The 72,089-nt window shown below is 35.8% G+C and overlaps 2 protein-coding genes, 1 long non-coding RNA gene and 2 pseudogenes across 3 annotated transcripts; 3 read left to right on the top strand and 2 right to left on the bottom strand.

The window, feature by feature from the left end:
• Positions 1-18,207: 18,207 nt before the first annotated feature.
• LOC120182423 lies at positions 18,208-20,663 on the top strand (annotated as a pseudogene).
• A 1,928-nt stretch (positions 20,664-22,591) lies between these two features.
• Positions 22,592-23,622, top strand: LOC120182432. The gene is made up of 3 exons (XR_005521834.1): positions 22,592-22,876; positions 23,019-23,120; positions 23,581-23,622. It is a non-coding gene; the product is annotated as an uncharacterized LOC120182432 (long non-coding RNA).
• Positions 23,473-24,988, bottom strand: LOC120182431 (putative S-adenosyl-L-methionine-dependent methyltransferase Mjls_1072). Its single transcript, XM_039187408.1, has 2 exons — positions 24,573-24,988; positions 23,473-24,171 (listed from the first exon to the last, which is right to left on the bottom strand). The coding sequence occupies exons 1-2, from the start codon at positions 24,952-24,954 to the stop codon at positions 23,525-23,527; spliced, it is 1,029 nt and encodes a 342-aa protein (XP_039043339.1). The 5' UTR covers positions 24,955-24,988; the 3' UTR covers positions 23,473-23,524.
• Positions 24,989-34,359: 9,371 nt separating this feature from the next.
• LOC120182410 (KH domain-containing protein At1g09660/At1g09670-like) lies at positions 34,360-35,759 on the bottom strand. The gene is made up of 4 exons (XM_039187395.1): positions 35,749-35,759; positions 35,511-35,626; positions 35,203-35,288; positions 34,360-34,673 (listed from the first exon to the last, which is right to left on the bottom strand). The coding sequence occupies exons 2-4, from the start codon at positions 35,609-35,611 to the stop codon at positions 34,495-34,497; spliced, it is 366 nt and encodes a 121-aa protein (XP_039043326.1). The 5' UTR covers positions 35,612-35,626; positions 35,749-35,759; the 3' UTR covers positions 34,360-34,494.
• An 11,508-nt stretch (positions 35,760-47,267) lies between these two features.
• On the top strand, positions 47,268-55,402 carry LOC120182426 (annotated as a pseudogene).
• The last annotated feature ends 16,687 nt before the right edge of the window (positions 55,403-72,089 follow it).

The following is a 72,089-nucleotide window of genomic DNA, read 5'->3' as shown; positions in this document are numbered from 1 at the left end:
ATTATGAACAAAAAGTATCGACACAATATTGATAAGTGTCGATACATGTTGTAGACCTATTTTTCATAAAACCGGTTTATTTATACCGGTTACATTGAAAAATTACCAATTACATTATAATTATCGGTTTCGATGTTTTTGGGGTCCTTACTTTTTATATATAGATCGACACTTTATGGGAAACTTTAAGTTTGGATACATTATAGAAAATGATTATAAATATACCGATATTTCTAAGTATGAAAACTTTATTGTGGAGATCATAGAAAACATTTCTTTAATAATGTGTTTCGATACATTTGCACGTAGATGTAAAATACATTAATAACTAGTATTGATATTTCAACAATCCTCAAATGTATCTATATACAGAGAATCAAATATGGAATAATTAATGAAAATATACACACAATATAATCAAACCAAAAGATACATACACAACAATGTTCAAATAATGTACCGACAACGAAATTAATCCGATGAAAAAGGGTTATTTCTAACGAAGTCCGGAATATTAGGCGCCTTCAACAAATTTTCCAAATACTCTCGTATGTTTCCGCCTTTTTTTGAGGAGATACATAAATAATTTCAATTATCAAACTAATGAGGTGCAATTTTACTAACAATAAACTAAATTCGCATAAGCATGAATAAATTTGTGTCATACCTAGAGCACTGTCGTTCGAATGAGAAGCAACGTCAAAGATATGTGGACATATATAATTATATTTCTATATAAACACATAAATTATTAATCAATCAATGTATGAACACCTGTTTAACTGGAAAAACATATTGCATAAATTCAACTTACCGGATTATAAATCATTTTTTCCGCTGAATCATCGACCAAAAGTATATTTAGCTCGTTAAAATCAGGACACGCGTTCCAAACATCATTGAGATCTTTACAGTAGGTAACATTATGGTATGTTTTGCATTTTGCTTGATCCTGTTCACAAATAGTCGAACATAAATATGTAGATATCATAGACAAAGAAAAGTCAGCAAACTGTAATGACATTCATCTTACCCAAACGAATAGAAAATGCTCAAAAAATAAAGGTAGTTTCTCAAGTACACGGTCGATGTTATGCCTGAGATTGTAATCAAGTTTGAATATTAACATTCAATTGTATATTAATGATTTTGGCTACAGTAATTCAATTGCTCAAGAGTTCTAACCTCATCTTGGAATACCAAATGACAACAATAAAATTGTCTACACAAAAGTGCATAAATTCAAATAATCTTGTTCTGAGGACAACATCTACAACATGAAGAAAATGAGATTAAAGTTCTACGCTTATATGTTAAAATAATGGATATAAAAGAATAGAATTAAAACCTGTAGGCAATCTTGGGATGTAGGCAAAGACACCATTGAGATCAAAAATTAAAAGTTTTCTTGAAGGCGGCGTTGCAGACACAATATACTTGTTTGGATCATCATCGTTATCATCATCATCATCAGCAACAGCATCATCATCATCATCATCATCATCATCATCATCTTCATCGTCATCTTCATCTTTATTGACCGCTTGGTTGTCCACATCTGTTAAAAGAAAATAAAATACATTTCAGAACGTGTAAATGTTTAGAAACATAAATAATGAATTACCTAACTCGTTTGATGTCATTGACGTAATTCGTCACGCAACATAGAGACTTCATCGCGCAATGATAAAATATCAGCTCGCATTCCATTCACAAGGGAATCAATATGCTCCCAAAAATTGACCATGTATTCCATCACGGTCTTAAATGTGACATCCTCTCCAACTGGAGCTTCTGGAGCTTCTTCTATCATTGCGTCTCCAATTGGTTGCTCGTCTTCATGGCTAATGGGGTCCATTTCCTCCCTCTCTTGATCTAATCCGACCTCCTTGACACACTTCCAACTGAGTTTTTCAACAAAATCATATCCCGCTTTTTTAATAAATAACATGTCAATCTTGCGGGTTAATTGAACAGCGGTGTCATGCGAAAAATCAGCTTCTTTCTTGTTCAACAGATGGGTGATGACACATCCATATGGTAGTGAAGTTGAAATTGTTGCTCCCTTTGTGACCATATATACAATTCTATTAAATATCAGTTTAGCAATGTTTGGAGCCGTTTTGGATTTGGATTTATACTTTGTTATCCACCAATAATCACTATCTCGAAGCGTTGAATGTTTCCCCCCACTAGGCCGGATATACCATATGAGCATTTTTGGAAACACTCTCGACTCGACATCTAGGTGAATTGGGCTATTTCTAGCAACCCATTGTATTGTAGTATCTAAATTATTTTCATCCGAATCCCCTTTATTCTCGACACCTAGACCCTCCGCAATAGTTTCAGGAGATATATATATTTCCTTCCCCATGACATGGGTATTAATTCCTATTATATTAGTCTTATTAGGCTCGTGATGTAAGGAAGCTTTGTTGTAGAAGACTCTAACTAGGTTGGGGTAATATTTTGGTTCCACACCAAGGAATTCAAGCTAACCCCAAGATGTAAATGTGGATTTAAAACTAAATGCATATTTATCATTAAACAAGAAACCCATGTCAATGACACATTCGGGACGAATCTTCCTTACTTTAAAACTCGCCTGCCATATTTGTTTCTCCATATCAGATCTAAAGTTCAGAGTTTCAACGGACCTGATTTCCTCAGAAGAAACGTTTGTTTGAGAAGGAGGTTGTGGTTGAGAAGTGCTTTGAGAAAGACCGCGCTTCTGACGCTGACGTTTTGGAGCCATTTTAGGTGTGGATACTATTACAATGGAACACAAACACATTCAGGAAAAAAACTCCAATATAGAAATCAATCAAACCCATAAAATATCGATAAATTTACCTGAATATCTGATCGTCACTGTTATGATAATGCTAGTATTCGTCGGAGAGGAAGAGTTCTCTTCTACCTTTAGGTTTAAGGTTTGTCGATTTGGAGTTTGTATCAAGTTATATATAAATAATGAAGGGGGGAAAACACGCGATATTTAAATTAGTATCGACACAAAATTAAAAAGTGTCGATACATGTTGTAGACCTATTCTCTCATAAAATCGGTATATTTATACCGGTTACATTGAAAATTTACCTATTACATTATACTTATGGGTTTCCGTGTTTCTGGATCGATACTTTTTATAAATGGACCGACACTTTATGGTTGCACCCTTTTTGGGATTCATTCTGGACCAAAAGTATCGACACAAAATTAAAAAGTGTCGATATATGTTGTAGACCTATTCTCTCGTAAAACCGGTAAATTTATACCGGTTACATTGAAAAATTACCTATTACATTATACTTATGGGTTTTTATGTTTCTGGGATCGATACTTTTTATAAATATATCGACACTTTATGGTTGCACCTTTTTTTGCATTCATTTTGGACCAAAAGTATCGACACAAAATTAAAAAGGTTTGATATATGTTGTACACCTATTCTCTCGTAAAACCGGTATATTTATACCGGTTACATTGAAAATTTACCTATTACATTATACTTATGGGTTTTGATGTTTCTGGGATCGATACTTTTTATAAATGGATCGACACTTTATGGTTGCACATTTTTTGTCATTCATTCTGGATCAAAAGTATCGACACAAAATTAAAAAGTGTCGATACATGTTGTAGACCTATTCTCTCGTAAAACCGATATATTTATACCGGTTACATTGAAAAATTACCTATTACATTATACTTATGGTTTCGATGTTTCTGGGATCGATACTTTTTATAAATAGATCGACACTTTATGGTTGCACCCTTTTTGGCATTTATTCTGGACCAAAAGTATCGACACAAAGTTAAAAAGTGTCGATAAATGTTGTAGACCTATTCTCTCGTAAAACCGATATATTTATACGGGTTACATTGAAAATTTACCTATTACATTATACTTATGGGTTTCGATGTTTCTGGGATCGATACTTTTTATAAATGAATCGACACTTTATGGTTGCACCCTTTTTGGCATTCATTCTGGACCAAAAGTATCGACACAAAATTAAAAAGTGTCGATACATGTTGTAGACCTATTATCTCATAAAACTGGTAAATTTATACTGGTTACATTGAAAAATTACATATTACATTATACTTATGGGTTTCGATATTTCTGGGATCGATACTTTTTATATATGGATCGACACATATGCTTACTTATTTTTTGGAAACTTTACGTTTGGGAATGATATTGTACAAAATGTTGGAAACAAATAAGTGTTTATTAATTTTTCAGTAAAAAGTCTATTTATACCAACTACATTGTAAATTTACCTTTTACAATAATCTCCATATATCGTACGTACCAACATGACTCTTAATGTGTATAAGAAATATGTACAACAACCTACTGCTAACTTTTCTCATCTCATACATAATTACATTCACATACAAAATTATAAATCATATACAAAATTATAAATCTTATACAAAATTCTAAAACAAAGAAAAGAACGCTAAAAATTAATACAATTGAGTACAAATAGTGTTCTTGAAAGCAAAATGAATATTGAATGAAAAATAGGCTTGAAATGCTCAAACTTGAAGTTTGATGCTTTCTCTTTGATTCTCTCTTAATACTTGTTGATTGTTGTTTCTTGTTATTGATCAATGGCTTCTAAGCTTGTTTAAATACACTTTCAAATGATTCTGAACATTGGGGATGCTTAGTGGAGTCAATATAGCCGTTTAAGTGTGAAAACAATTAATAAATTCAGTTGGGAGCGTCAGTGCATCGATGCATACCCATAGTGCATCGGTGCATCAGTGTAAAATTCAAATATTTTGACCTTTGAACCCTTAGTGCATCGGTGCACTAAGAGTGCAGCGATGCATCAAGTGCATTCGATGTTTCAAAATAGCCAGAGTGCATCGATGCATGACTGGTGCATCGATGCATCAAATGCATTCGATGTTTTCATAAAATCCTCAGTGCATCGGTGCATAATATGTGCATCGATGCATGAAATGCATTCGATGTTCAATTTATTTCATGGTGCATCGATGCATGGATTGGTGCATCGGTGCATCACTTTGATAAATTGATTTTAGGCTTGATTTTGGTTCAAAATACTTTATGAAAATTGTTTCAAAAATAGTTTAAGTATAAAACACAATTTTACATATTTAGTAAGGTTTGAATTTGATCTTGAAAGACTTGGAGTAATAATTTTATATTCAATTAATTAAATCGAATATACTTAGAAAATCATTTGTAAAATCTTAAAATTCATTTAAACTTAATTTGTTATATCAAAACACAAAAATGTTTTCAGCAATCTCCCCATTTTTGATATAACAAAACATTTGTGTTATTTTAAGATTTTCTAAAATTTTGAAATCAATTTTGAAAAATTACTCCACCTTACTATAACATTTCTCCCTTTTAACACTAATATTTCTCCCCCTTTTTGTTAAATCAAAAAGATTTAAAAATTGATTAGCCAATTGATTAAATATATATATATATAGCTTAAGCTGTTAAGATCACAATCAAAATAGAGATTAGCCATTAATTTCATAAACAATATTCATAATTAAACAATATTCAAACCAAATATATATATATATATATATAATAAGTTCAAAATCCATAAAATATCCAACTCCTAACAAATTCAAACATTTATCAATTCAAAACAAACAATCCAGAAATATCAAAAATTAATCCAAGTTTGAAAATCCAAGAAAACATAACAAGGAAACAAATTCACTCCGTAGGAGGATCGGGAGGAGGAGGATAATGAGCTCGAACTTCAAGAGTGAAAGCGTCCATACGTTCACGCATCTCCCGCTGAAACTCAGTAATCTGAGACTCCATGGAGGCAAACCTCAGATCAAATGACTCCAAGAAGGATAAAAAATATGGTGGTATTTGATCTTCTTGCCGTGCCGGTTCCGGTGCAGGCTCATCGTTTGGAACGTGATCGTATATATCTTGCATAAGTTGTTAAAACTCAGGATCATCGTCAGCATCCGGTGCCGGAGGAGGAGGAGGAGCATGAGAAGAGCTAGGAGCAGCTCGTGAAGAGCTAGCTCCCGGGGTTTGCTTACCGGGTCGAAATACCCAAAGACCAGTTTCCTCGTTTTGTTTCCAATCCCTTTCTTCAAGGAAGTAAGATTGATTTGGTTTTGGAGTGGGATAGGATTATCGAGAGAGACGTCTAGACCAAGTTTGATAAAGAGGTTACTAAGAAGACATCCATAAACTAATATTTCGACATGTTTTGAAGGAACAATGTTTATGACATCAACTAGTTGATTGAAGATAATGTGGGGTAGATTGATTTTGATCTTATTCTTGAGACAGTGCATCCACCAGAAATCCCTAATACGAAGAGTGGAGTACCTACCTCCGGATGGTCTAAACCACCAATAGATCATCAGATGAAGAAAGCGATCGTGATGAGATCGTAGAGTACTAACACTAGCGTTCGGAACATAGGGATAATCTACAGTTTCATTCTCATTATATAACCCATCATCATCTAATCCAAAACGTGAAGCTATAATCGCGGGGTCAATATTATTATATTGGCCTAAAAGATATGATCTAATGGCTATAGTCCCACATTGAGTTTCGTTTTGAATACATACTGCATTAGAATAGAAAATGCGGATTAACTGTTGATAAACGATAGGTTTGAGCTGAAACATTTTATCAAACTTCCAAGCTTTAAGAATCGGAAGGTATTCAAAGTCATTATCTATCATAGCTTGAAGAGAAGGAATACGCTCTTCCCGGATTCTATAAGTTTGAAAAGAATTTCTGTACCTAGTACAATTCGTCTCTACGACGCTCAGGCATGTTAAAACAAGATCCTAATAGAGATGAAGGTGGAGGAGGAACGAGATTAGGAGGTTGGTTTGAACGAGAACAACTCGATGAAGTTCTAGGGCGTTTGGGATTATACATAGTTTAGGAATCGGAAAAAGAAATATAAACTGCATATTGAAACACATGTATGCAATTTAATCAATCCCAAAACTCAAATGAGTCCGCAATAATTCAAGGTTCTCTAAACCAAATTCTAATGGGCATAGTTTTTGAAAAACTATTTAGTAAACAACGTTTGAAAATTATAATATGTATAGTTTTTCATAAAAACATCAAATTTAAAAACTAAAATCAGATTTTTGATTTTTTTTAATCTCAAAAATTAAAAAAATTATTGAAAATTTGTGAGTTTTTGATGAAATTGTTTGTAAAATATAGTTTATAATCATCAAACAATCAATGTCCGATATAATGTTCATCCTAGAACTAATCTAAACTAGTCCTAAGATCAAAAATCAATGAAATAGAGTTTGAAATATTACCTTGAAAATTTTCGGATTTGAGGGAATGTGATGTTGTTTTGCACGATTTGATGATAAAAGCAGGATTGGGAGTTGAAGAGCTTGAATATTCTGACAAAATTTCATTGATTTTGAGCAAGAAGAGAATTTAGAGAGTGAGAGAGACGAGCGACTAGAGAGGTTTAGGTTTTTTAGGGTTTGAACCAAATAAGAAAAATAAGTCTTTTAAACCCAAAACCCGACGGATGCATCGATGCATGTCCCTGTGCATCGATGCACATTCAAGGCATGCATCGATGCATCAACATGATGAATCGATGTACATTCAAAGGGATGCATCGATGCACTTTTAAGTGTATCGATGCATGAAGCACAAAAATGTCAAAAAATCCGTTTTAAACACTCAAAAAGCTAAATTAATTGGTTCTAGTGGTATTGGTAACTCATATATTGAAAATTAATTATGTTCAATCAATCAAATTAATCCTTTAAACTACTTTTGAACATAAAATTAATTTTCATCAAGCAACATAAACTCCCCCTAACTAATAGCAAAGAATGCAATCAAAAATTATTATTATAAGCATTTTTTCATTTATACTTAAAAGTGATAAAATTATTTTAAACACTAAGTGAATATAGGTCAGTTAAACCTAATTCTCTCCTAAGTGTTCAAAAGCTTTCTTTTTCTAAAGGTTTTGTAAAGATATTCGCTAATTGATGCAAAATATCAATAAATTCTAGAACTGTATCTTCCTTAGCGACATGGTCTCTAATGAAGTGATGTCTAATTTCAATATGCTTAGTTCTAGATTGTTGGATGAGATTTTTAGTGAGACAAATAGCACTAGTATTGTCACACTTGATAGGAATCATACCTACTTCAATTCCATAATCAAAACGTTGTTGCTTCATCCATAAAACTTGTGTACAACAGCTACCGGCTGAAATGTATTCCGCTTCACTGGTAGATAATGCAACACAATTTTGTTTATTTAAAAACCAAGAAATGAGCATATTTCCAAGGAATTGGCAAGTACCAGATGTGCTTTTCCTATCTAATTTACATTCTCCATAATCCGCATCAGAGAAGGCATGCAAGCTAAAGCTAGAGTCTCTAGGATACCAAAGTCCTAAACTAGGATTGTCCTTAAGGTATATAAAGATCCTCTTAACAGTTAGTAAATGTGATTCCTTAGGACATGATTGAAATCTAGCACATAAGCAAACACTAAACATAATGTCCGGTCTACTTACAGTTAGATAAAGCAAAGAACCAATCATTGACCTATATAATTTAACATTCACACATTTACCTCATTCATCTATGTCAAGCTTTGTCGATGAGCTCATTGGAGTGTTATGTGGCTTCCCATTTTCCAGTCCAAACTTCTTGAGCATATCTTTGACGTACTTAGCTTGATTGATGAAGATGCCATCTTTTATTTGCTTGATTTGGAGTCCCAAGAAAAATGAGAGCTCCCCCATTATGCTCATCTCGAATTCACTTTGCATTAGCTTAGAAAATTCTTGGCAAAGAACATCATTAGTAGAACCAAATATTATATCATCAACATAAATTTGAACTACTAATAAATATTTACCTTTATGCTTTAAAAACAATGTAGTGTCAACCTTCCCTTTTGAAAAACCTTTTTCAATTAAAAAGTTTGACAATCTTTCATACCAAGCTCTAGGAGCTTGTTTTAAACCATAAAGTGTTTTTGTCAATTTAAGAACATGATTTGGAAATTTTAAATCTTCAAAACTTGGAGGTTGTTCCACATACACTTCTTCCTTTATAAAACCATTTAAAAATGCACTTTTAACATCCATTTGATATAATTTAAATTCATGAAAACATGCAAATGCTAATAACATTCTAATTGCTTCCATCCTAGCCACGGGAGCGTATGTTTCATCCTAATATATGACCTCTTCTTGAGTATAGCCTTGAGCAACAAGTCTAGCCTTGTTTCTCACTATGTTACCACTTTCATCAAGCTTATTCCTAAACACCCATCTTGTACTTACAGTAGATTTATTACTAGGCCTTTCAACTAATGTTCATACTTTACTTCTCTCAAATTGATTTAACTTTTCTTGCATAGCCATAATCCAACGTTCATCTTTTAATGCTTCTTTAATATTCTTAGGCTCTATGCATGAGATAAATGCAACATAATTACAAATATTTCTAAGAGAAGATCGAGTTGTTACCCCTTTGGATGGATCACCTATAATCTCACCATTCTTGACATAGTTGTACTCTCTTGGGTAAGATACTTCCCTTTATTCAATGGTTGGATTCTCGAGAGGATCTTTCGTTTCTTCATCTTTCGTTTCTTCCTTTGATGACAGTTCTCTAACGTCATGTTCAACGTTATTTATATTTATAACACCTACATCATCATTCAAACAATAATCCTTCCTCGGAAGGGGATTATCATCGAAAACAACATGTATAGACTCTTCTACAACTAAAGTTCTTTTATTAAATACTCGATAAGCTTTAGAATTGAAGGAATAACCCAGAAAAATTCCTTCATCACTTTTAGCATCAAATTTGCCAAGATTGTCTTTACCGTTGTTTAAAACAAAACATTTACATCCAAAAGGATGAAAATAGCTAATGTTAGGCTTTTTATTTTTGAAAATTTCATATGGAGTTTTCTTTAAGATTGGCCTAATCATTACTCGATTTACAACATAACAAGCGGTATTTATGTCTTCCGCCCAAAAATATTTTGGAAAATTGTTTTCATAAAGCATGGTTCTAGCTATTTCTTCTAAAGTTCGATTTTTCCTCTCAACAACTCCATTTTTTTAAGAGGTTCTAGGTGCTGAAAAATTATGGCTAATACCATTAGAATTACAAAAATCAGTAAATCCAAGATTTTCAAATTCAGTTCCATGATCACTCCTAACACGATTTATAGAGTAACCTTTTTCGTTTTGGATTACTTTTGAAAACGTAATGAATTTTTCTAATGCTTCATCTTTAGCAATTAAGAATAGAACCCAAGTATATCTAGAATAGTCATCTACCAAGACAAATGCATATTGTTTTCCACCCAAGCTAGTAGTCCTAGTTGGCCGAAAAAGATCTATATGGATCAATTGTAATACTCTACTAGTTGATACATCATTAATGGATTTAAAAGAAATTTGCTTTTGTTTTCCTTTAGCACAAGCATCACAGATTTTATCATTATCAAATTTAAGCTTAGGCAACCCTCGAACTAAATTTCCTTGAATTAGCCGTTGCAAAACACTCATACTAGCATGTCTTTGTCTCCTATGCCATAACCAACTATCATGCTCATCCTTAGCAACTAGGCATAAATTAGTCATATCAATAGAGTCTAAATGCACTATGTATATGTTTCATATTCTATGACCAACAAGCATAATTCGATTAGATACAATGCCAATAACTTTACAACCATTAGTTTCAAACATGACATTGAATCCTTTATCACATAATTGACTAATACTTAAGAGATTATGCTTTAATCCATTCACATATAAAACATTTTTAATTTGTATGGAAGAGGTATTACCTATGGTACCTATACCTTCGATGTGACCTTTTGAATTATCACCAAAAGTCACTTCTCCTCCATTTTTGGCGTTAAGCTCTATGAATCGATTTTTGTCTCCGGTCATGTGTCTTGAGCATCCACTATCAAGGTACCATGAGTTTGAATTTGTTTTCCGTGCCTTGTAGCAATGCTCATTTTCCTACAAACATAGATTAATTTCTAATTTTTGGTACCAAAATTCTTTTGGGTCCATATTCATTAGTTTCCAAAATCCTAGTCCCCTTAGGTATCCATTTGTGTAGGTTATCTTTATCTTTAGTAGTAATGAGTCCTTTAGGAACCCATATACTTCTAACGATTTTTCTATTAGAGGTTCTTCGGGGACCTCTATGATTGTAGTTTTTAAAACTTTTTCTAACAAAGTTGGATTTTGAATTTTCTCCACTTTCAAAACGTTTTGTTCCAACTTTATCAAAAGAAGCTTTAAGATCATCAATTTTCTTTTGATGATCATTATTGACCTTTGAAAGTAAATTTTGCAAATCCAAAATTTTCTTTTCAAACTCTTCTAGTTTGATTTGCAAATCTTTGATTTTACTTTCAAGATCGTTGTTGGTTTTGGATATGAGTTTATTTTCATTTTTCAATTTTGAAACATCATTTTTATAATTTAAAAATAATTTCTCATAATCCGAAGCCAACCCATTATATTCCTCTAATAGCTCATCATAAGATAAATCATCAAATTCAGATGAGTTAGAGGTTACCTTAGAATCTTCCCCGAATGCCATCAAGCACAAGTTTGTTACTTCTTGTTCCTCTTTATCGAAAACCTCTTCATCGCTCCATGTAGCCACATGAGCCTTGTGCTTATTTTTTGATTAACCTTTTCTTTTCAATTATGGGTAATCATATTTGACATACCCTGAGTTTTTGCATTCATAGCAAATGATAGGGTCCTTCTCTTTTGGTTTATTTTTGAGGCCTTCATTTCGTTTGAATTTTGTTCCTCGGTAAGGTCTCATCATTTTTCTTAAGTGTTTGGCAAACAATGTCATTTCCTCGTCATCATCATCTTCATCCGAATCACTCTCATCTTTTGTGGATTTGAGAGCAACTCCAATGTTTTTCTTCTTCTCCTTCTCCTTTGGTGTCTCGTCAATCTTATCGAGGTCCACCTCATCTTCAAGCATCATTTCATGAGTGAGGAGGGAACCGATTAGCTCTTCAAGAGTTAAGGACTTTAGGTTCTTAGCCTCGATGATTGCCATCTTCTTAGATTGCCATGATTTTGGAAATGAGTAAACTAACTTCCTCACAAGCTTTTCGTTTGGAATGATCTCTCCATATGATTTGAGACCATTAACAATCGTTGAGAATCTATCCGTCATAGCTTTGATATCTTCATTTGGTTTCATCCTGAAATTTTCATAGCTATGTGTTAGAAGACTAATTTTAGATTCTTTTACCTCGTTAGTGCCTTCATGAGTGACTTGTAGTTTATCTCATATTTCTTTGGCAGTTGTACAAGATGAAACTCTTTCATATTCATATGGTCCAAGAGCACAAAATATGATATGGATTGCTTTGGAGTTGAGCTGGAACATTATTGTCTCTCATTCACTCCACAATCTTGGATGAGTGAGAGGCTTGATATATCCGTCTTCTACAACATTCCATGCTCCCATGTCACTTGCTTGAATGAAATACGTCATCTTATTCTTCCAATAGGTATAGTTAGCTCCATTGAAGAAAGGAGGCTTGTTGACGGGCATCGAATCGAGACTGGAGTCGACATTTGAAGTAGAGGCTATTGATGACTTTATAATCGATATAATTCTTCCCGAATCGACTCATGAGGTGATTAAACCTTCAAATGAGTGAGGCTCTGATACCAATTGTTGAGTTAATCGATTGATAGAATCGGCCAAGATGGGGTGAATTGGCAATTAAATTTTGGTGGAAGCTTTTGCAGAAAATTGAAAGTAATTGCACATCGATTTAGAGTGGTTCGACTTTCTCAATCAAAATCTACGTCCACTACCTTAGCTATCCACACTAAGGATTTTCCAAAAAAATTCATTAATTTGTTCTTTCTTTTGAGGCAAAAGAGATAACCTTACAACTCCCTCAAGAATATACCCCAATTCTTGAGAACACTCTTTCTCAAAGAGAAGATTACAAATTTGCAAACTTACAAGGAAATCCTCATAAGGTAGATTGTTTGCACAATTTTAGAACAAAGAAAAGAACACTAAAAAATGAATACAATTGAGTACAAGTAGTGTTCTTGAAAACAAAATGAATATTGAATGAAAAATAGGCTTGGAATGCTCAAACTTCAAGTTTGATGCTTTCTCTTTGATTCTCTCTTAATAATTGTTGATTGTTGTTTCTTGTTATTGATAAATGGCTTTTAAGCTTGTTTAAATACACTTTCAAATGATTCTGAACATTGGGGATGCTTAGTGGAGTCAATATAACCGTTTAAGTGTGAAAACAATTAATAAATTCAGTTGGGAGCGTCAGTGCATCGATACATACCCATGGTGCATCGGTGCATCAGTGTAAAATTCAAATATTTTGACCGTTGAACCCTTAGTACATCGGTGCACTAAGAGTGCATCGATGCATCAAGTGCATTCGATGTTTCAAAATAGCCAGAGTACATCGATGCATGGCTGGTGCATCGATGCATCAAATGCATTCGATGTTTTCATAAAATCCTCAGTGCATCGGTGCATGATATGTGCATCGATGCATGAAATGCATTCGATGTTCAATTTATTTCATGGTGCATCGATGCATGGATTGGTGCATCACTTTGATAAATTAATTTTAGGCTTGATTTTGGTTCAAAATACTTTATGAAAATTGTTTCAAAAATAGTTTAAGTATAAAACACAATTTTACATATTTAGTAAGGTTTGAATTTGATCTTGAAAGACTTGGAGTAATAATTTGATATTTGATTAATTAAATCAAATATACTTAGAAAATCATTTGTAAAATCTTAAAATTCATTTAAACTTAATTTGTATATCGAAACACAAAAATGTTTTCAACAAATTTAATATAGTTATCCAATATGGGACCCCAAAAGGTAGCAATACTCTCAACACTTTTGCTGTTGGCATCCAACGCCTGTTGCTACAATTACGCAACAATCATTATTAATTTACCGTCTATAGCACTACTTTTCAACATTTATTAATTTAACTCACCGCTAAGTGGTATGGAATGTAACCAATCCTCTGGAGTGACTTTGTTTGAATCGTAGCATACTGTCCAGGCGAGCAAATCAATAACCTAACAAAATTAATTACACAATCAGAACATATTCAATAGGTTTTAACATTTTGTACTTTCTGCTTACCACACCGCTAACCCATTCCATAGGCTTCAACGTTGCAACGTCGTATACACTAGCGAATTGATTTCCCATTGAGATTACAGAATATCTGTATGAATCATTAGGATTAATATGTTATCATGAAATATTTAAATATCACTCACAGAGCAATATATTTCACTTACCCCAATTCTAACCCACTATTCCATAAATAATCACAAATTACAGCTTCGATGTCATCAATTCCGCTTGGAATATCCGCTTTTTCAACCTACAATTTTGCATACAAATTTTTGTCACAACAACATGATAAAGATCAAATTAAGTTTTTTTATTCAACTTACCTTCTGCTTCTTCTTCTGGGGTGCAGGATATTCCGAATCCAAATCTGCATCTATAACACTCTCCGGTGTATAGATGACATCGACATCCTTCCTCCTCATTTCTTCCATCTTTTCATCTTCCTCCTTCAACTTTTATTCTTCATATTTTTTCAGTTCATCGTATTTTTTCTCTACATAGCTCTTCATCTCTTTTATTTCACCCTTCAATTTTTCTCCTCCATCCAAGTATTGATCAACCACCCCCGTAAGTTCACTCCTCAATTCCACAATCTCCTTCACCACTCCATTAAATTTTTCACCTGTCACCATCTTAAGATCACCCCTTAACACTTCAACTTCTTTCACCACTTCACCCCTCAACACCTTTACTTCTTTCACCACTCCATCTATTTTTCCTTCCATTTCCCCCTTATGTCTCTCAAGTGTATCTTTGACTCTCTCAAGTTTCTCTTCGACTCTCTCAAGTTTCTCTTCGACTCTTGATTATCTTTGCAAGATATCAAATTGGATTTTTTTGATATCAACCAATTCAGACATTAAAATGTCGAAGTTACTCTGTTTTTCCTCACCGTCATCCCCCAATACAACCATCTCTTCTTTCTTCTCCTCTGCCTCCACTGCTTCCTCTACCTCATTGCCAATAACCTTCAAAATTAAATTACAATATTAAGACATTGATTATATTCTTAATATTATTTAATTACATTTATTACCCTTTCTTACTTCCTCGGTCTATCCAACTTCAACTTCGACATCACTCTAACCACCTCTTCCTTCCCTCATGCACGATGCGTGCCACTCCGGTTCTTTTATAAGCCGAAACTGCCTCACAGCCCGACAAAAATCGAACAGTGCAACCTGCATTTATAATAAAAATTTATAATTTTATATAATAACTATACTATCATTTTATATAAAAACACAAAAAAGTTCTTCAAGTCATTTACCTCTAAGATTGCTATGCACCCTTTGAGGTATCTCTGGTTTCCCTTTTTAAAGGTGATTATTGATTCAATCAATCTCGAATGGACATATTCAGCCCAACTGAATTCACCCTTCAAGCCTTCATCGCAAATGAGCTTCATATAGTCCTTGTTCGTTGACGTATCACCCGTTGGACAAAGAAAGATACTGGTAAGGTACAATAGAACTCTGGCCTTCAGCTCATCCCCCCGTAAGATCCACTTTTGATTTCCTCTTCAAGTTCAGCATATGTCACCTTCTGCTTCAAACCATATTTGGAGGCAAGTGCTTTCCAGTTCTTACTCTTACAGACTTCTACAACACTTTTGCCTTCATTTTCTACCCCCAATACGGCTGCAGCACATGGGATCCCGAGAGGAAATGAAAAATCACCATACTTAGCAATACATTGTTTGACATCAAATTACGCCATCAAGGATCGACACAATTCCCTCTGAATAGGTCGATCCCTTACTCCTACGAACGATCTAAACCCTATTTCTCCCAGCACATTCAACTGACCCTTCTCCTTAATGTGTTTAATTAATGAATTCACCCTTTTAATGTTGCACCTTGTCGACACTTCCTAATTTTTTTAACAATATATAATGTTATAGTTCTTATATATTTTGTATCAACGTATTTACAAGTTTAATGAATACCTTATTTTCATGTGCTTTCCTCTGTTCTTTGTATTCTTTACTATCATTCCTTGACTGTGTGATGTAAGGTTCTTTTTTCAGCATCACTCATCGAATTCCATTTGGACCTCACATCTTTTGTCACCTAATATTAAGCATAAACGTTTCTTAATCAATACATTAACACTAAATAATACTCAATCTCAATTTCATTTTACATACCGAACCGCTCTGTGTGCTATCTTCCTTCATCCTATTGCATTCGGCCATACTATCAACATTTAAAATTTGTAATCAATTTAAAGTTCTTAAATACTTTAATCCAATTATCATTTCAACAATAATAACAAAAAGACATTGATACTTACTAGAAGTACATATATCTACCATTTGGTTGCTTTCGAGTCTCGGCCTCAATTTCAAAGTCATCTACGCCACCAACAATTTTTCCACCCATTGACTCTATTTTTCCTTTATATATCAGTTTACGCAAATCAAATCAAATACTTGTTACATACACTTTATTCAATATACAAATATAGATAACTACTCTTGTGGTAAAACGGTTTTCTTCAAAAGAATTTGAATGGCCACTACAAAATGTGTTGGCATATTTATACAACCTATAATATCATTTTCTACCTATAATATTTAATAAAAGTATCGACATTTATATTTTACCTTGAATATCACTTTCTACCTGTAATCGGTCCCAAATGCTTCTTTACTCCAAAATCCCAAACAACACATAAAAACCCTATTTCCAATTACTGTAATAATTAAAAACTAGGGTTTCGACAACATACTTTTCGATTCAACTACAGCAACAAACAAACAAACTTCGCTTTAGAAACACCTTCTGAAATGCAGCAACAATTACGCTTCGATTTCAAAAACTTGTCTGTTCTATCTATTTTCAGAGCATATTTAGCTATGGCCTTTATATTTTTATCGGATATGTTATTTATATTTAATCGATACAACTACCAAAGTGTCGATACTTTTATGTCAGGTGTCGATACTTTCGAAAGGATAATTACCTATTTCTTTGAAAGTATCGATAATTTATTACACGTACTTATTAAAGTATCGACACTTTCAATATATCCGGTAGCGCTTTACCGGTTTTATCATTTTGATACCGGTTTTATCATATATTTACCTGTTATATCGTTGTGGATCGATACATTTTTATAAAATATCGACACTTTATAGGCGCTAAAACTGCTTCTCTTTTAAATTCACAAAGTGTCGATATTTATATTAAAGTACCGACACTTTAAAAATATATGGTAGCGCTTTACCAATTTTATCATTTCAATACCGGTTTTGTCATATTTTTACCTGTTATATCGTTGTGGATCGATATATTTTTATAAAGTATTGACACTTTATAGGCGTTAAAACTACTTTTCTTTTAAATTCACAAAGTGTCGATCATTATATTAAAGTATCGACACGTTCAATATATCTGGTAGGACTTTACCGGTATTGTCTTCTAGTGACCGGTTTTATTATATTTTTACCTATTATATTGATATGGATCGATACATTTTTAATTTGGATTGACACAAACCGACAAGTTAAGTTTGCCGGTTGCCAAATTTTTTAATATTTCTTCATGACTTAAACCTACTACATTATTATTACTCAATATTTCCGGTAGCGCTAAATCGAATTTGTTAAATATCTTTTAATGTATCCAGTAACGCCGTATATTAACACGCATTTCCTGAGACAATCCAAAACATAAGGGAGGGGATCTAACCTAGGCAAAGGCCATAAAATGTCACAACCTTTGCCGTTAGACTAAACTTCTTATTTGGTTAAATAATGAACTAAATGATATTTAATAGATACTCTATTTAAATTTAATGGAAAAAATTAAAACACTTGTTTAATGGAAAAAATTAAAACACTTGTTTAATGGAAAATTGAGATTAAGATTTTCTCTTCTTTTTAATTGTATTTGCAAGGGCTGGGGACTTGGGAAGAACTGGATACTACATCTAAAAGGGGGGAAAACTTTAGTGTTTGAGTTGTTTAGACGGGTTGGATCTGAACTCTCGGTTTATCAAAAAAATGGTTAGGGATTGACGGATGAGATCTAGAGAGAGCGATGGAGACAGCGCTAGATGGACACACGGACCACACGGCGGCTCGGACCTTGACACTTGACGGTGCAGTGAAGTGTGTTCAAGGCCGACTCCCGTCGTCTAGTCTCTTGGAAAAATTTTAGAATCTTGAATACATTTCCATAGCTAGCACAAGGGTTTCATCCCTAGAACAGTTTCATCGTCTACGAAATCTCCAGAAGCTTATCCTTTATGACAACATAATAGCCGGTGGACTTGAGTTCCTCGTTGAAGCTGGCCTTGATTCGCTTCCAGACCTCGACTTGTCCAACAATCAGATTCAATATATTGAGGATCTTGCCCCGCTTGCTCAGCTTAAGCTTGTTTCGTTTGACCTTTATCATTGTTTAGTTACTAGAGTTGAGGATTATCGTTCTATAGTTTTTGGTTTGATTAAATCGTTGAAATATTTGGATAAAATGGACGCTGAGGGGAATGAAAGGCCGGAATTGGATGAGGAGGATGAAGATGAAGAGGATCCAGGGAGTGGGGAAATCGATGGAGAGGATCGGCCCAACAGAATGAATAATGGGCATAGTAAATAAGAGGAATGTACTGCTGATGACGATAAAGATGATGATGATGACAGTGATGCTGATGAAGAAGAGACTGAAATTGATAAAAGAGTAAATATGTAGAACCATGAGGCCAACATGTTTCGTATAAGCTTTGATCTCGTTTCTCAAAATTCTGTCCGACTCGCTTTTCTCGCGTTCGGTTCAAATTCAAATTTCTCTCATGCATCCCTCTGCGATTATCTCCAAAGGTAGCAGTAGTAATAATAATGATAATAATCTTTATTTTGATTTTCGATCTCGCAAGTGCTGTATGTAAACACTTTACTGAATTCTTTCACTTTGCTTTAGATGTCAGGTTTTGAAACGATTTCATTATCTTTTAGATACCGTTTGGTTAAGAACGATTCGTGGTTTGATTTCCTTATTTACTAGTTCATTAAATGGCTTTTGTGTCGAGTTTTGAGAATTTCTTTTGCTTTCCTTTCTGATCTGAATATTCCTCCAATGAACTATTCTAGATCTATTGTTTATATTTGATTTTAAAAGAAATTTCTCGATGAGGTTTATGGAAATTTCTTCATGGCATTGATTTTTCGCACCTCTGCCTTCAGATCTATTTGATTTGTTGAATTTGAGTATTGATGTATATTTTAGTTTTCTTTGTTTTTTGGTTGGATAGAAGATGATATATGTGAATTTGCATTATATCCAAGGATCAACATGTAGAGAAGAGAAATGGGACTGACATTCACAAAGCTTTTCAGCCGGCTTTTTGCCAAGAAGGAGATGCGAATTTTGATGGTGGGCCTTGATGCAGCTGGTAAGACTACTATCTTGTACAAGCTCAACCTTGGAGAGATTATCACCACTATTACCACCATCAGTGAGCACTCTTATTCCAAATCCTTATTCTTTTTTTTAATCTATGGTTTAGGTGATTATTTCTAAATTTATATTAGCACTGTGTCAATTCTTCTATTCCTATGATTGTTTGCCCTTCATTTGGAAAATGTATGTCGTCAATTTTCATGTACTCCATGGCAAAGACTAGCTTGCAAAGCAGGTAACACCTCTCTCTATTTCTTGTCTTTCTTTTTAGAATTTAGTGTTTTTGGTCCTATGGGACTTATAGTTGCACCGAGTGCTGGATTTCATTCCAAGATGGGATTACTTGGCAAGTTGAGCTTGTGATCCAATAAGATGCCTAACTATGTTTATTCCATCATTAATGTTTTTGTAAGAGCTTTGAACTTGAAAGTCCTCTAAACAAAACTTTTACTAACCAAATGCAACCAAAATAATCTCTACAGCCAAAGTGATGAAATAGCATGAATATGCAAAGATCTTTCTTGGGTGTAATCATAAGATAGTAAGAAACACTGTTTGATTAATCTATATAGTTCCCTATCATGCTCTAAGATCAAGGACTTGGCAGAAATCTGTCGTTGGGTTTGAAAAACTAGAAACTGCTTACTAGCTACCTAGATTCATATAAGAACTTATAATCATAGGAACTGAAACTGATTTTCCCCAGCATTGGAATGGATGGGAGTTTTAGGTCCATATAGTGTGATGAACTATAGTTTATCTAAACTTTTTGTGCCCCTCTTTCCTTTTCTTGTTTTGTCCATCTGGCACATGAAAATAAATTTATGTTTTGTCTATTATACAGTACAAGTATAGGGGCATAAAATTATTATAGATGATGATCAAGATGACGAGGATGACGATGATGAGAATGCTTCAGATGAGGAAATTCATGATGATGATGACGATGGAGAGGAAGAAGAAGAAGATGTTGTGGAAGGTCATGAGATTGGGGGTAGTGATGACGAGGGGAAAGTATAAACAAGTGTTTTAATTTTTCCATTAAATTTAAATAGTGTATCTATTAAATGTCATTTAGTTCATTATTTAACCAAATAAAGAGCTTGGTTTAATGGAAAAGGTTCTGCCATTCCATAGCCTTTGCCTAGGTTTGATTCCTCTCCCTTGTGTTTCTCCTTTTAATAGTTGCTTTAAACAAACACCAATTAGAGAGTGACACGTGTCATTCTTTGATTGGTCATATATAAATTAATATAAATAATATTAATCATAAAATTATTTATTTTATTTTTAAAAATTCTGACGTGGCAGAGCCATGTCAGCATGATATCCGACATGGACATGTCACGTTAGCTTCCACGCCATGTGTGCTTGCTCCGTCAGCATTTGGTGTTGACCGTTAGTTGACTGACGGTTTTCATCCATCAAGGGTGATTTTTGACCCAAAGTTAAATGTTCAGTGGTTAAATGTTCAAAAAAAATAATGCAAACAAGTTTGACAATACTGTCAAACGTTAGGGTTATTTTGTTGTATTATTCTTATATATATATATATATATATTAAAATTGATTTAATTTTTCCTCAACTTTTAAAATAAATGCAATTCAGTCCATTTTTATATTAATTTTAGTTTCATATTTTACAATTATTTTGGATTTGGTCCCTACATGTGTAATTTATTTAAATTTAAATTTGTAATTTCATATTTGTTCAATTTAGTTCTTAAAATTATATTTGTATAAGAAATATGCCCATACTTATTTATATTTTTTTAATTTACTTCAATCTAGTCGTTAAAATTATATTTGTATATGAAATTGGCAATACTTATTTATATTTTGATTTGATGGCTCATACATTCATGTTGTTTGATTTATTTAAATTTTTGTATGTAATTTCTTGTTTGTTCAATTTAGTCTTTAAAATTATATTTTTATTAAAATTGACTCATAATTATTTATATTTTTTTGTAATTTACTCCAAATCATATACAATTAAAAATTAAAATTCGTCGATCATGAAAGAAGAAAAATAATTAACCCAAAAATGACCCGACCTGAAGTCAATTCGTACCTGGTAAGATCCGACTTGAATTTTCTCTGTCAATAATGTGACCCGATCTGAATTCCATCCGACCTGAATTCCATCCGAACTTGAATTAACCTTGAATTTAACTAATTTGGAACTGAACAGTTTTGACCTGAATTGGGATCAATCCGAACATAATCCGATACGAACCTGAACTGAATCTGATGGTAAAATCAACCTGAAAATGACCCGAATTGATTTGACTTGAAACAGACCTGATCTGAGTTAAACCAACAAATTGATCTGACACAACCTATATTTGATTTGACATGACTTAAGAGGAACCTACTGAAACTTGAACGATAACCTGATTTTACCGCCCTAATTTTGTCTTACTGGAGAAAGTCCACCTTATAGAAATCTTGAATTCAATGATGATTATAGGTGAAGAAAATAAGTGAAATTCATCTTTTAAAAATTTTAAATTTTCATATATTTTAAAAATATTTATATTTTATATTGATTATTTGATTCGTCTTCTAAATTTTATAAATTTAATATTTTTTAAAATTTTATAAATTTATCCTCTAACATAAAATGTACATCTTTATTTAAATATGCATAATTCTACCTCACAAACAGCTTTTGACAATGATTTTGGCTATGAGCGTCTCCCACGCAGAAAATACATGAATGCGTAAGTGGCTAAAGTTGACAATAATGACGACTGAGATACGAATAGACAGAGAGAGGCAGCTGAGAATAATTGTTTTTTTTCAAAACAATAAAATAAATTATTATAAATTTAAGATAATTTTTTTATATTTATTAATAATTTAACTTTACTTTTAAAATTTTATAAGTTTATCACTATTAAAATTTTAGAAATTTCCCGTCTCGGTCCTTGAGTTGAGGGAAAGTAATGTGAATGAAGTTGCAACAATGGAATGAGATGGTGCTTCTCCTAAAGAGCTTATTTTATGAGCTTATCCGTGAGAGCTTTACGCAATCCCATGCACTGTTCATCGTCCCTACCCGCAAAGTAAAGATACAAAACCACATCTTATCTAACCTAGTGCCGACTGCCGACAATTGAATCAACATACTTCCAGGCAGCTTCCGACGCATACACAGCGCAGATCTCGAAAACCACTGTTTTTTACCCAGGGAACAAGATGAACATGGTGACAGAAACTTGGATAAAGTAGGTAGAGTAAAATATGTGGCTGCTTCCATTGTGCTTAGTTCGTTACATTTCTTTTTCTCTTCCGTTTTCTCTGCAATTATGCGAATATGTTCCTTGTGTTTCTTTGATCAATTTTAGTTGTTTCGATTCGTTTGAACAGTGGATAAATGAATCAACTAATCCAAGTAAGGTTTCGGAAGAAGCTCAAAAGCACTTCAAATCTGCCTCATGGGATTGCGTTCAAGCCAATGTGAAACTCGAGGTATATTCTATTCATTGTGTTTCTTCGATTAATTTAGATTTTTTTTCTATGATCCGGTTGTGGATCATCTCCAAGATTGGAACTTGGACTCTCTTTAACAGAAATTGTTTACGATCAATCAAAATATATGTTTACCAAAGGAAAAGAAATCAATATATAAGAGTCTTTTTGGTACAAACTACAAAGGAGGTTTAAAATGGTTGATCAATACGAGGTAGAAAAAATGGTTGAGCTAGTACTATGTGGTAGTATATGCTTATACAATTTAAAGATTCATCACTCATTATACAGCTAGAAAATCATGTTCCTGCTTGTGTTCAACCGAATTTTATATCCAATGAGCAATGCTATAAACAATGATTCATGCATCTATATCGTAACCACCAACTATGTTTGCGCATATGCTATGTGTTACATTGAGATGGTGCTTTCAAGGATACTGTTTGATTTGGTGAACCAGAAGCCTGCACCAAATATAAGCGACAGCATGGTGTTCCATTGTCCGGGTGAGTTTCTACTGACCTTGGCAAGTTTCGGAGCTTATTGAACAAATTCAATGGATCGTCCATGAGACCGAAATGTGCATCTGGGTCGCCTATTTGTGAAAGGTTAACATGAGAAAATCCTATAGATGGCAGGAGATGATCAGGCCAATCACTATAGAAATGGAAGGTAGAACTCGAGAGTTTCGTTGATGCTTTATTCATGAAGTCTGCTAAGAGAACTGTATGGGTGAGGGTACACTTTTCGCCTACGATCTTCAGTACTTGCATAGCTTGAGAATTTGAGAGGTAGTAGATGATACCTTCTAGAACCCATACTGTATTCTTTTCCGGCACAAACCCGGAGATCTGTAGCTTTTCGAACCAGTCAGTCTCTCTAATATCAGCTGCTACTCTTCTTAAGGACTTTGCCATCAACTGAAGATGTTCGGTGGAATCCAGAGCCTCCTCAAGAAGAGCAGCTTTCACTTGCAGGACTTCGGGGAAGTCTACTTCAAACACATCACTTTCCTTCAAGCAGCTTAAACGATATGCCCTAGAGTCCATTCCTGCAAATGATGATCATACATTCTTATTGTAAAACATGACCAGTGGTTTAGAATTGTAATGTGTTCTACTCTTTTAATTTCCCTCTTCGTTAATTGGGAGCTTGTTCTGTTCTTCAGAATTGGGAAAAACTTGTCTGCTCCGGATGCAAGCCTACACCAGGTACATATTTCCAGTTTTTCATAGACTAAAATTAAACCGATAATCGTCTTGAAATTCGTTAAATTTTTAGTCATTAGTCTTGATGGTTGAGCAACCTAGTTCAGTAACTATCAATGTGACAGCAGGGTATAAAGGGATCACTGCCTTCTATAAACCAAGGCTATGAATCATTGGAGCTTATAACATGAATGCTGTAAGTATTGCAGAGTAAACATAGGGTAGAGTTCGAGTTATTACTGACCTGCACCAAGGAGAACAACTTGAGCTGCACCACCCAAGGAATCAAGAACAGCTTCAATCTTTGAATCAAACCAAAGGGTTCGAACAGCCAGGATCACTCCCGAAATTTCCCGAGCATTGTTGTGGCGATCTTTCTTGATCTTCTCATGAAGGTTTCTTAGGTATGTTTCTCCAGCAAGCACATGTGCAAGAGGGTCATGAATAACATCCTTCCACAGGGCTCTTCCGGCTGCCGTTTGGCATGCCGACTTCTTTAGGAAATCCCACTCATTCACAATCTTGGCATAGAGTTCTCGAGCTGTTTCCGTAAACAACAAGTGTGGGAGCTTTAGCTCGGGTTCATGGTCTTCGGGGAAGGCATTTCCTTGTTCAGAACGGTCCATACCAAAGAATAGGGGGAGTGGAGGAGATAATGCATGAAATATATATTAATAACAAAAAGGATCTTGGGAGAACCAAGAAGTGTTGGTGCAGGGGATAAGAAAAGAGAGCCACACATAAAAACTAACGTATAAGAAAATTGTTAAATCATACTAATATCTGGGGCTGCCTGCCTTGATTAAAAAGAAGGGAAGGAGTAGTCCACGACAGTGGCGAATGTACATGGTGTTGGTTATATATATAATTATGCAAACAAATATAATTAATTTTATTTGAATTTTAAATTTTAAATTAATTCAAATTCAATTGTTGAGATCATGGGAGTAGTTGAGAGTTTTTTTACTGATTTTTATCTTTATATTTTTACCTAAATACCCTTGATTTTTAGCTATGAAAGAAGGCTCTCTCCTTCATTTTCAACTCACTCATTTCTTTATTATCCTCTCTTATTCTATATTTTCTCTATTCACAAGCTTAGTGAAGTTTTTCCTTTTCGATGGCTTTTGATTTTTTTTATTCCAGTCGTATTTACTCAAGATAAAATAGTTTCCTTTCTTCCAAAAAGAGAAACACTATTCAGAGTTTTACTCCCTTATTTCGGATGTATGAAATTTAGAATATTATGTTAATCTTGGAGGAAACGTTCATTTTCGAGATTACACCAATTCGATTGAAATTGTTTCTAAGGCAGTGATTACGCAGCACAATGACTATATCATCTTTATTTTATTTATTATTTATGTTAGTCAATGCTAACATCTCATTTTGCAATAGCATCTTTTTACTAACAATTTAGAAGCAATTTATTACTACTGTCAAAAACGAACAAAGATATCACTGAACCAGGTTTTGACGAATTGGACTCTAAGCAACACAGGAAAAATAAAGGATGTTTATGACAATCGAAGAACAACTTAAGAAGAGCGTTTTGCAGCGTTGAATTGCAAACCATGATAGTGACGTTATTTGAGGATTGACTGCTAATTATTAGCATGAATTTGTTGGTTTTGAGGAATTTTAGGTTTATAAATCTTTTGAGTGTTTCATGCGATGGCCTTGGATGAAATATGGATTCAATATGGATTCAGGCGTCTTTAAAAGAGGAGAGAATATCATGCTCATGCCATCTATATTTAAAGGTCATTTATTTTAGTCCTTTATTTTTAATTTGTTTTCTTTTAAATCATGCCTGATAAATTCAATTCTCCCTTTCATCCAAAATTGATGATTAATGTTAAGAATCTTATTTTGTGATTTTCGAGAAGACGAATCTTCTGAAGAAGGTCATAAAAGGGACTTGAAAAGTCACCTAGAAACTTTGAGGCTAAGATTTTGAGAAAAATAATTAGGAGCGAGATCAAAAGAAATTGCATCACAAGTAGAATTTAAAAATTAAATTTTGAAGTATTGCATATCTGGATTCATGAGCAATAACACAATTTGATGAGAATAAAGGAATAAAGAATTAACAGATTTCAAAGAGATGGTAACTCAAAAAGATAAATGTCGCGGTAAAGTATAGAATCACTCTGATTGAAGTTGATAAGAAGCGAACATGAGCTAAAGGCGTGTTAAGGGTAAATAAGTGTGCTCGGTTGTTATATTTTAACCTACGAGGTCAGATTATTTAGACTTATTACCTTTTATCTATGTTAGTTGCCGTATGAAAATTGTTCATTCCTAATTATTGTATGCTTATGGATAAGAAAATATTAAGCATAGATTGTTATAAGATCTTTATATATGCTTAATTGAAATGTAGTATTATAGAATGAGAGTGCATGTCTAGGATTAGTTCTGGTAAAGACTTGATATTTAAGTGTGCCTAGTGCGCTACCTCTTTTTTTTTTGAGACCTACCTGGTGTACTATTCGTTTTTATGCTTAGTATTTCAAATCATAAAACACTATGATAAATTTACACTTTGTTTCTGAGAGAAAATGTTAAAAAAGTGAATTATGATAATCTTATTAAGATAAGACTTTTTGTCATAGTAGTTGAACTGTCAAACGGTCTATTTAAGGTCAATGTTTGACTAATGTGTATGAATAAGTGATAGACAATAATGTTACTAAAAACATTTGTAGCTATTAAATTTCTATTATCATACTCCTAGAATTGAGGAAGGAGAAGAAATTATCTATCTATAATATTCCTGATTATTGATTCATGTTTGAAGAATTAGTAAAAAGAAAAGACTAAAATTTCATTTTAAGAGAGTCACAAATGATATTTTTTTAAGGTTTTTTATAATTTGAAGACATTCATACTAATTATGTTCAGATTTTGAAAAATATAGATACGTGTAAACAATGTTATTATGATTTTATGTTTAAAATATAGTGTGAATTTACTCTAATTTATTTGACTAAAAATTGAAAGAGGATATTGTTTACATGTCTTGATATTATTAATTTAGATACCTTGAGGATAGAGAATGTGGGGCTAATTAGATATTCTTTACCCTATAAATATCTTTATATGTGGGGAGTCTAAAATGAATTATTTATTTAATGTATTGTGTTATGAAGTATATACATTCATAATTTATATGTATGAGTATGATACTTTAAATTGCATGAAACTAAGAGAATTTTAATCCTCTTAGAAATTATGGATGATATATGTGAAATCTTAATGTTAAAGATCACTAAAACTAATAAAAAAGGGCATTATTTGAGTATATGTCTTTTTACATAAGAAAAGTTTTAGTATTAAGATGATTCCTGAAATAATTCTCTTAGCATAAAATTTATAGAGTTAATGAAAATAATGTTTGAATGTTAAAACATTTTGAGAGTTTTTATACTTGACCTGGCATCCATAATATACCCACAATCCAATATTGGATATTGAAAGAAATCTTAAGCATTTTTTGGGAAATTAAAGTTTATAGTGACTTGTTAATTATAGTTTATTGAAAAATATCCTATACTCTTAAAAAGGATATTATGATTATGTAACTGACAATGCATCGATAAACTTCTTTTAGTGAGTATGTATTTATCTTGAGTAGGGCAGCTTTTGTGAAAACTTGTGAATTTTTTATTTTTGTTATTATGATTATTTTTAATAGCTCTATTGTGAAATATGAGATGCTAAGTCAAGACTTAGCAAGGCAAGATGTTGAATGCCTTGACAATCCTTTAAAGATAGATTTTTTTTATCTTTTTACGTGATTCGTATAAGTGATTTATAAATCAAGCGTACAATGAATAGAGAATGCATAAGTCTGTAAAGAAAAATGATAGTACATTGAGGTACAAGAGGATGGAAGATAATTTATATTAATCTCTTAACTTAAGAGGATAAATGAAAAGTGATTCAAGATTTGTCGGGGTGATAGGTTTTAAGCACATTTGGTAGAGGAATTCATGTTGGACACCCAACTTAGACTTCTAAGTTCAATGTAGTAAAACGAAGCCATGGAAAGACTCATAGTGTACATTCTTACATATCCCTATAGTAAATAAATGTACATGCATAAGGACGAGCTTTTGCTCTTAATGGATTTATAGCCCTTTTTGGTTGGTCTTAGTGAGAAGGACTTGATGAATCCACTAACGTGAAAGAATGAGCTTTACACTCTCAATGAATTCATAGCCCATGATTTGGGTGGTTCGAGTGAGACAGACTTGATGAATTCACTGGCTTGAGATGTTGAGTTTTACGCACTTAATGAGTTCATAGCTCAGGATTTGGGTGGTTCTTGTGAGACGGATTTGATGAATTCATCGATTTTGTTTTTAAAAAAATAGAGGTTTAGCTTTCTAAGTGCTCTTAATGATTTCATATCTATATTTGGGTGGTCTATATTGAGATATACTTGATGAAATCACCTATTTAAGTGTGAAGAACTAGTTAACTTCTATGAAAGGTATTTGATCGTCTTTCTAGAGCACTTATGAGCATCCCAAGGTATTATTTGGCAAATTTTTTGAACTACAACGGAACTCAAATAGATCTGAGATTAGTCATTTGTTATGAGTTAACCTTAATCTTAACAAGTTCAAAATTTGTTCACTTGTTAAAGAGAAGAATTACTTATTTAACAATGTACTAGTTCAAATCTAATAGATAAGCGACAAATTTGGCCATTACTATTTTGTTTTAATTCTTTTGTGGATCACTATTTCTTTGCATTAGTGGGGATTGATAGTTATATATATAATAATACAAATAAATATAATTAATTTTATTTGAATTTTAAATTTTAAATTAATTCAAAGTCAATGGTTGAGATTAGGACTGTAAATGAGACGAGACAGATCGCGAGCTACTTGAGATCGACTCGATCAAGACTCGATAAATACTCGGATCGAATGGACTCGACTAGAGCTCGAGCTCGACTCGAGTTCTTAACGAGCCGAAACGAGCTACTCCATATTCGACTTGAAAAGCTCACGAGCAGCTCGAAAATATAATATATTAAGATTTTATTTAAAAAAAAAAATTATTAATAATATTAATATTTATGTATTGATTTTTTTTAAAAAATACAGTAAGATTTCATGTATTTAAGGTTCATGTTCGAGTTTGAGTTTGAGGCTTCAATCGAGTTAAGTTTAAGATTTTTTTTCATTTGAGCCTTTTCGAGCTGCTCACGAGCTTCAGTTCAGGATTTCGAGTTCGAGTTGAGCTTGAAAATTTTAAGCACGAGTTTTCGAGTCGAGTTCTATTTCAGAGTTTTCGAATCGAGTTGAGCTCAACAATACTCGAGCTCAACTCGGCTCGTTTACACCCCTAGTTGAGATCATGAGAGGAGTTGAGATTTCGAGAGATTTTTGATGATTGTTCTCTTTACATTTTTACCTAAATACAATTGATTTCTAGCCATAAAAGAAGGCTTTCTCCTTCATTTTCAACTCACTCATTTCTCCGTTCTCCTCTCTTATTCTATATTTTCTCTCTTCATAAGCATAGTGAAGTTTTTCCTTTTCGATGGCTTTTGATATTTTTTTATTTTAGTAGTATTTACTCTGGATAAAATATTTTCCTTTCCTCCAAAAAGAACAACACTATTCAGAGTTTCACTTTCTTATTTCGAGTGTATGAAATTCAGAAGATTGTGTTAACCTTGGGGCAACGTCCATTTTCAGGATTACACTAATCTAGACGAAATGCTTCTAAGACAGTGATTATATGACATAATGATTATATCATCTTTATTTATTTATTTATTTATTATTTATGTTAGTTAATGCTAATATCTTATTTTACAGCAGTATCTTTTTACTAACACATACTATCCATAGTAGGCATGCACTTATTATGAAATTTAAATTTCTTTATACTAGATGTCTATTTTATTAATATGTACATTTATATAAAAATTTTATATTATTAATATATACATGTCTATTATAGAAAATATTTTTAAATCTACCAACTTTTTCACGACCACGAGTGTTAGCCATTTCTTTTACCTTAGTTTTTGCTTTTTCCTATGTGTCCTTATTGGTACGAAAAGGCAGCAATGAATGGCTCCCACAGTCCCATCTCGAGAGGGCCACATGTTACATGTTACATCCAAAAACCAGTTAATTTTAGGTTTTTTAAAAATAAACATGTTAACTTTCCCCCTATAAGTTATAAACATTTTTACTCAATATTATTACAAATATCTTACTTTGTCCTTAAAATTAAAAGGAACATGTAATATAGTCTAGCACAATAACATTTTTTGTCCTGAAAATTATATATTTTATTAGTTTTATCTTAATTCAAATATTTTACTAAATTTAACCGTTCATATATAATTTTTTTATCAATTTAATTTTTTTCTCATAATACTGTCAAAATCAAACTAACTAATCGGATCAAAGTAATATCAAGAAAGTAATAAAAAAGTAATATAATATTTTCTGGAGGAAAACTAACAATTTAAATGAAAAAGATTAAAATAATGAAAATTTTAAATATAAATAATTAAATTTATTAAATTATTTTATATTAAAAACAAATTTATAAATTATAAAAAACTAAAATTATTATTATACAGATCATTATTTCGTCTAGATTTTAATAATGGTATGATTTGTTTGAGTGTCCTATTTGTACTTTTTTTTAAAATAATAAATTTATTAGCAAATTTACAATTAGGTGATCTTGTGTGTAATTTACCCTGAAAATAAAGATGTCTACCCAAAAATAGATAAAGTGGGTATGTTCATTTTCAGATCAGACATTCTCTTGTCTTGGCACCAAAAAGTTAAAAAGAGAATATATATATATATATATATATATATATAAGAATTGAGCTTTTTAACGACGAAAACTAAATGCATGTTTCTATGTCAAAAATAATGAAATTTATTTGTTTGAGTAAAATTAATTTAGAATTTTAATATTGGTAGGAACTTAAAAAGAGGGTTTGACTAATTTAAATTGGATTATCGTAGTTAAATTTAATATCAGTCGTTCATATTTTATGGGACTATCAATTTATGAATAGTAGTAATAATTTTACGTCTAATGCCAACGTTAAAAATATTATAAAATCTCTCGGTTGAGAGTGGGAAAGAGACTAGAACAACACTTCACCTATTTTCCTTTTCCTTTTCTTCCTCGAGAAAATAGAGGATTTCAATACCAACCAATCATCATATAGTCATTGACTGTGATTATTTGTCTAAACCAAAAGGATAAACTATTAATTATGGAAATAACTAATTTATTTTCATTAACAATTGGTGCGATGAAAATGAAATTTCTCTTAATAGAAAAAATCAATCAAAATATACCTTCAAAGACTAAATAGACAATATCATCCCTTTTGTGCTTTGATTTTGATTGCCTCAAGTCCGATTTTGGTCGCAAAAGGGTTGTCGATGAATTCACCAGCCTACGTATAAAAAACACAATGAATATTACTATAAGAGATGTTCATCACCGATATCACAACACCTGAAGTAACCTAAAAAAAAGGAAAAATTACAGTAATATTAATAATCGTTACATAGTTAGGGTTAATTCAAGTGGTAAGTAGTTTGATATCATTTAAGTAAGGTATTGAATTCGAATCCTTGTGTATGTAAAAAATTCATACTAGAAGACTTACCTACTAAAACCAGATGTGCAATACAGATCGGTCTAGATTAATCAAGACAAGAATTAAAATTAAGAAGAAGAAAAAAATCGTTGTATAGTTAATAAATACTAGAGCTGCCTACAAGTTTGAAACTTTAAAATACCGATTCAAATCAGATTTAACCCAGAAATTATAAACTCAAAAAGTATACGACTTTTTCTAATCATGACATATTAGGTTGTGTGACAACTATACTAACAACTAAATAAACATAATAATTATAAATTTCGTAAAATATATTTAAATATGTAAAATATTCAACAAAAATTATAAATTGAATTTAATACGGTGTTTAACATGATAAAACACAATCCTAGATTTTGAAAATAATATATTTATTTTGTATACTATATAGTAATGATTTAATTTTTTTTTAGCTTTGTTTACGATTGTCTCTCGTTCGATCATTTCAGTGTCGAAGATGAACTGATTTCTCTTGTTCCACAGAGCCCAGATGACTGAACTAAAAAATAAATCCCAGTTCGGCATTCCATTCAACGAGGGGTTGGAGCTTCCTATATTTGTTAGGATCCATTCTTTAAGATTGCAGCTTGGGAAATCATCCATACATTCTGGTTTTATCAATGTTGATAGACTGTGTAAGCCATCGCGCAGGTTCTGACGACCATTACAACAAAATAGGTTTTTAACGATTTTTTTAGTATTACAGCGCGTTTTAAGCGCCACTAAAAAAATTACCGGTACTAATAAGAGCGCTGCTAAAACGAACGCTGAAACTAAAATGCTGATATATGTTATGATTTATAGTGGCATTTTGTTCACAAATACCGCTAATTCTCTTGTCTTTAGTGGCGTTTTTTCCTTAAACGCCGCTAATTCTCTTATCTTTAGTGACGTTTTTGGCTTGAAATGCCACAATTATCTTAGTGGCTTTTTTTTTACCACAAGTGTTTATTTGTGTGGCAAAATAGCTAATTCTATTGTTTTTAGTGGAGTTTGTAATACAAAACGCAGCTATATATTACTTATATTGTAGTGGCATTTTTACAAAAATGTCGTTATTTTTCAATATGTTTTGTTCCTACTTTGTATTACCCAAATTTAACTTGTAACAATATCTAATAACAACCTACAAATAAAATTACGCTTCCAATTAAACAAAAATACATAAAAATATGAATAATTCAAAGTTTACAAACATCCAACAAAAATGTAACGTAGTTCAATATTGTTCACTGGAATAAACAAAACATTAACCTAAGAAATCACCTAGGATGAAGAATTTTTTGCTCGATTCTGCTGTTTCATAGTTTCAAGTTGATTTTGAAGTTCTTCACATCCTCTCTGCTTCTCTCTCTTCTATCGTTTATTGCCACTTGAGGCTGAGTAATCATGCCACCAACATAATTTGTCATCCGAAGCTGAGTGTTGATGCAGCCCTACATAAGGCTGAGTGTTGATGCAACCCTACATACAAAGTTGAGATAAAACAAGTCGTTCCTAAAAATAAACACACAATTACATTCAAATAATCTAGAATGTAATTTTGTATACTGAGCATCAACTCTCAGTCTCTTACCCTCATCTTGGTGTTGTACAAATGAACATAAATACACTCGATGAAGTGGTTTGTAATCTCATTATAATCAGTAATAGGCCTAAAAACAACAAGGTTCAAAGCTATTGCAATCTCATTAGAACAAATAAAGGGCCTGAAAGCAACAACGAAATGCAAAGCTAGAGATGTAACATCAGTTTAAATATATAACTGATATACAATAATCTAGACATTAGAAGGCTATGAATAAAATAAAAACACAAATTTCTTTTTTGTACCACAGGCTTCAGAAGATTTTCTAGTATTCCAACAACATAGTCCAAACGAGAGTTTATCGTATCCTCGGGAAATTCAGCCTCCAACAACACGTGCAGCGGCTCGTTAAGATGTTCACATCCCAGTTTATCTTTCAGTTTCTCTTCCTGTAGAAAAGCCATCAACCAGTAGTGCAAATTTTAAAGAAAAGTACAAATGAATAACAACAATTGAAGCAAAACACCAATGGAAAACTCAATCTCATATTTATGTTGAAAATATGAAATTTCATCTCAATTCACAGTTCACTAAGCGACTAATGACCTACCTTTAACTAGGTAACAAGTTACTTCATTCGGAAACTAGGAATAATTCTTAAGTTCGCTTAGGAGTATATCAAATGCAAATGGAGACACACATTAACTTAAAAGGAAGTAAATGAAAATCTTACTTTTGAAATAGCTTACATTTGGATATTATCCACGGGTACATCAAGTCTAACAGCCCGCTTTACAATTGGTGTTGTAGGGACTCATCGCAAACCAAGCCAACCCATCGATGCATCTTGAATTGAAGCAACTCGTTGTATAAGCCCGTTTTCCTGAAGCAATAAATTTTCAATAAAAGAACTTTCCATTTTCCTTTGATTTAACATTAATTGGAAGAAAATCATTGATCTTAAGAACAAATGGGCATATAAACATTAAACAGAATTACCGCTGTTTGCATTGCAGACCATCCCTCCATATCCATCTGTCTCCCATTAGGATGTTGAACCAACGACCTTAAAGGAGTATCATGCTCAAATCTATCATGATCAGCAAAACCGGGATTAAGACCTGAAACCCTTTTAATCTCTGCAGCAATGTAAGAAAAAGCAAAAGTGACTCCATATGTTGTCCAGATCGTCTTTGCCAGTAAATGTCATCATCTGGATTTATGATTGATTACATGCTATAGTACAACTCTCAAGTGGCATCCCTCTGGTTTGCTCACTTTAAAAGCACATAAAAGAGTGTAGAAGTATCTAGCTTAAGAATACTTCAGCTTGTAATCACTTAAAACCAAATGTAGCCAGTTAAGAATTATAATATGACAATTATATTTGTATGGAGTGGATTATCCTCGAAAGAAAAAGTACCAACATAACACTATGATAATGAGTCTCCGATAACAATCTATAAGAATGAAACATACATTTAACTAGAAGAGGATTATCCTTCAAAAAGTGTATATTAACATGTATGGATGGGACAACTTATAAGAATGATTTTCATTCGACCACAGAGAGAAAACAATCACATCCATTTTCTGATTATACAAATCACGACAGCTAATGGATTTGACATCAATCAAAAAGGATTAAAAAACAGATGATTCAATAACCTTGATTAAGAAGCCGGGTGCATAGTGGCAGAATTTGCATAAAAGGTCCCAACTTCTGTTTCTTAACCAATAATTCAGCTAAATACCTGCCATTGTTGCTTAAATTGTAAGACATATTGAAGAAATACAATACACAATAAGCTCATAAACCAACCATGGAAACAAACATCAATCAGAACAAAAAAAGATCAAATTATGAAACCAAAAACAAGAAATCCATCAATGATTAGAGTAAAAAATTGCCAAAATTAAAAACAAAACATGGGATTCGATTGACTAAAGTAATTCAACAAAAAAAAGGGGCAAACCTTTCACGATCTGAAGGAAGAGAAGGCTTGTGAGGAGAAGCATGGAGTCCAGAAAGTGGGTACTGCAAGAAACTTCCCGGTAAGATTCTTTCTCCCATCATATACACTCACCCTTTCTTAATCAATTCAGCAGAAAGCAAAACAAACACACACAAAAAACCCAAAGTCATCAATCAAAAGCTATACATATATAAAGAATAGAGAAAAAAAGAGAGAAAAGAAACGCCAAGACTTTTACTTTGATGAGAATGGCGGGTGGAGAAGCATACCATAAAAGAAAAAAGAAATTGGATTGTAGAAATGGGAGGGGTAAGGTAGGGTTACTAGAGGAAACAAAGAGAGAGAAGGAATTTGGAGCAAGTGACTCAGTGAGTTAGGTGAGGTACCAACTCAGAGTCATGAGAGGCAAAGCGCGGAGAGAGGTACAGTGGCAATGGTGGTGAAGCAGAAAATCTGAATTCAGTGGTGGTGAAGTAGAGAGGGAAGAGAGAAAATGAAACATTTTTATTTTTTAGGAAAGGAGGGAGCGGCAATGAAAAATATAGGTGAAGGGGAAAACATGCAAAAGAGCGTGGGATTTATAAACTTTAAACTTTAGCGGCATTTGTGTCTGAAGGGACAGAAGCAAATAGATGAACCCTATTACGCATTTGTATAAAAAATAGTTAAAGTACTACTTTGTTACGACGTTTGTTGAAAAATGCCACTATAGATGAACTCTATTGTGGCGTTTTTATATAAACGCCGCTAAAAACTATTCTGTCACGACCTTTGTTGAAAAAACATCACTATGGATGAACCTATTACGGCGTTTGTATAAAATCGGAATTAAAGTACTACTATTTCGTGGCATTTTTATACAAAATGCCGCTAAAGTTACCATTTTGTGATGTTAGAGGTAAACATGGCTATATGTTTAAAATTAGTGGTGTTTACTCTCAAAACGCCGTTAAAAATGCTGTTGTAGAACAATTTTGCTATAGTGACGTGGCTGGTATCGTCAAGAGCAGCGTTGCAACATCTGCAGCTAGCATCTGTTGAGACGTGTCTTCTTACGCTTTCTGCATTTGTGAGGAGACGTTCGCTATAGACTATCCAAAGGAATGTTTTGATGCGGGGCTAGCTTTGGTATTTCGCTAAAGTTTCCCATAGCTTATCTCTCCTTTCTTCTCCAGGATTGGTTAGGGTTTTATAAGCTGATCTAACCGTGAAGTTACGATCCTATCAAGATTTCCAACCAAAGGTATCGCAGCTGCTGTCATCGATCGGTGGGGGAGTAGCTTCTAGGATATTGATAATATTATCCGGTAGTAGGGGTTTCAAAGTATTCCAGTCCCAGCTTCCGTCACTCGTAACTACATCCCTAACCTTGGTAATAACATTGGCTATTTTCCTTTGCTGTGTACAAAGTGGTGAAAGAGGGCCTATATTCTTTAACCAGTCATCGTTCCAGAATTCATCTCTCCCGTTTCCAAGGTTCCAGTTGATGTTACTTCTAAACTTTTGCCACACTGTACTCAGGTTTCTCCATAAGTAGGAGCAGTTTCGGCCTGGTAGTTCCGTGGGCAGCTTCTCAACTAACTTGTCGCGCAGCACTTTTACCCAAAGCAAGTCGGGGCGATTTATTAATTTGAAGGCAATCTTGAAAAGGAATGCTTCGTTTTGGGCTCTCAAATTTTTTAATCATTGACCTCCAACTTTGGTGGGTTTGCACATATTATTCCAGTTAATAAGATGGATTCCGCCACCTTCTTTGGTTCGACCCTACACAAATCCACGAATCAGGCTTTCAATCTCGTCATACGTACCTTTTGGCATGAGTGTAGTTTGCATGGTGTAGTATGGGATAGCTGAGAGCACTGACTCTTCAAGAACTAATCTTCCAGCTAATAACAAAGCCTTTGCCTTCCACCCCGAAAGACGATCTCTAACCTTTTGGATAATATCGCTGTAGGTTTTCTTCGTTACCAGTCTGTGAATCAGAGGGACGCCTAGGTATTTTCCGAGGTCGTTTACTTCTTTGAAACCTAAGTCCCTTGTGATTGTATTTCTGGTACGTGCATCGACTTTTTTTCGAGAAGAAAATAGTTCTTTTTTGGATGCTAATGTTCTTTGACAGAATTTTTGGAACACCTCGTTTATAACATGTAGTTGAGGTCCATCAGCTTCGACAAACAGGTTCAAATCATCAGCAAAGAAAAGGTGAGATAGGGCTGGACCTGATCGTGACAGTTCAATGGGCTTCAGCCTCCCTTTCTCCACTTCAGTAGTTATAGCTTGAGGCAGTCTCTCCATACACAGGACAAATAAATATGAAGAAAGGGGGTCTCCTTGTCTGAGTCCCTTAGACGGTTTAAAAGATTCGGTTAATTCTCCATTCCAGATAATCTGAGTTGTGGTTGTGGTCGCACATTCCATAATAACCTTCCTTAGAGAATCTGGGAAACCAATATCTGCAAGTGAATGGTTTTTTGATCAAAGATTATTTTGTCGGTTATCGACCGACCCAGAATAAAACTTGTTTGGCTGCTCGAAACCAGGTTGGGTAGGACAGGTTTGATCCTGTTTACGAGTACCTTGATAATGATTTTGTAGAGTACTGTAAAAAGACTTATCAGCCTGAATTGTGAAATTGATTCCGGTTTGTTTAGTTTTGGGAGTAGAACTAACAATGTCCTATCTAATGATTCGTCCATGGATCCTCATTCCACAATGTGACGAACACAACGACATACGCTTTTACCCACTGCCTCCCATTGTTGTTGGTAGAATATAGGATGTATCCCGTCTGCCCCAGGTGCTTTTAACGGACCCATACTAAAAAGAGCATTTTTTTTTCTTCATCTTCGTATGGTTCCATAAGAGCTTCCACTTGTTCTGTCGTGAGGCTAGGAAATAGACCTCTCGATCTATACTGGTTCTGTACTGGACTTGCGCTTGTGAATAGGTTTAGATAGAATTCTTTCGCATGGTTCTTCAGCGTTTCTAGGTCAGAGCTCCAGTCTCCTGAGGGCAGTTTTAAAGAAGAGATCAATTTTCTTCTGTGTTTAACCATTGTACTAGTGTGGAAGAATCTTCTATTATCGCCATGGTTGACCCATTTACTCCTAGCTCTTTGTGCCCAGAGTATTTCCTTCTGTCTGAGTATTGTGTCCAATTCCATTCGCAACTCATTGTCAAGATCAGAGAGTTTTGTTAACTCAAACCTACGTAGTGCTTTGTCAATGCCCTTTAGACGAGCTTGGAGCTTCTTTTTCTTTTGGTTTATGCTACCAAAGATTTCACGGTTCCAGACTTTCAATCCCTCTGTGATTTGGATGAGGTTTAGCTTTATCTCACCGTTGTCGTTCCAATTGGATTTTATGAAATTATCAAAGTCCGGGTGATCTAGTCAGGCTGCTAAGAATCGAAAAGGTTTGTTCGTCTTGGTTTCTGGTAAGCCTTCCGATCGGAGGAGAATGGGGCTGTGATCTGAACCCAACCGGTTAAGGTGAGAAATTATAGAACCTGGGTATTGGTCATCCCATCCGTTGTTCATCAAGCATCGGTCAAGGCGCTGCCACAAATTGCCTCGTTTCCATGTGAACTCATTGCCTTTGAAGTTTATTTCCTGTAGCCCATTGTTCAAGATGAAGTTTTGGAAAGCTCTGCTGTATCCCCTATTACTCCTGCTGTCTCCATGTCTTTCTTCCATTCGGATTATGCAATTAAAATCACCACCCAATATCCAAGGTTCATTATTTGTTGGTTTAATTCGGATAGTAGTCCCCAGAGGTGTTTTCAGATTGTGATGTTTGGGCTGGCATACACGGCAGTGAAGAAATGCCAGAGAGAATCACTATCCTTCTTGAACCTCCCGTGGACGAACTGGTTGGAAATACTCAAGATTTCATCATTTACTGAATTATCCCATAGAATCTAAATACCACCTTGGAAACCTAACGCTTCTACTCTGAAAGAGTTTACGAGTCCCAATTTGCTTACAATTTTGTCCGCATTTGCACCGCTCGTACGAGTTTCAAAGAGTGCAACAATCTTAGGCTTGTAGTTCTTGACAAAATCCTTGAAATATCTTCTGAATGAGGTTTTGGTTACCCCTTGAGTGTTCCAAAACATAAGATCCATATTAGTTGGGGTTTGGTTTGTCTTGGATTAGGACATCCATTGCCTCTTCCGGATTGCTTCGATTAAACTCACTCCTTATTGGAGTTTGGTTGGGTTCTTGTACTGCTGAGGCGGTGGAGTCGTGACAGCAATCTTTATCGACTCATTTTGTACCCATTCGGAAAGAATTTGAGCTTTGGGTGCTCGGTATTCTCCAGGTTTCTTAACCCTAAGACCTTTGGAGTTCTTGGTATTTGTTTTCTTTACTATGTTCAATCTCTGTGAACGTCCCAAGTTTGAATCATTTTCTCGCTGCATGGTTACCTCCCTCTAAGTTAGGGGTGTGTTCCAAGATCTGGGCATTATTATTAGCCGTGATTTGGACTTCTCCCTTGGGATGGGGAGATGAAATATTGTTAACCCCTTGTATCTCTCCTGATAGTACCGGAATATCGACTAATGTACTCTTACCTTTGTCTAATCCGGGTTGTGCTTTGGGTGAATAGGGTTGGGGTGTCTGTTTTGTATCCTAGCGTGTTCTACAACTCATCTTGGAGTTTAACTCTAGCTCCTTGCCCTTGTTTGCAGGGGATGTGGGTTTATGGCCTGAAGGTGTTGTCGCTTGAGGAGGAGCTTCGCTCATCGGGGGCTGTTCTTGAAGGGTGCTTGTACCTGGGCATTCAATGTCGTTTTCAAGGCTTTGGAGTACGTCAAAATGGGAACCTTGTTTGGGATTCTTATCGAGTTCTTTGTTTCTGGGTGGATCAGCTTGGTTCCTTCCTTTCCTAGTCCTTGGTTGAACGACCATCCAAGGGCCTAAGGGGCTTGCCTCATTTGCTGTTGGAGTTGGAGATGTTTCTAGGGTTTGGGCGTTGTTGATTTCCTTATTCGATTCTTCTTTTCCTGCGCTGCACGCCTCCTTTTAGTGACCATACGTTCCACAATTACCGGGAAGAATCCAGAGTTGTCGATCTCCACGTCGCCTTCGTGGAGAAGTATCTCTTCTTCTTAGGAATATGTCTAAGAATTCTTTGTTTTCTCTGAAGAACTTGCAGCCATGGCTGCATAAGAGATTCTTCTTGGTTTAGGGTTCCTTGCGTCAATTCTAGGTTTCGTTTGGTCGGCTTATGCATCTCGCATGCTCATATCAATTTGCGGGTTGCCATCTGGAGGTATCTCGATATCTTTATTTTTACTTTCTTCGTTGCTCTTTGGTTGTCTTCAATTGATGGGCGTAGAAGTCTGCCCTAATCGCAGGGTTTCGATAACGTCAGGGATTTCGTCGTCTTCTCTCAAAATCATTTCGTTTAATTAAGTAAATAAATTATCAATTTTTAATAATCTTGATAGTGTAACTGAGAGTAGATTTAATAGTAATGATTTAATTTTAATTATAAATTAATTTACTTAAAATCGAATTACATCTACTTAAATCTTTCATTAAAAATATCAGTTAATTATTGTAGTTGAAAATTTAATGACTATCTTAAACAAACTTAACGTTGTAAAGGTGGATTGAAAGAAACAAATAGAGATAGTTGTCTTTCTAAAAAAATTTAAAACCCTCGTACGTATTTTTTAAAATATATAAATTTTATTAATATATTAAAATTTTATAAATTCTCTCTACTATATAAAATTTTGTGTTGATATAGGATCATAACACATCAAGCAACACCCATGTGTGGGAACAATATTGATTGCTCCTCAAGGCAGGGGCAAATACATCCTTCTCAAATGACACCAGCCTTGTAATTGCAAACTCTGCACTGCTTAATCGATAAGACCGTCAGTCTCATACATATATGTCGTAATATAGTGTAGCAATGCAAAGGCAGCTCATCGTCCTTCAATCATTTGACACCATCAACCATTAAAAAATCACCAAAAATTGACCCATAACTCACTCAAATATGTACTTTTGGCACAACCCATTTTGGAGGAGGTAACATATCAAGAATCACATCACTCGAGAATATAAACAACCAAGAAAATCAAAGAGAAAATTTGCAACTTTAGCTCCATACGTGTATGAAACTTTGAGAGTTTAGAAAATCAAAAGCTTTAAGCTCAGAGCCATTTGGGTGATCACCATCTAGAAGAGTTGGATTCTTTGGTTTTTTATATAATTTTTACACAAGTTGGTATCTTTGTGGCTGGCTGGTAAGATTATGACGCCGGACAGGATAGCGATTATCCTGTAGGCTGGTTCCAACAGATGATTCACAAGAGAAAATTCACCCAAAACCAGAGAAAACAAGTCTCTAGGGTTTAACGAAATATTATAAAATCAAACAATGCAAAAATCAGTCCACAAGCCGAATTGTTATAGCCAAAAATCATGTTTATCCGAATTTTATCAAAAATAGCAAAATCCCAAAAATCACTCTAAATTGAAATTCGAAATAAAATAAACAATCTGTAAAAAATCGGGCCCAAATCGGATTTAAATTGACTTCCTAACTGACAAGCGAAATATTACCATAAATAGTAAAAAATAAATAAAACTAGTGATTCGGAGGGGAAAATGGTAGAATTTGAGGTCGAACAGCGTGCCTGTTGAAAGGGGCTTTCCGAATTGGGTTCTTATGCGCGATTCCGACATCCGTAGCCAAAGTTATGGCCAAAAGACTGAAACGCACTCAAAACGACCCCAATGAGAAACATATCACAATCAACTTCCGCCTTTGCGCTGATCTGCCAACTCATGGTATCTCAGCGCCATCAAGGTGCAATCTGACAGCTCAGCATCATCTATCTCAGATCCCCTGTATCAGTCACCCCGGGTTGGAAAGAACTCGTCCTCGAGTTCAGAGTAGTGTCATCAGAATCCACAAAACAAGAACTTTGGTGCTTCACATTAAAGACATCAGAAGTCTTCAAGTGAATGGGAAGGCGCAGCCTGTAAGCATTATCATTGATTTTCTGCACGACCTCACAAGGTCCAATCTTCCGATCCTTAAGCTTATTATACTCACCAACAGGAAAACGATCACGAGTTAATACAGCCCAAACAAAATCACCAACATCAAAAAGTACCTGACGACGATGATTGTCAACCCGAGTCTTGTACTTGGTATTACTCTCATGAATGGTCTGTTTCACCTGCTCATGGATACCTCGAAGATACTTCGCCATCTCATCTGCTTTAGGACTGAAATGTCCTATACGTGGAATAGGGGCTAAGTCCAGCACCCCGGATGGGTTCTGACCATAGACAATCTCAAATGGACTTAAACATGTGGTTCTGTTTTTTTGATATGTTGTAGGCAAATTCTGCTTGAGGCGATGCCAAATCCCACTACTTCGGCTTTGTTCCTGCCAAACACCTCAAAAGTTGCCCAAACTCCGTTTACCACCTCGGTCTGGCCATCCGTCTGGGGGTGATAGGAGCTACTAAAATTCAACTACGTTCCCAGTTTCCCCCACAGGCTCTTCCAGAAATTACTGATGAACTTTGTATCACGATCTGAAGTGATGGATCAAGGAACACCATGTAAACGCACAATCTCCCTAAAATAAATATGGGCAATCCGATAGCATCCATAGTTTTCTGCAAGCTACAAAATGGGCCATCTTGGAAAACCTGTCAACCACAACAAAGATAGAATCGGAGGCCCTTTGGGTGCGGGGTAAGCCCAATACAAAATCCATGCTGAGATCGAACCAAGGAGCTTCAGGAACAGGTAAGGGAGTGTACAAGCCCGCATTAGTCAGAACGCCCATAGATCGCTGGCACACATAACAACGATCCACATAATGAGCCACATCACTAGTCAACTTAGGCCAATAAAAGTCATAAGAGATAAGGCCAAGGTCTTATCTCGGCCAAAGTGTCCCTCATTATGAAGTTCACTTATAATTTGATGTCTCAATGAACAATCTGGAATGCACAACTGTAATCCACAAAACATATAACCATTATGCAAAACAAAATCATGACATTGACCCTTAGTTACCTGCAACTTTGGTACTCATGGTGGTGAGGAGTAAGGTACGATAGCTCAGGGCATCTGCGACGCGATTCAAACTCCCTACTTGGTGCCTCATCATAAAAGTGAATTCTTGCAGGTATGCCACCCTTGGCATGACGTCTACTCAGCTTGTGTTGGCCATTGATGTACTTCAAGGCCTCATGATCGGTATACAGAATAAACTCCTTCTGTACTAGGTATTGATGCCAATGCTTTAGGGACTGAACTATGACATAGAACTCCAAATCATAAGTGGAATAATTTTTCTTTGATCCCGATAGCTTCTCACTGAAAAAGCAACCGGACGACTTGCCTGACTCAGAACACCACCAATTCCAACGCCAGATGCATCACAATTTACCTCGAACACTTTGTCAAAATCAGGAAGTGCCAAAACTGGTGCCTCGGTCATCTTCTGCTTGACCAGTTGAAAACTGGCCTCTGCCTCCTCAGACCACTGGAAATCATGCCCCTTGAGGCACTCTGTGATAGGGGCAATCAGAGTACTGAAATTTCTAATGAACCGCGGTAGAAAGATGTCAATCCATGAAACTTGGATGTCATATAAGGTCCTTGGTCTGGGCCACTCCAAGACTGCATCTATCTTTGACTGATCTGCATGAACACCATCAGTAGACACAAAAAACCAAGAAAAGTCACATAAGTAGTGAAGAAAGAACACTTCTTCTGATTGACAAACAAGCACTCCTTTTTCAGTATCTCAAAAACAACACAGAGGTGATCGAAGTGTGAATCCCATTCGGACTATAAATGAGGATATCATCGAAGTAAACTACAACGAATTTCCCCATAAAAGGCCGCAAGACCTGATGCATAAATCTCATGAATGTACTGGGCGCATTAGATAACCCAAAAGGCATAACCATCCACTCATACAACCTTTGTGGAGTTTTAAACGTCGTCTTCCACTCTTCTCCAGGCCTTATTCTGATTTGGTGGTATCCGCTTTTAAGGTTAATTTTTTAGAATACCTTAGAACTGGATAACTGATCTATCATATCATCTAGATGGGGAATTGGAAACCGGTACTTCACTGTAATTCTGTTGATCGCTTGCTGTCAACACACATACGCCAAGAACTATATTTCTTTGGCACTAACAGGGCAGGGACTGCACATGGGCTCATACTCTCTCGGATATAGCCTCTCTCTAACAACTCTTCCACCTGTCGCTGCAACTCTTCAGCCTCCTTGGGAGTAAGGCGATATGCTGGTTGATTCGGCAAACTTGACCTAGGAACATGGTTAATTTGATGCTGAATATCCCTCATAGGCGGTAGCCCAGGAGAAGGATCCTCTGGCATCAAGTTAGAGAATTCTGCTAGCAGCCGCTGTACCTCTACTGGTAAATCTGCATCCACATCTACTGCACTATTCTCGCAAGGTAGTAAGACATAGACCATGCCTCCATGCTCAATCTCATCTAAAAATCTGGACATAGAAAGCAAGTTATTATTATTGGCTACCGGGGTAGGAGTGAGTCCTTCCCACCGGGGTGCCAACACAATCTTTTTTCCCTTGATGCTAAGGGAATATGTATTCTTCCGTCCGTCATGAATGACACTGCGATCATACTGCCAAGGTCGACCCAACAATATATGACATGCATCCATAGACACAACATCACACCATACATTATCAAAATATTTTCTACTAATTGAAAAAGACACGAGGCATCGCCTATCAACTGTTACCTCACTGCCTTTATTTAGCCATGACAACTTGTATTGCTTAGGATGACGGTCCGTCTTCAATTGTAATTTCTGGACAACCTCCTCGACACTACATTCTCACAACTGCCGTTGTCAATGATCATTTTGTAAACTTTATATGCAACTGTGCAGGTCGTGTGGAAAATATTGGTTCTCAACCAATCGTCCCCTGAATCACCGTTGGGAGTCAGTAGACTCTTGCGAACGACTAGAGTCTCATGACCATCTCCATACATCACATCATCAGTCTCATCATCGTCATATATGGGCTCGCCAATCTCCTCAGTCTCGTCTCCCGCGTTTTCCTCAATCAACAAATTTTTGCCCTTTTGACTAGCAGGCTTCCTGCAATCAGTCGCCTTATGCCCTTGTTCACCACAACAAAAACATTTAATAGTAGGGTTAGAATTACCCTGCGGTGGCTGCTGAGCAGGACGGGAATCTTGAGGGTGAACTGGCCGACTGTTGTGATCGCTCTTGATCACTGGTCTCCTATTTTGCTATTTTTCAACAGCAAGTGCACGCTGGTAAGCTTCTGAAACACTCCACAATGAATGAAGGCTAGGACATCTTGCAAGGGCTGGCGTAAACCCCCCAAATACCGCGCCACCATCTACTTATCCGTCGATAAACCGTTCCGGGCGACCAATTGGTAAAACTCCTCAGCGTAATCATCGACTGATCGTGCGCTCTGCCTCAACGTATGAAGTCGCTGAAATAAGGTTTGCGTATAGCGAAAAGGAAGGAAGTGGCCCTTCATCTTCTTCTTCATCTTCTCCTAATCAATGATCTTGGCCTTGCCCTGCCTGTCTCGTGAACGTCGCAACTGCTCCCACCACGCAGATGCTCTGCCCTTGAGTTTGATGGCGATCAGTTTTACTTTCACAGGATCGGGGACTTCCTTATAATCAAAAATATGATCCACTTCATTAATCTAATCCATGAATCCCTTGACCTGTAACGTACCAAAAAAATCGGGGAGATCGACATGAAAACCAAGGTCTCCATGACGCTCCTCCTGACCACGGTGCTCCCAGAATCCAGAATAGAGTATGATTGTTATATGGGTTTTCAAAAGTGGAATTAGTATCGTGACCGGAGGCCTCACGATCTTTAAAATCCTACGCCACCAGCCGCTTGGTTAATTATGTGACTTGCCTCTGCAAATCCGCAATCATCGCATCCTAAACACTGCGATCACGGCATTGGACTTCCTCATTCGGAACCTGCTCACGACGGCCACGACCACTACCTCCAGCCATTGACACTGGTGAAATTTCCCAGAAGATGTTGAAGCTCTGATACCAACTGACGCCGGATAGGATAGCGATTATCCTGTAGGCTGGTTCCAACAGATGATTCATAAGAGAAAATTCACCAAAACCAGAGAAAACAAGTCTCTAGGGTTTAACGAAATATTATAAAATCAAACAATGCAAAAATCAGTCCACAAGCCGAACTGTTATAGGAAAAAATCATGTTTATCCGAATTTTACCAAAAATAGCAAAATTCTGAAAATCACTCTAAATTGAAATTTGAAATAAAATAAATAATCTACAAAAAATCCGGCCCAAATCGGATTTAAATTGACTTTCCAACTGACAAGCGAAATATTACCATAAAAAATAAAAAATAAATAAAACTAATGATTCGGAGAGGAAAATGACAGAATTTGAGGTCGAAAAAAGGGCCAAATGGAGCATAGCTCCATATGGACAGCGTGCGCGTCAAAGGGGCTTTTTGAATTGGGGTCTTATGCGCGATTCCGACACCGTAGCCAAAGTTATGGCTAAAAGACTGAAACACACTCAAAACGGCCCCAATGAGGAACATATCACAATCAACTCCCGCCTTTACGTGATCTGCCAACTCATGGTATCTCAGTGCCATCAAGGTGCAATATGACAGCTCAACATCATCTGTCTCGGATCCCATGCATCAGATTACTTGTTTTTAGAAATTGGGAAATTTTATTTTTTTTCTTCTTTTTGGCGTTTGTGGTACCAATTATTTCTAGAGAATATTGATGCTATTTACATGATTAAGGCTGTTCTGACATGTGTGTTCTTATTTGCCAATTGCCAGCTTATTTTTCTTCTAAAAACTTAATTTAATCTCTCTTGTTAAAGAGTAGGCAAAACTGCAATTTGATTCTCTTGATTGCTTTGATTCCAAAACATGGAAATAATCAGATAAGGGAAATTTCCACCTTGGGTTTTTGCTTAACTGTTGGATCCCTTGGGTTGCTGTTGTTGGGTACTTTTATTTCAGTTTCCATATAATGATCTGTTGATCTTTGTTTTAAAATTGTTTTATGGTTCTCTTTGAATTTCTGACAGTACTAGAAAATCATTTCTAAGATTATTTTGAAGAAAAATTGTACATTTCTATTATATTATAATAGGTCTTCACAGGCAATTCTGTTGCTAATTTGTGGTGTTGTGATGTTAGAGGGTTTCAGTGAGGATTAATCTCTTTAATGATGGAGGGTCATTGTGATACTCCAGAAAACGGTGACGTAGCAGATCGCCACCTTCAGATTATTAGGTACTCTCCATTCCAGCCCTGGTTCAGATTATCATCACTCTGGTTTGTTTTGAGAGTGTTCTATGTTAGAGTCAGCAATTTTCGAGTCCACGATTCAACGCCTGAATATCTAACTCTCAATCACACTCCTTTAGAACCGGACACCATTTTGGAAGTTAATGGTACTCGAAACAACATATACTCTGATAGGGTCTCTTTACTTCTTAGAAGGGATAGGGTGGACAAGAAATCAGAAGAAGCCACCTTTGTTAGTACAAGTGTTAGGTTAACAGGGAGTGTGAAGTTTGATGTTTTCGATAAAAAAGACCTCATTCTCTGTGGTGCATTGGAAATGTCTGCTAGTAATGGCTTCATTGGAGAATCGAAAACTGACGTGAAGCGATGGAGTATGAATTATGAATCGGATATCACTTCTGGATGTTGATTTCTCAAGGAAAAACATGGTTCTTCCCCCGAATTATCGCCACCAACTATTGAGGTTTATGTTACGGGTTACTTCTCTGGAAGACCATCATTTTAACCAAAACATTGCAACTCAATCACAGAAAGAAGCATAATAGGAAGGGTATGTTAGAAGCAATCCCAGAACATGAGAGCACTGAATGCCTGAAAGATATGCCGCCTCCGCCTAAATCCAATATGCAGGTAACCGGACCAGAAAATTTGTATTGAAATCTCATTTCTTTATGTTCACTTTAGTTTATTGATTTAGAGGCATACTATGTTCAAGCAATGCTTTGTTTCTGCATTTTAATCTTACTTTTTAGCAACAATGTTCTGTATATTTAAAGATGACCATTCATAGGTTCAATGAAGGCGTTGTAGTCTGAAATTGGTGGACTTTTAGTTTTATGTACTATGCTTCCTGTCTTGAAACATGCATGTCCATGTCTTTAGTCCATGCTTGCAAGATTTTATGCTTGGATTGGGAAACATATGCTTTATCATATATATGTTCTGTTAGTGTATGTAAATGCATGACATATAAGTACACGTGCAACTACTGTGCATGATGGTTGTGCATCTGAGGATTGGTTCACTGCAGCTGATTAGTTGTAAAGTTAGTTACATCATCAATTATAGTACTAACTATAAATACTCTACTTGAGAATTGTAATACACACACTTGAAAATAATGAATTTCAGAAGATTTGTTTCTCTCGTTTTTTTCTCTATTTTTCTTACATAGATTAGACATCTATTGCTAATCTTTACATGGTATCAGTCGCCAAAACGGTCTGCAGTTTCTGGTTTGCTTCTTTTCTTGGAGGTTCTTGAAGGTTCTTGCTTTTCTTTGAAGATGGTGGACTTGCAAGAAGCTGGTGTTCAGTCTCCGGTGAATACCAAAGTTACTTCATCGTCATATGGCTCTTCAGTCCTGTCCAGTGTGCAACATATACCTAAACAGGATGTCATAAAACTTACCGAGTCAACATACCTTCTTTGGAAGCATCAGGTGACTCTTATAATTGATGGCTATGGATTGTTGGCCTATATCTCTGGTGATAGTCTACTCCTTCTCAGTTTGTTGTAAATGAGTCTGGGCAGCTTGAGGAAAATCCAGTGTATGTTGTGCATAGGCAACAAGACAAGTTACTTGCTTCGTGGTTGTTGACAACGGTTAGCATGGAGGTTTTACCACATATCACGGGGCTTACATCCGCTCGTACAATCTGGAATGCAGTTTCAAGGTTGTTTGAAGTTCGTTCTAGTGCCAAGATTTCTTCTCTTAGACACAGTTTGCACTCTCAGAGGAAAGCTGGCTTGACTGTGAGTGATTATTTAGCCAAGATCAAAACAGTCTGTGATTTATTGAATGCTGCTGGTTGTGATGTACCTGAAAAAGAACAAGTAAGTGTGATTCTTACTGGGTTGTCAATGGAATTCGAGTCCATTATTGCTATAGCGTATCATGATGTAGTATCCTTTGATAGTCTCACTGAAATGCTTTTGGACTGTGAGGCTAGGCAAAAAACTTTTTTAAGTGATGGTATTGTGCAAATATAGTTGTTCAGCCAAAAGAAGAGAATGGGTCGAGATCTCAGGCGGTCACTGAAACAGATGCAACAGAAAAATAGTTTTATTCCGTGAGAGGTCAACAGGGAAGTCAGCAGGGAGGCTATCGTGGTCGAGGAAGAGGAAGGTTTAATAATTCGAATCGACCACAGTGCCAGTTGTGTGGAAAGTTTGGACACATTGTTCAGCGATGTTATCGTCGTTTTGATCGAGATTTCACTGAATTGCCAATGAAGATCAGTCTGCTGAGCAGTGGAAGAAATCGTCCGAACAGATTATTCCTCTGAATAGACATGCGTATAATCAAACGCTGTAATCTCCTATTTTCTATCACTGTCCATACAGCTCCATGCATGGTATGTCTTATGCTTGGACTCGTCAAGGACCGCCTTACTCCTCAAATCAGGTAATGAATACCTTCAATGGGGATTGCGTAACTCATCCTGCAACAACATAAGGACAAGAGTCATTTGTTCATACTGCACCTACAACCTTTGTATCCACTGTGCCTAGTATGACAACAGTTCACAGTGTTCCAAAACACTCCAATGCTTTGTGGTATCTAGATACAGTGCCACTCATCATGTATCAAATGATCTTGGCCAATTCAATTCAGGTATGGCATACAAAGGTAACAACACTCTTCTAATGGGAAATGGTGAAGTGATTAAAATTAATCATGTTGGTCAAGGCTTTCTGTCTTCTAATCTCAGACCTCTGGTGTTACAAAATATGCTACATGCCCCACATTAAGAAGAAATTGTTGTCAGTATCTCAATTCACTCGTGATAACAATGTGTTTATTGAGTCTCATCCTTTTAAATGATTGGTGAAGGATGCACACACTCGGACCATTTTGTTGAGAGGGAAGCTCACAAGTGAAGGATTATACCAGTTGTACCAAGTGAAGAGAATGCATCGAGTTGCGTAGTGAATAATGTGTCCAAGGCTTCGAGCAGTTTGGAACGTTGGCATAGGCGTTTAGGACACTCATGTATGAAGACAGTCAAAGATGTTATGAAAATGTATAATGTTTCTTCTAGTGAAAACAAATTGAAGAATGTTTTTCTGCATGTTTACAAGGCAAGGCTCAAAAACTGCCATTTGTAACTCGTTGACTAAATATAAAGAAATTTTTCAGCTGGTTGTGTCAGATATGTGGGGACCTGCTCCTGTAGTTTCGACTAAAGGTTACATATATTATGTATCATTTATTGATGTGTTCAGTAGACATACCTGGGTGTATCTAATTAGAAAGAAGTTTGAAGTCAGCCAATGCTTTCTCAATCTTGTTAAAATAGCGAGGTTCAGTTTGGGAAGAAAATCAAAGCATTGGAGAGTGATGGTGGAGGTGAATATCAGGCTCTGAAGAGTTGGTTTTTTACCAATGGAGTAACATCGAATCTTGTCCCAGCACGTCAGAGAATAATGGGATGATTGAACGTAAACATCGCCACATTGTTGAAATGGGACTAGCCATGTTAGCTCAAGCATCACTGCCAATAATGTTATGGAGTTATGCCTTTACTATGGTAGTGTATATCATAAACAGACTCCCATATGAGGTTATTTCAGGCAAGACCCCATTTGAGTTCTCTATTAGAAAGCTCCTGACTACTCAGGAATGAGAGTGTTTGGGTGTGCTTGCTTTCCCTTCTTGAGACCGTTTAATCAACATAAATTGGATTTTCAGTCAAGGGAGTGTGTGTTTCTTGGGCTCAACACCTCACATCATGGGTACAAATGTCTAGACAGTGATGGCAGAGTCTTTGTGTCTCGACATGTGAGGTTTGACGAGCAAGTATTTCCTTTTGATAAGAATCAACTTGTGTGCAAGTGCCTTAGACAAGAAATTGTCACTACTGGACAATTACCTATATTCTATAATAAACGTGGAGCCACACTGCTTGGAAATCATCATAATGCGCAAGGTTGGAGCCACCTTGTCTTCTGCATATGGTGATAACCTTGGGACCACACCGCTTGGAGCTATACGAGACAATGTTCATGACCATGGGACCACGCCGCTTGGAGCCATGCGAGATATTGCACAAGAACATGGGGCCACACCACTTGAATTAATAACTGTTCACCATGATGCACATGATGGCGCACAAAGTCCAAGTAGTAGTGCCCTTGGTGTGGTGCCCACTCGTGTTGAGACTTCAACAAATGTATGCGTTGAAGAGTTAAATAATCATGCGCATGGTTCGCCAAATTCAAACAATAGAAATAGCAGCGGAAACTATGATAATGTGCCTAAAATAAATAATGGTGCGCATGGGCTCCAAGGAAATGCTCGTGGGGTCCAAGGCAATTCTCAAGCGGCAATTGCATATAAAAGAATGAGTAATGCGCCTAGTATAATTAATGGAGGTTGTGTTGGCAACTCACATGGGGTCCAAGGGATTTATCATGGTGTGGATGGGGTCCAAAGTCCAAGCAATGGAGTCGCCCATGATAATGGTGCTAGTGCGCATAGTTCAAGCACGCCATCTAGTCCAAGAAATGAGAATGTTGAAGGCGCACGTGAATTAAGCAATAATGCCACTCATATTGAAGGCACATGTGAATTAAATAATAATGGCACTCATGTTGAAGAGTTAAATGCACGTGGTGTACATAATTCAAATGCAAGTGGTGCACATAATTCAAGCACTTTTGAGTTGGTGAATGCACATGGTGATGGGGCCACGCCGAATATTGAAAGTGGTGGTGGCTCATGGCAACCAAGGTGCGGCAAGTGCATGGGTCCAAGGAGGAAATGATGATGCTACAAATTTAAATATTGAAAGTGGTGGTGGCTCACATGGCAATCAAGGTGCGGCAAACATTAATAATGAGAGTAATTTTAATGGTTGTTCACATGGAATCTAAGAAGAAAGTCTCGATGGGAGTAATTGTCGCGCACATGTGGTACATGAAAAGAATCACGATGGTAGTAATTGTCGTGGCAGTTCACGTGGGGTTCAAGAAGAAAATGGTACAGCAGAGCCGTGCGTTGAAGTTCAACGAAATGTGGAGAGTGATGTACCACAAGCAGTCTCCAATGTTCATCCCATGATGACCAGGAGTAAGCACGGAATCTGGAAACAAAAGTTTATAATGTTGCAGGTTCATCGAGAACCATCAAATATCACAGAGGCTTTGTTGAGTCCTTATTGGAAAGAAGCTGCACAAGCCGAGTATGATGCCCTGGTAAGGAATGGCACGTTGACACTAGTTCCTCTTCCCAGAGATAGGAAGGCAGTGAACTGTAAATGGATCTTTCGAATAAAGCGAAATACTGATGGCTCGGTTTCAAGGTACAAAGCATGCTTGGTGGCGAAAGGTTTTCTTCAAAAAACAGGAATTGACTTTGATGAAGTCTTTAGCCTGATGGTCAAGCATGCAACGATCAGGGTGATCATTTCCTTGGCGTTGTCACGAGGATGGAAGGTGAGATAGATCGATGTCAACAATACCTTCTTGAATGGGCTGCTCACTGAAGAGGTTTACATGACTCAACCACCAAGGTATGAGCAAGGAAATGGTGAGCTGGTATGCAAGCTACATAAGGCGATTTATGGGTTGAAACAAGCACCGAGGGCCTGGTTTGAGCGACTGAAGGCATACCTGGAGTCTAAAGGATTTTTTCTAGCTAAGTCGGATGCCTCTCTTTATGTTCGAAAGACCTCAGATAGCTTGGTGTACTTACTGGTGTACGTTGATGATATCATCTTAACAGGGGATAAAGAGGTGGTTGTTCAAAGTGTTATAGACAGACTGAATGCTCAGTTTTCATTGAAGGATCTTGGACCATTGAGTTTTTTCCTATGAGTGAAAGTCGGTTATGAAGGTTGTGATGTTATTTTGAGTCAACAAAAGTATATTCAAGACCTTTTACAGAAGCATGGTTTTGGTGAAGTGAAAAGTCTTCCCACCCCTATGGTCTCCAACATCAAGCTATCAGCCAAGGAAGGAACACCACTTGAAGATGATGCACGATACAGAAGCATCGTAGGTTCCCTGCAGTACATTGTGATCACTCGACTTGATGTGATGTTTGCTGTGAATAGGGTGTGTCAATTCATGCAAGCCCCACTGGATGTTCATTTTTAGGCAGTCAAGCGAATACTTCGTTACCTACAAGGTACAGCTGACTTTGGACTACGGTTTACACCCTCTTCGAGAATGGCTTTGGCTGGTTTTGCATATGCGAATTGGGTCTCAGATGTTGATGATAGACGGTCAACCTCAGGGTTCTGTATATATTTTTGTGGGAACTTGGTCTCGTGGAGCTCTATAAAGCAACAGGTTGTTGCACGTTCAACTGTTGAGGTCGAATACCAAAGTGTGGCTTGTACAGCTATTGAGATGGTGTGGCTTCGATCGTTGTTGGGGGAATTACATGTAGTTTCACATGGCAAGGCCATATTGTGGTGTGATAATACAAGTGCAGTGGCAGTATGTGCTAATCGTGTACTTCATTCTAAGTTCAAACATGTTGAGTTAGATCTGTTTTTTGTTCGTGAAATGGTGGCTATGGGACATCTACAAGTGCATGAAGTTCCTGCAGTTGAGCAAGTTGCTGATGTGTTGACCAAGCCTTTATCTGCACCTTTGTTTCTCAAACACAGACAACGGTTGCTGTTGGTGCAACTTAACAGTAGATTAGTTTGAGTTTGAAGAAGGTTTGAAGTTGAAGATTGCAAAGGGAATGAACATTCATTTCATTTTGAGTTTGAATAAGCATTGATCATGTTTGTAGGAGGTTTGAAGTAGGAGGTTTGAAGTTGAAGAGTGCAAGAGAAATGTTAGTGTATGTAAATGCATGGCATATAAGTACACGTGCAACTACTGTGCATGATGGTTTTGCAGCTGAGGATTGGTTCACTGTAGCTGATCAGTTGAAGCAGTTAGTTTATTGTGAAGTTAGTTACATCATCAGTTATAGTACTAGCTATAAATACTCTACTTGAGAATTGTAATACACACACTTGAAAATAATGAATTTCAGAAGATTTGTTTCTCTCGTTTGTTTTCTCTGTTCTTGCTTACATAGATTAGACATCTATGGTTAATCTTTACATGTTCAATAAGGAGTGTAGAATAGAAGAAAGAGAAGGGAATCCGAACAATTATGATTGAAGTACCGAACATTTCTTTGCCCATTCTAACAAGTTATACTCCTTTCCATTTGTAGGCTACGAAATACATAAGCTACAAACATGAAAACGATGAAGACTATAGAAACATTTATTGGAGGGGGACAAAATACATAGGTGAAGATGGCGAGCTCTCATGGTATAATGCAGGTGTACGGGTTGGTGTCGGGATCGATCTTGGTGTTTGTCTCGGTATGGTATAGAGTTGGCTTGCTGGTTCGTACTTACCAAACAACAACTAGAAACTTCAAAAGACGTCTTCTCTGAGTCCGTTCATCAAAATTGCTATTACTGTCTGCTCCCTTGAGATCGAAAGGCTTCTAACATCTTCTTTACCATCATACATCGTCGACACCAGATTTTGACCGAGTAGTTGACTTTATTTTGTAATTAGTTTGTTATAGATAGTATATTACTGCTATTGGGAAACAATGATTATAAGGCTATACATTTACATGTTGAAATCTGTATGATTGTATTTCCCTGTAAATAAACCAGTTTTTGTGAAGATTAGGATGTTGTCCGTTTTGGTTAGTAAAAACTCAAACCCAGAGAGTTCGAGCCGGAAATAGCGCAAGTGGGTATCTAGTTATACTTAGAGGCAGACAAGCTGATGACTAACCTGGGGTTCGTTTCGAGTTGCTTAAATACACCGAATTTAAGAGAATCATTATTATTTATCTCAATAACTTATAAACCTATCATATCTAATATATAAAATTAAAGGATGTACGTTCCTCACACTGATTTTTGTTTACTAAAACCAGATGGTGGCACTTACATGTCCAACAGTTCACGGTAGTTAGCTCAAGACAAAGACGAAATTTATATATAAAAAAGATACTTCCACAGCATATCATAACATATAAGAAAAATCCAATCTCCCACTCTTTGTTTGAAGCCTTTTATTTACCTAAAATGGTATGCGTATGCAATAAAATTTCTACGCTTAATCTTTGCTCAAACAGAGCTGTCAGTACGTTGACCGAATCCAGAGTTCCGACATGGTTAAAACAGTACATTTGGCGTTGAAGCTGTTGGATGATCTTCGGTTACGGAAGGAATGAATGGCTGCCACTTGCAACTTGAAGGCCACAAACCTCAAGGTTGCAGGTAAGCATTTATCAGTTACAACATAAGAAGGAATTTGTGTGTGTTCAAGACATTAGAAAAAAGGTCTCTTGTTCCATGATTGATCAGATGCATGCGCTTACTCCAAGACAGCCTATAGATCATCCAGGGAACTAAAGACGCTCAAAACTGTTAGTTTGTACAAGTTATCAGTTGATATAACATAGAATTAGATATGGCAATTTCATTTAGTTAAAATGTTTGGCTTCCTAAATACTGGCTGAACACACAACAGCCCTAGTGGAGGCAGGAAATCAGTCACCACCACACCGGTATCAAATCAGATTGTACCCTAGCTTATTTAGCTTCAAAATCATCCCAAATCATTCTAGCTTTCTCCTAATACTAGAGAATTTAGAGAGTTTTCTTGAGATTTGTTTTCTCATTTTTATCAATAGAGAATTATCATTGTTTTCTCCTTGTTAGATCGAGAGAAGTTGTAATTTCTATTTTCTCATAGTAAAATTCTTCTACTGTTGCCCGTGGTTTTTACCCTATATTATTTAGGGGTTTTTCACGTAAAATTTGTGTCTTCTTTATCTTCATTTTTATTTTCTCAAATTATCAGTTGCGATTTTGCTCTATCCGATAGTCGTCTTCCGCAACAATTGGCATCAGAGTCAGATTAAAGTGTGTAATATCTACTTATTGTCTTTGTGGTTGCCACCAAAAGGTGGATCCTCCAATATAAGAAAGTAAGAAGTTATTACCCATTATTTGAAGTTTCCAGAGAACTATTCACGATAGTGAAATAGTGGGAGCTATCCGTAATAGAAGCTATAGCAACGAAATTTGATATTGAAAAGTTCAATGGGAGAAATTTCTCATTGTGGAAATTGAAGATAAAGGTGATCCTGAGGAAAGACGGTTGTCTAGCAGCTATCAGTGAAAGGCCGGTAGATTTCACAGATGACAACAAATGGATATGAATGCTATGGCAAACTTTCATCTAGCATTAGCAGATGAAGTATTGTCAAGCATCGAGGAGAATAAGACAACTAAGGAGATATGAGATCATCTCACCAAACTGTACGAGGCCACATCGTTGCACAATAAAAATTTCCTTAAGAGGAAATTGTACACTCTACGGATGCCAGAATCTACTTCAGTGACGGATCACTTAAACACGTTGAACACTTTATTTTCTCAGCTTACATCCTTAAGATGTACAATAGGAGAACAAGAACTTGCTAAACTTCTACTTCAAAGTCTACCTGATTCGTATGATCAACTCATTATCAACTTGACAAACAGTAATGTCATCAGTCTAGTATTCGATGACATTGCAACTGCTGTTCTACAAGAAGAAAACCGGAGCAAGAACAAGGAAGTCAGACAAGTAAATCTATAACAAGCATAAATGTTGACAATGATGAGAGGGAGATCAACAGAATGTGGCCAAAACAACAGTCACAAATATGGTAGATCGAAGTCGAGAAGCAAAAAAGAATTTAAAGTGCTACAACTATGGAAAGAAGAAGGATTATTGGAGTCTAAATAAAAACTCCAATCCACAAGGCAATACCACAAACACTTCAGATAATGGAGATGCTCTATGTTATGAAGCGTCAACCACTGTGGAAGGCAGAAAAAGATTTGCAGATATATGGCTCTTTGATTCAAGAGCAACATATCACATGACCTCAAGAAGAGAATGGTTCCATCATTATGAACCTGTCTCAGGAGGATCTGTGTATATTTTCAATGATCATTCTTTAGAGATCGTTGGCGTGGGAACCATCAAATTGAAGATGTATGATGAAACAATTAAAGTTGTTCGAGATGTGTGGCATACGAAAGGCCTGAAGAAAAATTTATTATCCTACGATTGTTGGATAATAATGCAAGCAAGATTGAAACATAGAAAGGAATCATGAAGGTGTTATGTGGAGCACTTGTGGTGATGAAAGGCGAAAAGATAGCTGCAAATTTGTACATGCTGAAAGGAGAGACTTTGCTAGAAGCAGAAGCCTCTGTTGCCTCATGTAGTTCAGATTCTGCAATGCTATGGCATCAAAAACTTGGACACATGTTAGAACAAGGAATGAAAGTGTTTGTGGAGCAAAAGCTACTTCCAGGCTTAACAAATGTATCACTTTGTGTAAGAATTGCATAACAAGTAAGCAACACCAGTTAAAATTCAACATGTCAAATTCTAGAGGCAAAAGCGTTCTAGAGTTGGTTCATTCTGGCGTATGACAAGCACCAGTTACATCCCTCGGCAGAGCAAAATACTTTGTCTCATTTATTGATGACTACTCCAGGAGATGTTGGGTGTACCCTATTAAGAAGAAGTCAGACGTGTTTTCAACTTTCAAAAACTTTAAAGCGCGAGTGGAACTTGATTATGGAAATAAGATCAAGTGTTTCAGAATGGATAATGGAGGAGAATACACAAGCGAAGAATTTGATGACTTTTGTAGAAAAGAAGGCATCACAAGACAGATCACAGTGGCGAACACTCCTAAAAAAAATGGAGTGGCAGAGCGGATGAACAGAACCTTGTTAGAAAGAACAAGAGCAATGTTGAGGGTTGCAGGCCTAGAAAAATCATTTTGGGCAGAAGCAGTCAATACCGCCTGTTATTTGATGAATCGAGCTCCATCAACTGCAATAGAGATGAAAACACCAATGGAGATGTGGACTGGTAAACCAGTTGAATATTCAAACCTCTATGTATTTGGAAGTATTGTGTACGTGATGTACAACTCCCAAGAAATTTCAAAGTTTGATCCAAAATCCAGGAAATGCAAATTCTTGGGGTATGTTGATGGTGTAAAGGGGTATCGCTTGTGGGATCCCACTACCCGCAAAGTGATCATCAGTAGGGATGTTATCTTTGTAGAAGATAAACTACAAAGAAAATAAGAAGATGGTAGCATTGAAAAGTCAGAGACTACGCAGATACATGTGGAAAAAGAGTTTGAACAAGGAGATTCTTCTGAAGCAGAACCAACACGTGATGAACAAGAACCATAGAGTTCTGAAGCTCCAACAACTCGTCAATTAGATCGTGTGAGAAGACATTCTAATTGGAACTCAGATTATGTTATAGAAGGAAATATTGCATACTACCTTTTAACAGAGGACTGTGAGCCATCAACATACCATGAGGCAATAAACAGTTCAGATGCTTCACTATGGATGATGGCGATGCAAGAAGAAATTGAAGCCCTTTATAAAAATAATACATGGGATCTTGTGGCACTACCACAATGAAGGAAGCCAATTAGTAACAAATGGGTCTTCAAAATCAAGCAAAATGGTGATGATCAAGTTGAGAGGTATCGTGCAAGACTGGTGGTCAAAGGATATTCTCAAAAAGAAGGTATTGATTTCAATGAAATCATTTCTCCTGTGGTTCGACTAACAACAGTTTGAGTAGTCTTAGCAATGTGTGCTATATTGAATTTACATCTTGACCAGCTAGATGTTAAAACAACTTTTCTTCATGGAAATCTTGAAGAAGTGATTTACATGCTCCAGCCTGAAGGTTTTGAAGAATAAAAAAAGAAGAACTTGGTTTGCAGGTTGAACAAATCTCTGTACGGTCTAAAGCAGACGCCGAGGTATTGATATAAGAGATTTGATTCCTTCATTATGTGCCTTGGATACAACATACTTAACACAGACCCTTGTCCTTATTTCAAGAGGTTTGGTGATAACGATTTTGTTATATTGTTGTTTTATGTGGATGACATGTTGGTTGTAGGACCCATTAAAGATCATATTAAAGAATTGAAGGCACAACTGGCTAGGGAATTTGAAATGAAGGACTTGGGATCAGCAAACAAGATTCTAGGGATGCAAATTCACCAAGACAGAAGTAATAGGAAAATTTGGCTTTCACAAAAGAATTACTTAAAGAAAATCTTGTCACGATTCAATATGCAAGATTGTAAGCCAATTTCTACCCCTCTTTCTATTAACTTCAAATTATCCTCCAGTATGAGTCCTAGCAGTAAAGAAGAGAGGATGGAGATGTCTCGAGTACCTTATGCATCGGCAGTGGGAGGTTTAATGTTCGTTATGATATGCACAAGACCAGACATTGCACAAGTAGTGAGAGTGGTTAGTCGGTATATGACGAATCCAGGCAAAGAGTATTGGGATACAGTAAAGAGGATCCTGAGATACATCAAAGGGACCTCAAATATTGCATTATGTTACAAAGGATTAAACTTACTAATCAATAGGTATGTAGATTCTGACTATGCAGGGGATTTGGATAAATGCAAATCTACTACAGGATATGTGTTCAAAGTTGCTGGTGGAGCTGTAAGCTGGGTTTCAAAATTGCAGTCAGTTATGGCTACATCCACAACAGAGGCAGAATATGTAAAAGCTACACAAGCCAGTAAAAAAACAATTTGGTTGAAGATGCTATTGGAGGAGCTTGGGCACAATCAAGAGTATGTCTCTCTGTTTTGTGACAGTCAAAGCGCCTTGCATCTAGCAAGGAATCCAATATTTCATCCAAGGACAAAGCACATACGAGTTCGGTACCATTTCATTTGTGAAAAGGTGGAAGAAAGGACGATAGATATGCAGAAGATCCATACCAAAGACAACATAGCATATTTCACGACGAATGCGATCAATGTTGATAAATTTACTTGGTGTTGATCCTCTTGTGGCCTATCAGAAATGTAAGCAACATGAAGGTACAAGGTAGAAAGAATGGTGTGAAGATATGATTGTTCCAATCAAATCTTCAAGTAGGAGATTGTTGAAAATTGTTGCATTCCACCGAAATGTAGAAAGTTATAAAATATATATTAAAATTGTCAAATAATTGGGAGGGCACCGAAAGTTGGATTATTTTTTGTTTAATTTTGAAATGGTAAAATCACAAACTTTAGTCCCTAGACTTTAGGATATTTATAAGATTAGTCCTTAAGCTTCAACTATAAATACACTAACTCATTTAGCTTTAAAACCATCCCAAATCATTCTAGCTTTCTCCCAATACTAGATAATTTAGATAGTTTTCTTGAGAGTTGTTTTTTCCTTTTTATCAAGAGAGAATTATCATTGTTTTCTCATTGTTAGATAGAGATAAGTTGTAATTCATATTTTCTCATAGTAAAATTCTTCTACCGTTGCCCGTGGTTTTTATCCTATATTATTTAGGGATTTTCCACGTAAAATTTATGTCTTCTTTATCTTCATTTTTATTTTCTCAAATTATCAGTTGCGATTTTGCTCTATCCGATAGTCGTCTTCCGCAACAAATCAAGCGACAAAGAAGATCAAGGTTTACGGATGTGCTCAAGTCGAATGTACCACAGGTAGGGGTAATGACGTCACTTGACCGTAGACGATGATAAGATTGAAGTTTGGGAGGGTTGATGCCTTAGAGAATGTAATGTAAGCCCCAGTTCATGCATTGTATGCACATATTAATGGCAGTGGAATGCAACAATTGCTGTAGAATCTGTTGAGAAATTAGTGATCTTCCCAACTATTGAGTGTTAGTACCAAAGACGAACATCAATCACGAAATGTTACAACCAAAGAACAAGTTAGCAGGAAAAAAATCTAACAGAATCTTCAGAAATCAGGTTACATTAGTCTCCAATGAAAACCAAGATGATTCTACACAGTCAAGCAACATACACAAATGGAGAGAATTTGCATATGTGAAAGCTTTATGCCTAAGTACTATTATCATCATAAAACTACATCAATGCTCTGAAGATGCGTAGATAATCACAAGGTAAAGTTCACATGTCCAGACATAATTGAAGCAACTTCATCACTGCATTAAACAAGTAAATATTTTATTAATCCAGCTTCAGACCACAAAACCCAAAATAAAAAGAAAATAAACAGAGGTAGATTGAAATAACTAAAGCTCAGAGAAAATCCATAAGTGGACAGCCGCAGACATACAACATGGCATCAGTTCAGACCGCCCGTCTGCTCCTTCACATCAATGAAAAATCCAATCCAGTCCAATTCAATCCTTCTATTTCAAGCTTGAAACTGTTAGCGGGAGCGGTTCCTTTAGTTTGGGCCTTTCGAGGGCTTTCACCTAATAATATTGAAAGGTTGATTTTATATGTTCGACGTCAGGATGAGGGAGATGGGACAGAATTTTTACTATTTGAACTTGATCTAATACGTTATTATTTAAAATTGATCTCATTTTGATTTCAAATAAATATTAATTTATCTGTTTTAAATTTAAATTTTAAAAGAAATGCATATTTCATTTTGATCTTATTGGATTTGATATTCATAAATGTTAATTATATATATTTGTTATATCTTCGAAGACATATCTCATAAATCATATTTTTAGTTATTATCCATCCAAAGTTAGTGATGGGCATAGGAGTCGAACCTGCCGGGTTCAACCCAATCCGACCTGATTGGGTCGATTTTTTTAATTTCGGATTCAGGTCGAGTTTTTTAAATGTGATGTTTGGATCGGGTCGGAGACGGGTTTAGGGTGAAAAATATCCGATCCGACCCGAAAAAATAAATAGTTTTACTTTATATATTTAGGAATAATTACAATAATACATCTCTATATATTATTTTTTCAATTAAGTCGCTGTTTTTATTGAATAATATTTTTATTATTATTTCAAGTCGGGTCGGGTTTGGGTAGGGTGGAATCTTATTTTGGTCTGGTCGGGTTGGATCTCAAGTGGAGGATTTCTTGTTCTCGGATCGGGTCGGGTGGACCAAAAACCTGACCCGACCCATGCCCATCCCTATCCAAAGTCACTCTTAAATAGTAATAGTCCAACTATTGAACCCTAACAATCTTACATTATTCGTCAGAGATAAACTTGATAATTATTACCATCATAAGTCTAACTTCAGTCATCCTATGACTAGAGTATTTATACCCTGAGGAAAGATTGAAGAGATGATCCCCTTCTTTTTTTCAGACTCCATCAATATCATGTATCTTTTTTCTACGCTATCTCTCTCCCATATAGAAAAATATAGATCAATGATCGTCCTCTCATCAACCGTGGATCTTTGACCAAATTAAAATGGGTGAATCACCAATGACTGACACAACCTAACTTGTTCCCATCAATAACTGGTGCGGTGAGCATGAATAATTCTTTATCTTTATATATCAGCCCAGATGAATTCCCAAAGGCAAAACACTCATTCATGTCTCAAATGCTTAATAAAAACTCATTCAGATCCACTATCCAGCCAGTTGAAGCAATGATAAGCTGATCATAAGAGGAGCTTAGCCCCCATAATCCTATAGCAGGAAATCATACCCTCAAATTCCTCTCAAGTCCTTGACGAGGCAGTTAATGATCCTTTTGGTATTCTTAGCTTGAATAAAGAATTTCATTATCAAGAGAATATTTGAAGACAATGAAAGCATAATAGAAGTTCTACAATGAGAGGCTTTCGAGAAAATGGAAGGATCACAAGATCAACTGAAACCTTGTAGACCAATTTATGATTTCTCAAACCATCTCGTGGAGGTAAAAAGGATGAATCGCATTAGCTTTGATTTTGGGATATGATAAACACATTGTCATCTTTGAAACCGGGTTCTTCAGCCTACAACACAATATTATTAAAAAAAACCTCTAATGGGAGAAGCCAAAATGATGTTGGCCTCTTTCAACCTCATGATAAAGTTCTTTACCCCCTCGGGAAAAGGGATACATGAAGACAAACCAACAACGACCAGAGAATGTTATTTAAGGTCCATGCAAACTCAACAAGCCCTCGTTGCTCTCTTGGAACAAATGCTCGACCCTATGTAAGTTGACAAAGGTATCAATGAACTAGAGCGGCTACAGCTTGAATTGGAGGGTATAGATGTCACCAGCGATAAAGAATTAAGAAGGGTCGAGTCCGTATAACGAAAATGGAGGCTATCTATTTGTTCGAGGGAGATAAGGAAAAGACTACACAAATTATTACTACTCTCCCTAAGCTAGAAAGGTGATCCTTGATAAAAAATATTTCAGAACAACTACGATATTTTTGCATGGTCAGCAGCAGACAAGTCGGGAATAGACTCATCGATTGTCGTACATTCACTTAATGTCAAACCTTTCGCAATGTCGGTAAAGCAAAAGAAGCGAAGATTGGCCATCGACAAAATCCAAGGGGCTAGATGAGACGAATAAACTTGATAGGTATGGCTTATAAATAGAGATGTAACCTAAACCTATGAGACATTGAATAAAACTTCTAGCGCCGCCTAGGCACCGAGGACGTAAGCACATTTCCGAAGCTCGTTAAAATTCTTGTGTTCTTTCGTTATCTTTGCCGATTCTTCAACAATTGGTATCAGATGTCAGGAGCAAAATTCGAAGTTGCAAAATTTGATGGTCAGGGTAACTTCGGATTATGGCAAACGAGGATGAAGGATCTGTTGGCGCAGCAGGGGATCCTAAAGACTTTACGACCAACAAGGCCGGCGTCGATGGAGGAGGACAATTATGAAGAATTGCAACAGCGAGCGGCAGGAACCATACGATTATGCTTGGCGGACGAGGTTATGTAACACCCCAACCCATACCCGACTCGAACACGAGTCCGAGGTGTCACTTTGACTTTTCAAACTTTGACTCTTAAAGAAAAACCCCGGGAATTTTAAACTTTGTTTAAAACAAAATACGTTAATTTACATAAAAGAGACCACAAAATACAAACTCGATCAGATTGCTCATAATTAACGACTTATTACATGCCAACACTCTATACACAACAAAATACCTACTTTGTCAATTACTTCTGATCTGATCTTCTAGTAATAATAATGTCCTTGCTACTTCTATTCTTGCTCTTCTTTCTTTGGTACCAACGTGTAAATCACTTACACGCTAAGTCATAGTGAGGCAATAAATAAACATGTAATAGTAGATTCATGAATATTCATTCTTACCATTTGATCATGATATTTCCATATGCATGTATATATTTCATATGACATATATAACCAAGTCATGCACACATGAAACTTACTTTTTTGCATTACTTTCACTTTAATTTATATTTCAATTGCCCATGTATATTGTTGTTGAGAACAAAGGTATGTGAGTACATTGAGGTTGTGCACTAATACTGTCACCACAGTTCATATAAATTCCCTCATGGGCATTAATCCCGAAGGACTACTATATATGTCCCGTAGGACCACTACGTCCCGAAGGACTACTATATATGTCCCGTAGGACCACTACGTCCCGAAGGACTACAATACCCTCGACTCTTGGCATGCCAACTATACCTATAGCTCTCGTATCATATACAATGGGCATTTACGATGAATACATTTCTCATCACTTGTACTTTCTTTTCTGTCACAAACCACATGTATGTGTAACCATGTATTTCATATCATATCACATAGCTTATCTCATTTCACATTGGTCATGTCTCATAGCATATATCACATATGCATATAATCATATATCATATCATATCTTATGTTTTATGCTCTTATGTCTATGCATATCATGTAACATATATAACCTATACCCATTTCATGTATTCATGCACATATAAGAATCACAAATCAAATAACATTTTAGGAGTCACTTCTTACCATAGTAACTCCATCACTAGCTCATCGCAAGCCAATGTTCGTTCAATAATATAAGTACAATTAAAATTGTACTCACCTTAGCCTTATTTGCTTTGATTCGATCCTAATCGTTTGATTATTCTCGAACTTGTTTAGACTCAATATCTACATAAATATTACATTTCAAAACAACTATCAGAAGCCTAAACCTTAAACTTGATGTTAACAACTTAAACCAACTTAAAGAACCAAATTTCATTTTTCATTTAAGGGGGAATTGATACCCCCTGAACATAATAGAATTTTTCGTTCAAGAGAGGGAATCGATTCCCATTCATAGGGTATCAGTTCCCTCTACCCAAAAATTGTATTTTAAGCCCGAAAATCATCAATTCTTCTATTTTAAACCCCTACCATGTCATTAAACTCAACTACCATTACTTAAACCAACTTATATCCATGAAAATCATCTATAACTTCAAAATCTTGTCCTTCATATGTAATTCAAGAATCATACTCAAATTTCAATATGTTCTAAATACAATTCTAACACTTCATATTCCTTAATTAACATGATGACAAGTCAAATTTAACTTCAAATTCAACTTATCAATTCTTTTCCATAATTTCATATAAAATCTCGTTTCCTTTAATCTTTTATAACTTCTTCATCTTTTGATCATAAGACAACTTAATCTTTTCTTAAGCTTAGTTATCATCTAATGATCAAAACATAACCTTTAATTTAACAAATAACTAACAAATCAGAAAACTCACCTTATGCTGTGGCTCTCTCGTATGGAAGAACAAAGAGGAGAAGAAGAAGAATCTCTAGATATTTCTTCTTATCCATTTCCCCCGTATATATCCCCAACATATCACATTTTAATTCATTTAATGGTTAAATGACCATTTTGCCCTTTAATTTCTTTAATAATTACTAATAACTTTCAGGAAATATTTTTGAACAAATCATTGGACTATACAAATATCCTACTTAAATCACCAAACTCTGAAGTTTTACGATTTAGTCACTAACCCGTATTTTGGGATGTTACAAATCTCTCCCCCTTAAGAAAATTTATCCTCGAATTTTCATTGTACAAAGAGATGGGGATATTGAATCTTAATGTCCTCTTCATGTTCCCACGCCGCTTCTTCCACCTTGTGATTTCTCCACAACACTTTGACTAATGAAATAGTCTTGTTCCTTAATTGTTTAACTTCATAGGCTAAAATTAGGACTGGTTCTTCCTTATATGTCAAATCCGATTGCACTTCTATTTCTTCTGGTGATATAATATGGGAGGGATCAGATCGATACTTACGAAGCATTGAAACATGAAAGACATTGTGAATTTTCTCCATTTCAGGTGGCAAAGCTAATTGATATGCCACTGGTCTCACTCTCTTAATGATTTCATATGGTCCACTAAACCGAGGACTCAATTTTCCTTTACGTCCAAATCTCAATACTTTCTTCCACGGAGACACTTTCAAGAACACTTTATCTCCGATTTGAAACTCAATTTCTTTCCTTTTTAAATCAGCATATGATTTTTGTCTATCAGATGAAGCTTTCAGATTATTCTGAATTACTTGAACTTTCTCTTCCATTTCCTGAATCAACTCAGGACCAATAACTTTTCGATCCTTAAGTTCACACCAATTCAAGGGTGTACGACATCTTCTCCCATATAAAGCTTCATAGGGAGCCATTTTGATGCTTGACTGATAACTATTGTTGTATGCAAATTCAGCAAGTGGCAAATATTTTTCCCACGATCCTTTAAATTCGATAACACAAGCTCTTAACATATCCTCCAGAATTTGGATAGTTCGTTCAGATTGACCATCGGTCTGAGGATAAAACGATGTGCTAAAGTTCAGTCGTGTGCCCAATGCTCCATGTAAATACTTCCAAAATCGTGACGTGAATCTAGGATCCCAATCAGAAACTATGGAAACAGGTACACCATGTAACTGTATAATCTCTCTAATATACAACTCATCATATTTATCCATAGAGAAATCAGCTCGTATCGGAATGAAATGAGCTGACTTAGTCAACCTGTTTACAATCACCCATATTGAATCTCTTTTGTTCGGAGTTAAAGGCAACCCCATCACAAAATCCATCGTCACATTCTCCCATTTCTATTGAGGAATTGAAATTGATTGTAACAGTCCCGATGGAACCTGATGCTCAGCCTTAACTTGCTGACAAGTCAAACACTTAGATACGAATTTTGTAATGTCTCTTTTCATTCCAGGCCACCAATATCGACTTTTAAGATCCATATACATTTGGTTTCCTCTAGGATGCATCTTTAATGGACTACAATGAGCTTACATTAATAAATAATTCTTTAAATCATTAACATCTGGAATCACTAGCCTCCCTTGATAATATAGGTTCCCATCAGTTTTCATCTCATAATCTGTACACTCTCCATTCTTTATTTGCTGCAATTTCTTTGAACACTTTTCATCTTTACCTTGCAATTCTTTAATTCGATCTAACCATGATGGTTTGATAGTCAATTCCGTACAAATTGCACCATTTCCGCCTAATGATAGTTTAGCATCCATAGCTCGTAAGGCTGCAAACGTCTTTCGGCTTAAGGCATCCGCTACCACATTTGCCTTTCTGGGATGTAAATCAATCACAACATCATAATCCTTGAGAAATTCCACCCATCTTCTCTAACTTAAATTTAACTCTTTCTGAGTCATCAAGTACTTTAAACTTTTGTGATCCGTATACAAGTAGCATTTTTCACCATACAAGTAATGACGCCAGATCTTTAAAGCGAACACTACTGCAGCCATCTCCAGATCGTGTGTCGGATAATTCTTCTCATGCGGTTTTAATTGTCTAGAAGCATAGGCCACCACTTTGCTTTCTTGCATTAATACACATCCCAAGCCATTATGAGACGCATCACTATACACTATAAAGTCCTTTCCAGACTCAGGTTGGACTAACACTGGAGCTTCTGTCAAAATCTTCTTTAACTTTTCAAAACTCTCTTGGCATTCTTGAGTCCAAGTAAATTTTACTTCCTTCCTCAACAGCTTAGTTAGGGGTAATACTATTATTGAAAAGTTTTTAACGAACCTTCGATAATAACCAGCTAACCCCAGAAAACTTCGAACTTCTGACACATTCTTTGGAGCTTCCCACTCCAGAATAGCTTTAATCTTTTGAGGATCCACTCGAACTCCTTTTGCAGAAATTACATGTCCAAGAAATGCCACTTCATTCAACCAGAATTCACATTTAGAGAATTTAGCATAAAGCTTCTTGTCTCGTAAATTCTGCAAGACAATCCTCAAATGAGAACTATGCTCTTCCTCTGACTTTGAATATATTAAAATATCATCAATGAAAACCACCACGAACTGATCCAAATAGGGTTAAAAAAATATGTTCATTAAATCCATGAAAGCAGATGGTGCATTCATAACTCCAAACGGCATTACGATAAACTCATAGTGACCATATCTTGTTCTAAACGCCGTCTTTGGAACATCTTTCTCTTGAATCTTTAATTGACGATAACCCGAACATAGATCAATTTTTTAGAACGCTGAAACTCCCTTTAATTGATCAAATAAGTCATCGATTCAAGGAAGTAGATATTTATTCTTAATAGTCACTTTATTGAGCTACTTGTAGTCGATACAGAGTCACATTGATCCATCTTTCTTCTTAACAAACAAAACTGGAGCTCCCCAAGGTGATACACTTGGTCTAATAAAACCTTTGTCCAGTAATTCCTGTAATTGAATCTTTAATTCTTGCAACTCTTTTGGAGCCATTTTGTATGGTGTCATTGCAATGGGCGCTGTTCTCGGCATTATCTCAATCTGAAATTCTACCTCTCTGTCTGGAGGTAAACTTGGCAATTCTACAGGAAATACATCAGAGAACTCTCTCACGATAGGAATTTCTTCAATCTCTTTGTCTTTGGCTCTTACATCCACCACACTAGCAATTAACCCTTGACATCCTTTGTAACAATAACTTTTTTGCCGTCATCACTGAGATTACATTTTCCAATGGATTTCACCCTTCACTAAACACCAAAATTTCTACTTCTTCTGGACTTCTTAACGTTACTCTTTTCAGTCTACAGTCGACATTAGCATAATAACGATATAACCAATCCATTCCCAGTATCACTTCAAATTATTCAAAAGGTAATTCCATCAAATTAGCAGGGAATTCAATTCCCTGAATTCATATGGGACACCCTCGACTCACCATATTTACCCGAGCACTGTGCCCTAATGGATTCGTCACTATCACCTCATTGTTAGTAGCTTCTAATTGAATGTTCAATTCTCTCACTAACTTACTAGTAATGTATGAATATGTAGACCCCGTATCAATCAATACCATAACATCTTTATCAAACAGCAGAAAGGTACCTGTTATAATCTCTGGATCATCCCGATCTTCATTAGTCCTGAGATTATACACTCGAGCAGTGGAACGTATCTCTTGTTGAGCAGAGGACTCTGACTGACTTCTTCCTCTGCCTCTACCTCTTCCCCTTTGGCCTGTAAAAATAGACCTCTCTGGTTGTGCAGATTCATCGACTACCCTAGGACAATCCCGAACAAAATGTCTGGTGTCCCCACATCTAAAGCAAGCTCCAGAAATCATTCTACATATCCCGAAATGATTTTTTTCCACAATATGAGCATTGTCGGACTTGGCTCTGGTTAAATATTCCAGCTCCAGATCCCACTGATTGAGTTTGTCTTCCTCTCATCGGATTTGATTCTCTAGCTAAGGATACCACTGACTCCGATCTAGCTTGAGGTCGAGAACCAGCATCTCTGCCTCTTTTTTGACGGTACGAAACTCGAAGAAGCACCCGTTCTCTTGACTGTTTGAGTCCTTTAATTTTCAAATCTCTCGTTCCAAGCTCTTTCCAGAGCTTTAGCACGGTTGACTACTTCTTGAAACAAAGATAAATTCAAGACAATCAACATTTCCTTCAACCAAGGACGTAACCCCTCTACGAACCACTCACAAGCATCCTTCTCAGTAGGAACAAGCTCGGCAGCAAAGCGGCTCAACTTATTGAATTCATACTCGTACTCATATACAGTGTGATTCCATTACTTCAGATTCATGAACTATTGCGTCATTTGTCGAACAAATTGATCTACGATGTACTTATGTTTGAATTCTTCTAAAAGTAATGACCAAGTAACTTGATTGTTAGATATCCTCAATGTAACATTGGTCCACCAGAACCTCGCTTGTCCTCTCAACAAAGAAATCACTCCATCTAGCTTTTCAGCATCAGAACAATGAAGTCCCTCAAGCATGACTTTCACGTTATTAAGCCAAAGGTTAGCAGTAACAAGACCTTCATCAGCTTCCCCTTTAAACTCTGGAGCTCCTAAACCCTTTAACTCTTTTGCAACATTCATTTTTGGAGTTGAAGTAACAGGAGGTTGAAAATGCGTCAATACTACATCTAAAGTTCTAAAGAATACATCTTGATCATTCACAGGCACTCCAGAGGGTGTCTGTTCTTCACTCTGCCTGGCCAAGGCAGGTGAATTACTACTTTCAGCGGGTATATCATCTCTTGCTTCATTTCTAGAACTACCTTGTCCGGACATCTATAAAAATACAATCATATAGTTCTATTAGCGTACCAGTATACTTACTATTCCATCAGATCAGAATTTTTCACTATTTTGTTGGCATGTATACCTTATAAAACACTCTAGACTACAGTTTATGCCGATAATCGACTAAACCATAGCTCTGATGCCATTAACTGTAACACCCCAACCCGTACCCGACTCGAACACGAGTCCGAGGCGTCACTTTGACTTTTCAAACTTTGACTCTTAAAGAAAAACCCCGGGAATTTAAAACTTTGTTTAAAAAAAAATACGTTAATTTACATAAAAGAGACCACAAAATACAAACTCGATCAGATTGCTCATAATTAACGACTTATTACATGCCAACACTATACACAACAAAATACCTACTTTGTCATTACTGATATGATCTTCTAGTAATAATATTGTCCTTGCTTTCTATTCTTGCTCTTCTTGTTTCTTGGTACCTACGTGTAAATCACTTACACGCTAAGTCATAGACTTAGTGAGGCAATAAATAAACATGTAACAGTAGATTCATGAATATTCATTCTTACCATTTGATCATGATATTTCCATATGCATGTATATATTTCATATGACATATATAACCAAGTCATGCACACATAAAACTTACCTTTTGAAATCACTTTCACTTTAATTTATATTTCAATTGCCCATGTATACTGTTGTTGAGAACAAAGGTATGTGAGTACATTGAGGTTGTGCACTAATGTTGTCACTACAGCTCGTATAAA

This window comes from Hibiscus syriacus, unplaced genomic scaffold, assembly GCF_006381635.1.
Source record: "Hibiscus syriacus cultivar Baekdansim isolate YM2019G1 unplaced genomic scaffold, ASM638163v2 tig00112649_pilon, whole genome shotgun sequence".
Classification (NCBI taxonomy): domain Eukaryota; kingdom Viridiplantae; phylum Streptophyta; class Magnoliopsida; order Malvales; family Malvaceae; genus Hibiscus; species Hibiscus syriacus.
This window is presented reverse-complemented; position numbering and strand designations above follow the sequence as displayed.

Bases quoted from the DNA above. Each gene is read 5' to 3' on its own strand.
- LOC120182431 (XM_039187408.1), bottom strand. From the start codon at position 24,954: ATGGACCGTTCTGAACAAGGAAATGCCTTCCCCGAAGACCATGAACCC. The intron at 24,172-24,572 runs GTCAGTAATAAC...CATCATTTGCAG, and splicing joins AGTTGTTCTCCTTGGTGCAG to GAATGGACTCTAGGGCATAT.
- LOC120182410 (XM_039187395.1), bottom strand. From the start codon at position 35,611: ATGATGGGAGAAAGAATCTTACCGGGAAGTTTCTTGCAGTACCCACTT. The intron at 35,289-35,510 runs GTTTGCCCCTTT...CAACAATGGCAG, and splicing joins CTTCCTTCAGATCGTGAAAG to GTATTTAGCTGAATTATTGG. The intron at 34,674-35,202 runs GTTATTGAATCA...ACATTGCTGCAG, and splicing joins CACCCGGCTTCTTAATCAAG to AGATTAAAAGGGTTTCAGGT.